The sequence below is a fragment of the Telmatherina bonti genome (genome assembly GCF_933228915.1).
Source record: "Telmatherina bonti genome assembly, chromosome: 8".
Lineage (NCBI taxonomy): Eukaryota > Metazoa > Chordata > Actinopteri > Atheriniformes > Telmatherinidae > Telmatherina > Telmatherina bonti.
In genome coordinates, this window is record NC_136626.1 from 10,862,346 (window position 1) to 10,934,434 (window position 72,089).

The 72,089-nt window shown below is 38.0% G+C and overlaps 3 protein-coding genes across 6 annotated transcripts in view; 2 read left to right on the forward strand and 1 right to left on the reverse strand.

Moving 5' to 3' along the window:
• ttc14 (tetratricopeptide repeat domain 14) overlaps positions 1-6,954 on the forward strand; it is a 13,129-nt gene extending 6,175 nt beyond the window's left edge. The window contains exons 7-12 of the mRNA XM_079244735.1: positions 171-242; positions 350-469; positions 734-856; positions 3,061-3,178; positions 5,200-5,318; positions 5,444-6,954. Of these exons, the coding sequence (XP_079100861.1) occupies positions 171-242; positions 350-469; positions 734-856; positions 3,061-3,178; positions 5,200-5,318; positions 5,444-6,398 (1,507 nt within the window). The 3' untranslated portion in view covers positions 6,399-6,954. The remainder of the gene's footprint in view (positions 1-170; positions 243-349; positions 470-733; positions 857-3,060; positions 3,179-5,199; positions 5,319-5,443) is intronic.
• A 19,232-nt stretch (positions 6,955-26,186) lies between these two features.
• fxr1 (FMR1 autosomal homolog 1) lies at positions 26,187-37,522 on the forward strand. Of its 4 annotated transcripts, none has more exons than XM_079245051.1 (18): positions 26,187-26,257; positions 29,244-29,296; positions 29,417-29,510; positions 29,615-29,686; positions 29,866-30,014; positions 30,118-30,211; positions 30,392-30,508; positions 31,450-31,620; positions 31,888-31,966; positions 32,155-32,264; positions 32,413-32,508; positions 33,203-33,428; positions 33,567-33,660; positions 33,833-33,954; positions 34,081-34,290; positions 34,562-34,636; positions 35,317-35,399; positions 35,573-37,522. In XM_079245051.1, exons 1-18 carry the CDS (start codon positions 26,207-26,209, stop codon positions 35,756-35,758), a joined length of 2,082 nt encoding a protein of 693 aa, XP_079101177.1. In that variant the 5' UTR covers positions 26,187-26,206; the 3' UTR covers positions 35,759-37,522. The 4 variants fall into 4 exon arrangements, with proteins under 4 accessions (XP_079101177.1, XP_079101178.1, XP_079101179.1 ...); XM_079245052.1 differs by having other exon boundaries at positions 32,416-32,508; XM_079245053.1 differs by having other exon boundaries at positions 32,422-32,508.
• Positions 37,523-37,984: 462 nt separating this feature from the next.
• On the reverse strand, positions 37,985-39,689 carry dnajc19 (DnaJ (Hsp40) homolog, subfamily C, member 19). The gene is made up of 6 exons (XM_079245353.1): positions 39,591-39,689; positions 39,207-39,258; positions 39,051-39,124; positions 38,840-38,919; positions 38,590-38,660; positions 37,985-38,380 (listed from the first exon to the last, which is right to left on the reverse strand). The coding sequence occupies exons 1-6, from the start codon at positions 39,591-39,593 to the stop codon at positions 38,310-38,312; spliced, it is 351 nt and encodes a 116-aa protein (XP_079101479.1). The 5' UTR covers positions 39,594-39,689; the 3' UTR covers positions 37,985-38,309.
• Positions 39,690-72,089: the final 32,400 nt, after the last annotated feature.

A 72,089-nucleotide genomic window follows, 5' to 3' on the forward strand; every position in this document is an offset into this window, starting at 1 on the left:
TTTATTTACTGGCTCTGATAATTTTTTATTTGAAAATCTGACCCACCTGAACATCTAATTTAGTAGCCCTGTTTTAGATGAAAGCTTTTACCTTCTCACTGTTATTATTTAGGAGCAACCTAGGAAGAGAAAACCCTGCAAACCTCTGACTTTTCTCTCTTTCTTGACAGTAAACTTTTCAAAGAGGAAGATTTTGCTTCTGTGATCAGGAAGAAGCAGTCTGCAGCCTGGGCCTTGAAGTGGTAATGCTAAACTTAGACTCCGGCAGATACTCAGATGCGTTTGAGCCTCTCATCCTCTGGTCTGTCCCGACTTTACTTAAATGCAAACATTTTGCATGTCTTCTCAGCGTCCGTGCAGGTGTGGACCACTTCAAACATGGTCGTCATGTGGAAGCCATGAATGAATACAACAAAGCCTTGGAGATTGACACTAATAATGTGGAGGCGTTGGTGGCACGAGGAGCTCTGTAGGTTTACTCTCCTTTCAGATGATATAACTGACTTCTAATGGAGAAATACTGCAGCTTACAAGGCTTTTACACTCCAGACTTGTAGTTTCCAGGCGTTCAGTCAGTGTTTATAGTTGTTTATTTCTTTATGGAAATGGAAAAAAAAGATTACACTGTTTTTTTTTTTTATAATGCATGACTTCAGCTTTTCCAGATTGAAACGTTGAAATTTCTCTGCATGAATAAGATCATTCGGTTTTTCTTTTTGTTATCACTTTTCAGCTATGCTAACAAAGGCAGCATCTTGAAGGCCATATCAGACTTTGAACTGGCTCTGGAGAACTGCCCGGATCATCGTAACGCCAAGAAATATCTCTGCCAGACGCTCGTGGAGCGAGGAAAACAGTAAGCAGCGTCGTTCAGCACTGGAAGTCAGTTCTCCCATGTTCCACACAGTTTCCAGGTTGTCTTTATGCAGTAGATCTTCAGAAAACTGATCAGTGGGGGATTATTTTGATTAAATGATAAATTAACCTAAAATTTGAAGTTTTTGACTCATTTTGAAATACAGTAACTTGTTGTTATGCAGATTTCTGGGCTCAAAACTGCCACAAAGCAACCTTGAATGATATAATTCAGTTTACGATGTCGGTTTCCTGCCTGCTGTCCTGTTTTGCTTTACTGCACCACATCACTCACTAATACCAACATTTTCCTGCTTTCTGATAAATTGCTTTGACCTATCACCATGGTTAATAGGCGTGTGCATATCTTAATTGAAAAATCAAATATCGTGATTTTTTTGCTTCACAATTTTAAAATAAATTTTTGTTAAATATTTTTTTTTCCAAATAAATAAATAAAAATAAATCATTCCAAATTTTTGGTCATTTTTATTTTTTTATTTATCTTTTTGCTTGTCTTCTTTAGCATTATAGCAGCACAATGATGGTCTGGCTACTGTGGTGTTTTTTTCCTAATTGAAATAAAATGACTAGAAAAAAAAGTTTTCCACATTTTTTTTTGTTTTAGTCTACAAAAATCAGCAATATTGATGAATTGTGAGAATCGCAATTTAAATTGAATCGGAACCCAAAAAATCGGAATCGAATCAGGACAAAAGCATATTGTCACAGCCCAAATGGTTAAGTTTCCCATCATAAAGGAGAACTCCTGTAATCATTTCTCCTTCAGTTCTCTGTATTTTGTAAATCAGAGGAGGCAGAAATTATTGTTGATTCCTATATGAATTCCACTAAAACACACAGAGTACCAGTAACTTATTCCCCCGACATTTTTAGTGGTCTGTATCATGACAAACAGGAAATGAGAGTATTACCACATCAGCTGGTTCATCTACTCTTTTCAGAGTTTCTACGGCACAAATGAAGCCACATTTTCCTCAGTCCTGTTTCAGACTAAGTTTTTGCTGAAACTTTGCAACCTTTTTGGAGATTTTCTGCCTGCTTACAGGACATTGTGCTGTTATTCTATCCATCCATCCGTCCGTCTGTCAGTCCTCCTCCTGGATGACCGAGCTCCTCACCCTATCTCTAAGGGAGAGCCCGGCCACCCTGCGGAGGAAACTCATTTCAGCCGCCTGTATACGAGATCTCGTTCTTTCGGTCACGACCCACAGCTCATGACCATAGGTGAGGGTAGGAACGTAGATCGACTGGTAAATGGAGAGCTTCGCCTTCTGGCTCAGTTCCTTCTTCACCATGACAGACCGGCACAGAGCCCGCATTACTGCAGACGCCGCACCGATCCGCCTGTCGATCTCGCGCTCCATCCTTCCTCGTGAACAAGACCCCGAGATATTTAAACTCCTCCTCTTGAGGCAGGACCTCACTCCCGACCCGGAGAGGCTGTAATTTGCAATTTCAATTATGTTGCATGTGTGATTATTTCACATATTAGAATCGTTCAAATGCTTGTAAGATACAAATAAGCACAAGAAAACCTGTTTTTGTATATTTCTACATCACTAGCGTTTTGCTCCTCATTGGTGTCAGCTCATCGCCATGTCAGCAAAGCCTGGTGTTTGCCTGTTGTTGAGATGTGGTTTGATGTGTAGGGCAGAATGAAAAAAGGCTAAACTCCCCCAGTGCATCTTTCAGACACAGTGACTAAATCATATGTTAGAAGCTGATGGGTTTTCAGCTTCTTCTTAGCTCTGCAGTTGTCCTCTTACATCAAAAACAGCATTTTATAATTTCATTTACCTTTTAAATAAATTGTTTTGAGCAGATAAAACTGAATTAAATTAAAGAGTAATGAGTTGACACACACACATCAGCTTTTACGTCTAGATATTTTATCTTACTTAACCTGCATCAGCGTTTGTCTAAACGTGTCCAATGTGTTTGGCTTCTTCCAGAGACTAAATATCAGTCCCTGCAGGGATGGAGGTGGAATTAGAAGTACAACTGATATATTATTTCCTAAATTGAGAGTATTGATTCAGACGTTGATGTGTGTGTGTGTGTGTGTGTGTGTGTGTGTGTGTGTGTGTGTGTGTGTGTGTGTGTGTGTGTGTGTGTGTGTGTGTGTGTGTGTGTGTGTGTGTGTGTGTGTGTGTGTGTGTGTGTGTGTGTGTGTGTGTTAAGGCTTGAAGAACAAGAGAAGCTGGTTACAGCAGAGGGACTGTACAGGAGAGCTCTGACTCTAGATGACTCGAACCCTGAGGCGAAGGAGGCCCTGCACAACATCACAGATACAATACAGGTGAGTGGGTCACAACACACACACACACACACACACACACACATGCACACTTACCCAGGAAGGTAAATAGTTTCATAACGTCACAATGATGAGAAGGTGGTTTTTGTACTGAGCCTGCACTACTTAATGGTCTGTTAGATGTGACTAATCTCTGTAGTTGATTCACCAACCGGTCACAGATTTCAAGTAAGAGCATCAAAACTTTACCTGTTAAAGCTAGGGTAGGTAATCTTGCTCAGAGGCATTTTTTTGTTACTCTGGGTGAAGTAGTTCCTTGTCCTGACAGTAATGTATACAGTTTGTAATCATGAACAATGAGGAATATAGTTAGACCCCTCAGTTTACTGTAAATCTGTAAAAAATTGACCGATCAAAACGTTTCTTATATTTTGTAAGCTTCTTCTACCAGCTGAGAAAATGCAGGAATGATTTCCCCGACCCGCCTCGGTTTATTTGCCTCCTCCTGCTATACAGCCGAGAAAAAGAAAATTGTTGATGGAAAAAGCTGCGAACTGGAAAAGCACTCGGAGAGCGCAAACCTCCACCAAGGCCTTTAAAAGGTTCCTGGATCCAAACGGTGATCCGGATCACCACCAAAATGAAATCAGTTCTTCAGTTTTCACATTTCCAACAACTCCTGAAAATTCAATTAAAATCCGTCCATAACTCTCTGAGTTATCTTGAACACAAACAGATAAACGCTGGTAAAAACATAACCTCCTTGGTGGAGGTAAGAAAACAGCCTTGGATCACGCAAGGAACAAAACCAGAGGGGGGAGGAGCCAAGACGGCGAGCTACTTTCAGGTCTTGCTAACTTCCTAACATTACCTACCCCAGCTTTAATCTTTAATTAGAATAAAAGCAGTTAAAAATGCACGTCACATGACTCGTCTCATCCTCGGGGATTTATGTGTAGGTGAAGTCAGACTGAAATAAACTTGAGACATATCTCTGCATTCACCCCCACTTCCACTAAACTGAAATGAACCTGGTTTGTTAACTCTTTGGCTGCCAGGCATCGTTACAGCAGTGCATTTTGGAGCATTTTGGCTCATCCGTCAGGACTGTGGCACGTGGAGGGCTCATTTGGCCAGGAGCGTGCGTTGGGGCGTCTTCTGGGTTCGCACTAGGAGCGCATTCACGACACTTTGATGTGCACCCAACCAAATCTGTTTTGAATATACAGAAACCCCAAAAGACGTCTTTGGCAGCCAATGAGTTAAACTACGGTCTCTACTATCTGTAATAGTTTTTCTTTAAGTGTGACAAAACAAAATTTAGGACAAAACCAACATGGAGCAACTTTGGAGGTTTCAGGAGAAGCTGCCAGCGCTGTCCGTGGTGCTGAATCAGACTGAAAACTTCTGTCTCTTCTTGTTGACACAGAAACACGAGGAACAGATATTAGATAAAGAAGTTTATGCTGTTTGTAGACTTTTTGTTTTTTAAGCTGTGGTTTGTAATACTGATGAAGTGTTTGCTATGTGTGTGTGTGTGTCTGCGACTCCTGTATCCTGGCATTTGACCTTGTGACTGCCACGGTCTTGCTTTGTTGGGGCGGAAAAACTTGAACTGCACTCCATAAATGACTCGTCCTCTCCTGGACACTGGTGTGCGCCGTGTCTCTGCTACAACTACGGTAATGTTGAAACCTTTTCCATTAAAATGGGGGACAAACCCTGTTTGAATTCTTTTATCCATCCGGCTTCTTCTTCACCAACTATTCTGCTCTTGGACCTGTTCACTTTCTTTCTGGTAAATATATGACTCCCCCACTCCCCCCCATCGTTCTGTGATCCGTTTGGTTTGTGTTTGCTTATTTTTTCCTTCCTCAAACTTTTGTCTTTCCTTTTCATCGCCATTCTAACTAATGCAAATGCCTGAATAAATGACTGAACGTTGTTTCGCTGGCTCTGTCGCATGGTTCGGATCATGGCATCAATGTTTTTGAATCTTTCAATGGGCTTTTGCCTGCCTGCCGTTGTCGTGCCTTGCCTTGCCCTGCCCGGCGGCTGTAAAGAAATCTATTCGTCTGAGAGAAGAAGCGCTTGCTAAGGAACAGGCTAAAGATAAAGACAAAGATAAGAGCGGACCGACCAGTGCTGAAAAGTTACGTAAGATCCTAAAAGAGGAGAAGAGGTATGTTGACCTACCGGTTGATCGGCACGGCTTCTACAAACATGGCCCAAAAAAAACGCCATGAAACCATCACAAATCTGTTTTAATCAAACAAAGATCTTCAGCCGATGTCTCTCGTTTTTTAGGATGAAGAAGAAACGGAAGCGGTCGTCGTCCTCTTCTTCCTCCTCTTCCTCCTCTAGGAGTTCCTCGTCCTCTTCATCCTCCCGCAGAAGGTCCAAAAAGAAGCGGAAGAAGCGAAGGAAATCAGAGCGTGGCAGTAAGCGGCATCGTAGGGACAGCAGGAGGAGTGACGAGAGTAAGAGCGAGAGAGATAGAAAGGAGCAAGAGGAAGAGGAGGTGGAGTGGATTCCTGCACCTCCCAACACCTCCGCCACATTTCTCTATCAGAGGGGTGGACCGATGTTTGAGGTAGAGGATTATGAGGGGGACGAAGGGAAAGACAGAGAGGATAGAAAGATCAATCAGTGGTGTTCTTTGTCCGCAGCTTCAGATGAGGAAGAGTCCGATTCCTCACGGAGAGAAAGGGGAGGGGGGGACAGGAGGGGGAGCTGGACGAGAAAAAGCAAAAGCCCGTTAAGAGAGAAGAGGAGGGGCAGGAGTAGAGAGGGGAGGGAAGGGAAGGAGGACAACAGGAAAGATAGGAGAAGCAGTGATTCCAAGAGAAGGAGCAGCTTAGAGGAGAACCAAACACGGAGATCCTCCTGCTCGTCAGCTGAGGTGGAGTCTTCCCAGAGATCTAGTTTCCGATCCGAATATTCAGGAAGCTTCACTTCTGCTTCCAAACATCCAGACAGCAGGGTGAGACGCGACTCCTCCTCAAGGAGCTCCTTCGACGGCGGTAGGTATGACGACAGGTGGAGGCCGGAGGCAGAAAGAGGGAAGGAAAGCAGAAAGGGGCGTTTAGATGACGAGGGCAGCACATCCCACCGAGGACAAAGTACAAAGTCAGAGAGTGCCGGAAATCATAACGGACAGAGTACTGGGGGGGCTAAAAAAGACCTCCCTCCCAGCCTACTGGATATTTTTAACCAGATTGAACAGTTTGAGAAAGAAAAAGGAGTCAAGCCAAAGAAATGACTCCAGAAAAAAGATCTCCAACGTGTTGCTGAAAAGATGCTCGCACAATAGTCATTTTCTGGACTGGGAATCTGAAAACACACCAGTGGCCAAATATGTTGCTGATTGAATGTCCTCAGAAGTTACTGGCAGTGTTGACACAATAGTCTGAAACGTCTCTTCTTGTCCGGTAGCTTTATGGCCTGCTCGTAGCTGCACTGCTTCCCATAAATCAGCCCGACAGGCTGATAAAATGATGATCTAAAAGAGCTCAAACTGCTATTTGGATTAATGTCTGTTTTTATTTGATTAAAATTCAACTTTTTCATTCAGCTTTTTCATGAATCTCCAATTTAAAGGATCTCTTTCTGAACAAGTTATTTCAGTTTGCTGCACAACGGGTGCTTGCTGCTTTTAAATCTCATGATTTTTTACTGAACAAAACTGCCTTATGTTTACTGCCACTCTTCATGTTATGTGCTCTTATTGTTTTGGCTTTACCATACATTTTTAGGCTTTATGTAGTACAGATTCAGCTACATCTCCCAGCATTTTCCCTGTAGTAAAATAAAAAAGTCACAGCTGAACCAATAAAGCATTTAAAATGTCGACACTTCCAGGCCTCATTACTCCTTATTTGTCATTCCATGCACTTTTCAAGGTTTTCCTGAATTATTTGTGAACATTTATTCTTTTAAAACCATATCCATTATTTTTTATTATAAGGTGTTTTAAACCTGTAACTAAAGATGAGTGCAGAATGTATTTGAAATTCTGAAAACATATTTCATTAAGCAAGACGACTGAATGTAAAGGTGTGATTTGTGGACGTAGGAACCATTCTGATGAGAATTTTTCTTTCATTGTTTGCTATAATGTTAAAGCGGCAATGAAGGAAGCTTTGGTGAAACCAGGTCTTGTAAATATCCAGCTGTTTGAAGTGAGTTGCACAGGATCCTGCCGGAGCAGAACCACCGTGCTTATCAGAGGCACGCTGGCTCTGTAAAATGCGTGGAAGAGGATTCATTTTGTAGCAGCGTATTGATGTGGAGGATGCATGGAAGCTTAAGTCTGTAGTCCTGTTTGAAGTACCAGCAGGAGCAAAAACTTCATGCATATGTAGGTCCTCCACATTAGCCACACTCAGACTTCAGTGGAAAGGGAAAAGTTGGGCAACATGATGGAGCGATTTGGATGATGAAATTGTTGCAAATGAATAAACACAGATTGGAAACAAAGGATGATGTCCTGCTAAATAAGCAGAATGCTAACCATCGTTTAGTCTGGAATAAATGGACTGATAAGTAGATTCAGAGTTTAGTCATAACAGTGCTTCCATCCTCTCTTCCAAATCCCCCTTTTTTTTTCCTCATCCCAGACCATCTATCCTTCTATTTTTGCTTTTTGTTTCATCCTCCTTTCAGTCCTGCTTCTTCTACTTCTTCCTCTGCTACCTATACTTCTGCTTTCCTACTTGCTCTTCTGCTTCTACTGTTGCTGCTTCTGTCCTTCATCTTTGGATATTTAACACATTAAGGCAGGGCTGTTCGACTCCGGTCCTCAAGGGCCAAAACCCTGCTGGTTTTCCATGTATTTCTGCTCCAACACACCTGACTCAAATTAATCAGCCATTGTGCAGAACTCCGTGGACTGTTGGAGCCATTTAATGTAAGCCAGCTGTGTTGGAGCAGGGATACGTAAAAATCTTGCAGGACAACGGCCCTTGTTGCCGACTTTTGACACCCTTGCATTAAGCTAAAAGTTCTTCAACTTTGCATCCATTTTCCTAAAATTGGAAAGTGGGTTTTTCAGAGTAAGCTGCGTGTTTGCACAACTGATAGTTTCTGAAAAGCTTGAGGCGACAATGCCCCAAAAGTGTGTCTTAACACACATGGCCTCATCCTGTAACTTAACGAATTAAAGCCAAAGTGGCCTAATGGCTTATGGGCTCACTAAGCTACTTGGTGTCACATATTTGATTTAATAACTGGACACACACATCAGCGGTTGTGCGGCCAGCCGTGCGTTGCTTCAAGCCAAAGTAGCTTACTTCAAGCTTAGCTGCCAACCTCCCGCTCTCCTCCTCCATCATTACTGGTCCCATCATCACTGATGCACTGGAGAAGCGGCTCGTCCCAGTCTATCTTGTTAGGGCAGATTAAGCACTAATATACAGGCAGGACGGAAGCAGCTCATGCAGACCCACGATCCAGCAGCGCTTGTCTCAGACACATGACATCTTAATCTTTATGAAATACTGACTACAGGATATCTCACTAAGTGCTCACTCTGAGGGTCATTAGCCCTGGAAAGAGTCGGAGAGGAGTTTTGGGCTGTGGCGTCGCATTGCTGACGGATCATTCTGGTTTAACCGTCACACAATTAAATTGTTGCCAGATTCTGCTCTGCGTGATCAGTTTTTAATTCCCCCGCTGGACTGAGATGAAAAATATCACACAGAAACTTTTACTTTGTGGAACAGAATCATGCTCCAAATACAAAATCACTTTCTCTGCTTTTCACCAGTTCTCTAAGGGAGGGAATGTTCTTTTTTTCCTTGCATGGTATTATGCGTTGCAACACAAGACATTTGTCATTCTGATATTAAAAAAAAAAAACTTGTATGACCCAATGGGAACATTACAGCAAAGCAGAGAGCCTTAAGTAATCCTCGGTGGCCACTGTCCAGGTTTCACGTTTCCCTGCTTCAACACGCCTGACTCGTAACGTATCATTGACATGTTTGTGCAGAAGTTGACAACAAACCTGGTGAGGTCAATTTTATTTGGATCAGATGCAGGAAGAGGGTAATGTGTAAAAACCTGCAGGACGGTGACGCTTGAGGTGTAGGAACATACTTCAGGCTTTGTGTACTCTGGAGCTTTTTAATTTTATTGGGCATTCACATGAAAAGGTCTTTCAGACTGCATCACCTGAGATGGAGGCAAAATCTGTCATTTCAGCTCGGATGTCAGTTTTGTAGCATGTAACTAAGACTGAGTTATCATTACCTTGCAAATGCATCAGTGTTGCAGCACTGACAGGTTCCACTGGAGGGCACTGGAGCACTGTGGACTTCAGCGGTGGAATTCAGGGTTGAGAGAAACACATCAAATAAATTCACACTGACATGAGATAAACCTGGTTTTTGTTTTGCTCTCGATTCACTTTAAACAAACCAGAAACAGACTTAAGTACTTAATGAACAATGTTTTATAATAAATTTACTCCCACATTTTAAGAAAACCAGTTGCTGAGAGTTATTGAAGCTAAATTGATGATATTTGATCATTTTGTTATATTTAATCTGTTAGGGATTACTCTCCATCCAGTTTTGGACTCAGATAGCTCTAAATAACTGCTGCAGATACTGGAATTTGCTGACATCCTTCCACTTCATATTTAGAAATAGCTTTTAGGTGTATTTAAGCAACTAGAAGCACTTAAGGCTCTGTGATGCTTATATTTGAAGGGATATAATTACCATTATTACAATTAATTATTTGTAAAATAAATGGTAAAATGATCCATGGATATTTATTATATTGATTGAAACTAAACTTTTTTTAAAAGAGGCATAAGAAAATCAGTAAATCTAGTTTTTGATGAGCTGGATGAGAAAAATTAGATTTTTTTGAGGGTATTAAATGTTGAAACACATGAATCCATATACTTATTGGAACCATTCTATAAATTAGTATAACTGTGTGAGCCAGTATGTACTGAATATAAGCCACTATTAGAGCAAAAACCTTTATAATTTCCAAGCAGGCGGTCTTCTTTTACCACCCACTCTTTTACCACTCACCCAGTAGGTAACACATCATTTTTTCCACATGAACATGTCGTGTTTACTGTATCTCTGCATCCAGGAATGCCTTGTAAATGTCCTTCTCTGCATACCTGGAGGACTTTCATTCTTGGCAAGGTTATGTTCTGACCCTGCATTGCCACAATAAGCTGAAAGTAGAAAAGTGTTAAAGATAGAAAGGAAAGAATGACGGAAGGAAGAGGGGAGGGAGAATAGTGTGACTGCTGGAAGCAGAAGAATAAGAGGACCTTTTAGTCCTTGAAGGTGCAGGTCTCTGAACTAGCTGGGAAGGTCAGCAGCAGCAGGTTTTCCTGCTTGAGTGACTCTGATGAAGCTGCAGATTTTTCCCTTCATGAATCATCCCACTCCATTCTCCGACCGCTGCTCCGCTCCCACCTGGACTCCTTTTCACAAAGAGAGGGGACTCCTCCTCTTAGGCCTCGGTCTTCAGCACTGAGGCAATCAGACTGTTGAACATGCAGAAGGGAGATGAGACATTTTAAATTAGTGTTAGGAGAGGAGGAGAGAGAGAGAAGGGGGAAAATGACATTTTTCATTTTCTACAATAAAAGGTACTACATTGAATTCTCCGAGCATGACAATACAGAGGAGTAAGTAATGGAATAGGAGCAGGCGTAGTGTCTGTGTGTTAGTGGATAATGAGGAATTTAAAGATGTATGGTCCTCTGCTGCCATTCAATCAGACTCTCACCCTGTCGCTGTCACGGGCCGTCGTCTCTGAGCCGTCACAATACTCCGCAGGGACTCCAAGTTCCTCCATGGGAAGACACAGTTTTAAAATGATTTCTGTGGTCATTTAGAATTGGTCTTTAGGGATTTTAGGCATTAGCTAATTTAGCAAAAAGAAAAAAAAAAAAAAAAAACAGCTAACCCTGCTTAACAATACTGAGGTAGCTTTGACTTCTGCAGTCCTTTTAACCAACAAGGGTCCCCAAAGACCCAAAATTTGTTGTAACAAAGGCATTTAACTTAATACAATATATTTCTAGTGAATAAATAGCCCGTCTTAATCTTGGAAAGCTATTTTGAAGGAGCTGTGAGAAGGATTAGGAATATCAAGTGGCAAATAGTCCAATTGCAACCGTTTTCAGGAATAGATCGGGGTGAGTCACAATAAAAAGTTGCCTCTAATTCTTCCACATCCCCAAAGCCTGACAGGACATTGTGATAGATGGAAAAGCTAGAATTAAAATGCATCAACTTACACATTTTAAAGCAAAATCTTCTGTAATCTTAATTAAATATGGAGGATTGGATTGAAGTCATGATTCGATGCAATCAGATGGTTTCTATTATAGGCTATGTATGAACTGGCTTGACATGATGTGTATGTAAAGTGCCCTGTGACAAAATTGTTGTGAAGTGGCTTTACAGATAAAGCTGAATCGAATTAAAGGTATTTTGCATCATTAAAACAATAATAAGAGTGATGTGCAGCTTTGTACAATGTCATAATATATTTACCCGCAAAGCAAAATGGTGTCTTATCACCTCAAAGGAGGATTCTCAGTCAGAATTACTTGTCTTCAGTCAACCCACAAATAATTTCCTTTATTACACATGAAGTTAAGGCTTCAATAAGGTCTAAACTGCCTCACAGCAAGAAGGTTTAAGTCGGTGGTCTTCCTGTGTGGAGTTTGCATGTTTTTCTCGTGTATGCGTGGCTTTTCTCCAAGTACTCTGGCTTCCTCGAACAGCTCAACAACATGCGTGTTAGATCAACTAGATACTCCCTGGGAGTGAGCGTGAGTGGATGTTCTTTGGCCCAGCGATGCACTGGCGACCGGTCCAGGGTGTTTCCTGCCTGAATCACAGTGATGGCATCATCATATTGTGGGGAAGTTTTCTGTTACGGGAATTTAGGAATTAATCAGCAATAGAAGGGAAACTAGATGCTTAAAATGATCATACAAAGACTGACTCAGTGACTCTAGTGATGTTGATAAAATTGTACAAGTCCTGTCTTAACCTTCCCAGTATAGACACAAACCAGTAAAATGTTTTGGGGGAAGACGTTTGTGTTAACTGCCCCAAATAAACCATAAACAGTTTACATAAACACATAAAGCAAACTGCAAATCAAGTCTCACCTCTGTTCCCCTGACTTTCAACTCATCCACAGCACAAAACCTAAAGGGATCAAATCCTATTAAGCATCCTATTATTATTATCACACAGTGTTTTTATTATAGTTTATATTATTTATTTTGTTCGTCCGTAGGTCTTACTGCATTGTGAAAAGCTTGGGTTATTTTCCATCATATTCAATATGTGTATAGATAAATATTATCTCCATCCTGATCTTGAAAGGTCTGGAGTGACTAGACACCCACCTAAATTGAGCTTGAACATTACTGCTAAGATAAATGAGAGAAAACTCTTGAAGATGTGCCAAACTCTACGACCTAGAATATGGAAATGCATATGTCCATATTCTAGGTAGTATCTTTGTAGTCTGTTAAAAAAATATTGGTTGTGTAATACTTACTTGACATTTGCAGCTCAAAAGCAAAACGTCTGAGTCAGCCTTCGGTTCTGGTGTCACTTTTACCATCGTTTCTCTTTATAATGATTAATTAAATAACTTCTATTAGGGGTTTGACTCTGTACCTTCACAAAAAAGTAGAAATTCTTCTTTTAGATACACTTTGGTATAACCTCCATTAGTAAATCTGTTATTACTATGAGTGTTACGAACCTTTTGCGTCCTGCCTTGCAGTGGTGATGGGAGGAGTCTTTGGACATGTGAATGTGTGGATGAATGACATGCCTGTTGAGGCTTTGTGTATAGCTTTCATTGTGCTGCTGCTCTTTACCACCTGTGTTATTGCTTTTTTTTTTTTTTTTTTTACATTTCTTCCTTCATCTTAATGATGGAAGTCCAGTTTTACAAAACGTTGTTTTCACTTGTTATTTTTTTCATTTACAAACCAGGAGTTGTGCAAGATGTTGTGTCCATTTTTTCAGCTGTAAAGATTTAACGCCAAACAAATACTGCAAAAATGACTTCTTTGCAACATCTGCAGTCGAGAAGGCCAGGTGCTGGCTGCTGTAACAGCTTGCTTACTGCATAATGCGTTGCTATATATTATTCTTTAACATGCTTCAAACACGTCAACACAATAATATATCTTCAGAATTTTCCTCCATTGCTTTCACTCCTTGATAATTGCTATAGTATTTGTAAACTATAGCACATAATTTGGAAGCGTTATATGGTGACATAACAACAAAACGACACAATAATTTAAACTTCGGAAAAGCTGTCAAGAGCAGGAGGACCCATTGTCGGAGGACAGACACATTTGTCACTATAAACATTATTTTGACATAATAGCTGCCCATGGAGTGTGTGAAGTCTAGAGAACCTCATTTATTTGTCTTAACATCCCCAGGGGCCACTTTCCTTCCCACTGCACAGTCATTAGAAAGCACATGCACAGCAGGAAGCCCAAAGACAAAAAAGCAAACAAGCCCATGCATCATTTTCTGTGGCTCCTCTTAGCTATCCCTCACAGCCTTGTGGATCAAGCTTTCTTCATATTTTTTTAGATTAATTTACAATTGCTATATTTTATTTACTGTACCAACATGTTAGAGAAGAAATGTGTAAAGCTTTAAACATTGTTCTTGGCAGGCAATCACTTCTTTCTTAGCAGAAGGACAGTTTTTATCAGGATGTCCATTTTAAGCACACAATGCCCTTTCTGCTGATTTATTTAATTAATCTAATAAGTTTAAGTTTGTTACATTTCTCTCTTTTGTTCTTTCTTTTCATCCATTCACACTCATCATAAAATCAGATGAGGCAAGGCTTTACGTTGGAGAGAAGTTGCTGCTGTCAGAACATCCTTCAGCTTGTGTGGATGAAAAGGATGAATGCTCTGAAGTGTTCAAGGCCAAAGTGAGTGATGAGAGGAATCTGTTGATTTACTAATGAAGCAGGAGTGGCAGCGAATATACAGTACAGCCAAGAAAAACACTTCTGCTCTGACCACTTTATTTACCCTCATTATATTTATATTTATATCTTTTTATATTTATGTAGGTTTTTTTTAATTTTGACCTTTGTTTCCTCCTCACTTTTTCCAAGTTTAATTTTCCCTAATCTTTTTGTCCATGTATGCATAAATGTTTGAGTGACCACTTGCTGATAGTTTCCAAGTCTTCAGCATTCAGTTGTTGCATCCTCAGCCGCTGTGAAGATGCAGGGACAAGCACACCCAAAGGATATTTCCTTCCAACAACAACATTACATATGGACACAAAGCAGGCATGCACGCATAAGTGTACACATGAACGCTGAAACACGCGCATGCATTTTGTCAGCGGTATACATTTTGGCATGTGCATGCACGCAGGCACACATGATGTTCTTAAAAACCTTGCAAATTCCATTTCATTCCATGGATTTGGGTTAATTTAGTAAATACAGGGTCAGAGCTGCCACAAGAGATGAGAAGGTGAGGTGTGTCTGCACGGGCTTCAGTCTCGGTGCATGTTTGATATGTGCATGTGCACATAAGTGTGTGAGGAAGAAACGCTGACTGTGTGAAGCACAGAGTCCTGGAAGCAGCAGCAGCAGCAGTCTAAACCCGGTCCACACTCTCCAGAGATAGCGCTTCTTTCTCATTTACTCTGGCCCTATTTTAATAATAGCTGTGCATAAGTAATTTCTAAAAGGCCAGGCAGGCACATGGGCACGGGTGGGGGAAATTAAACTCATTTTATCTGTGAGCAGGTGGATTCCTATTTATCATTAACATGCATAGAATTTGCACAATGTTATTTCTTGCTGCTGCTACTGATGGCATGTCATCCAAATAATGTCAGAGGAGGGTCTCTCCCTTTTTCTTTTCTTTTTTCCTTTTTTATTTTTTTGCTTATGCTGGAGTGAAATTCATAGATAAAGGTACTAGGGGTTTTTTTTTCTCGCAATTTTCTGCAAACGGAAACTAATTCTGGGAAGCTCCTTATTACAGTGCAGGCTCATTTGGTTTGCATTAAAAGAGGGACAGGAGCGACATTAGGATTTCTGCCAGATTTCTAGGAGATGCTCTAACATTCGCTCTTATATCATTAGTAACGCCCCCTCCCCCCCTCTTCTTCTTACAGAAGCTCTCTTCCTCTTTTAACTGGCATTAAACAATCTCGACTCATTATTGGCCCAATAATAAAACTGGAATATATTTGACTTCCTGATTTAGATGCTATCAAAATATTGGAATGTAAATGTGTAATTTTGAATGCATGATATGGAGGTTTAATAATTGCTGGATATTCTCTGTTATTTTTGCATAACTCAGCAGCAGGACTATTTGTCATTTATTTAAAATTAGGATTGTGCTTTTTAATTTGTTTTGCAATATTAATCTTTTTATAGTTCTGCATATTTTGTGTTTAAGTCATTTTAAACCGATAATTTTGATCACCAAAATACTACATATTCAGATTACATACAATTTAGTTTTAGATGCATTTTAAGGATTGAAATGTTCAGTGATCAAAGCTAATTGATCATTTGTGCTATAAAATATGGAGAAGTTTCATGTTCCATTGTACAATCTTGGACATCTTCAGATTTGTCATCAGGATGATGTAAAACATCTTAAATGCGTTGACAAATAATTGCAACCTGAGATTTTTATAATTACTTTTAGAGTCTTTCAGATTCGTTAGCTTGATGCGAGTAATTTCTAATATTTTCAGCTTTTCTTCTCCTTTATTTGACCTTTCTCTTTTAGACCATCAAAGATAAGTCTAATATGAAGCTGTAGATCAAACCACATCTAACTTAATATCTCCTTCTGTCACCTTCGTGTCCATGTCATTGTCATGTAGAAAAACATCACGGGCTGCATTTTGTGGAGGGGGGGGGGATCATGGGAGATGCGTGTGCAGACCGGATTAAACTCTCTGTGACCAGTCATTCACACCAGTGTTTATGGCGATGAAGAGCGAGATGATGATGTGTGTTTCTGTCTCCTTTTCTCTCCCCTGACAAATAACAGCATGGCAGCTCATGGCAGCTCCACGGCTCCTGACAGCCAGCCAAGCAGCCAAGCAGGCAGGCAGTCAGTCATTGTTTTGTAATGTGTTTCACTCTGCCAGCGCTGATCCTTTGCTAAGGTACTTACCACGCCATTGTTGTCTAAGTATGCTATTTTCTGGCTGGGCACCTCCACTATAGAATAGGGTGCACCCTCCCTGCAACACCCCCCCCCAACTCCTTTTTTCTTTCTTTCTTTCTTTCTTTTTTTTTTTTTTTCTCCAAAAGAGAGGTTTGTTACAGTCACCGTCATACTAATCCTGGTGTGTGATATGTATATGTGTCAACACAGAGAAAGAGAGGGGGAGAGAGGAGAGTCTTAACCCAGGAGAGAAATGGTTCGAATGGCAGAGAGGCTGATAGACAGACAAGTCCCATTCAGTCCTTACAGTCCTCCATGACACCAAATTACTGTTTATCATAAATACGACGAGCAGCATAATAAGGATACTGTAGGAATGCATCATCTAATACGTCTCAGATGTGTACAGGCCTTATGGTATTTTCCACGCAGACATTCACTGAGCCGCCAGTTAAATGGTGCAGGTCAGAAGAGAACTTTAAGTTTCAGCTGTTTTACTCTCTGCTTATATGAACATGAAAAGTGAGACATTTTGAAAAAAAAAACCTATTAATATGCTTTTTGTTCCACATAGTTTGATGAGAACACACATCTGTGCAGTGAATATGAAGTCGGAAATAGAAGGTAGCAACTTCATTCATTTGTTTACTTTCCAAACTGCTTAGTCCAGCTCAGGGTCGCAGGAAAGCTGGAGCCCATTCCAGTAACTAACAGGCGAGAAGCACGGTAGACCCTGGACAGGTTGGCAGTTCATCACAAAAGATAGCCAAATATTTCTCAAATCCTTTTTTTTTTTTTTTTTTTTTTTTTTTTTTTAATTAATTCTATTAGGGGTTTACATAAATAAGTATATTTTTTGGAAACAATGAGAGTGTTGAATGTGAGTCAGAGGAAAACTTTAAATGAAGTGTTGCATTATTTTCCTTTAAGCTTCACAAATGCAGCTCATTAGGAATAAAACTGTTATGCTACCCCAAATTTTTCAAACCCACTGAACTTGAAGTTTCTCAGGTGGTCCCACTTTCCAAGAAATGTCAAACAAGTCAAGAATTCTAGAAAAAAAAAGCAATGTGTAGCACTTGTCATTTACAAGACTATTCAAAGTGGTTTACATAAAACATTAAAAGCATCAGATCAGGGTGCTGAAAAGACCAATTTTAAAAATAAATAAATAAATAAAATAAATAAAAAAAAGAGAAAAAGCTAAAGTGGAGTCAATAAATGCATGAAATAAAAGTTACAGTGGGAGGAATTAACAGTTCTGATGAAAGGCAGCAGAAAGAAATGTTTTCAACCTTGATTTAAAGCAGCAGAGTTTCAGCAGACTTGCAGTTTTTCAGGAGGTTTTTCCACATGCTGCCTCTCTGTGTTTGGTTCTGAATCTGGGAACAGAAAGTAGACCTGACCCCTATGACCTGAGGGATCAGGTTGGTTCAGAACAAACCAGAAGACCCTCCATGGATTTTGTTCTGAAACCATTCAGTGCTTTCTAACCGAACAGCAGGATTTACAAAACCAGTTCTTTGACCTACAGGAAGTCAGATTAAATTTAAGCAACAAACAGAGCAGCTGGAACAAGCAGAAGAACTATGATGATGGCGGGACAAAACAATGCATAGATACATTTTATTGTTACATTTAGATTTTCTGTAAAAGTGACAGAAGTTAAGCAGAAACCCTTAGAAATATTTTTTTTAGAATTCTTCTGCATTTATTCTGTTCTTTACTTCTTCTTTACTTATTCTTTACTTACTATTATTTATGTCTAAAACAAATAAAATCAACATTACAAAACAAAGTCAGTCAGAAGAAAGCAGCTATTTAAGTTATATAGGTCACAGTTGTAGAAAATTCATCATAACCTGTTAGTTTCTATTGAAATACAGAAAACATGGCTCCAGTGTCTCAGTTGTGTTTTGTACAGCAAAGATCAGCAGCTTTTCTCTCTGTTGTGTGATAAACCATCACACAATCTCCATTTTAATTAATCACCAGCCTGAAACCTTTTATTTTCCCATTCCAGGTCTAGTCTGCATATTTCACGCAGCCATCCTAATGGTGGGGCAGAAAATCTGTGGGAGCATTATTAAGCCTAATATAGAAACATATTTGAACCCTGGTCTGCCTCTAAGTAGATTATAAACATTTATTATTACATGTTATCGTAATATCCTGCACAGCATATTGCAAAACTTCTGTGGGCCAGTTTTTCTCCGGCTACAGTGGAAGATCATAGTTAATTCAGCAGCGTTATGGTAATGTAGAGGTCCCTATCGGTCCCTGCATCACACATACTAACAAGCTTAGGATAAGCCCAGCCTGCAATGGTATGAGGTTTGAATTTCTGGAACCAGCGCGGTCTCTGCAGCCAAATCTCACTTCAGCAGAAACCAGAGGGGTGATTCCTCTGCTTAAAAAAAAATTAGTGCTAGTGCATATATTTTTCTGCAAGGAAAGGAGGTTTGATGCCTTACGAGGGGAAAATGCATCGTATGTAAAAAAAAAAAAAATTTAAGGATGGCAAAAATCGTCTTGAGACGGCTAATCAGCTGGCAGCTCTGAAAAGCCTGTAAGGTGCATTAAGAGATTTATACAGAGCGCAGGGGTAAAGCCTCACAACATTGTTGACTCATTTAAAGATGCCAACATCTCAACTTTGTGCAATGTTAACAAATGCACACATGTTAAGTTGTTGTACTCTGCACTTCTCCTGTCTCTGTAAATCGCAGTGTATCTGCCATAAGCATGTTATGCCCCTGGGCTCATCAGTACCATGTGATCCCAGGCAGAGCTGCAACTATGAGACAACATGCGAAATCCTGTTTGTGAGACTTGACTGTGCTCAGCTCTTAGACTAATCTAACCACACTCAACCTCCAAGACGGGAAGACGGGAGTCTGTCGATGCAAAGAGGAGCATGAGGGGGGAAACCAGCTATACATAGTATTACAGTCAGTTTAAGAGAACAAGCTTGCAATGAAGAAATAAAGAATGTTTCATTAAAGGATGCAAAGTCAGTGATAATATAGCATAGATGTGTTTTATCAAATCAAATTTAAAAAAATGGTTCAGATTTGAACAGCTGTCTTAATGTACACAGCTGCAGGATGTTTACAGCTGATTATTTTTCATATTTGTGGCCTGAAAGCAGCAAATGGTTCCTTAACAATGCAAAATATACCTTATTACTATGAAGAATAAATGTTTGCATTCAAAATGTGATACAAGCAAAACAAAAAGTATGTTCAGACCCAGTGGTGCTTTCTTTTACCTGAACACAGTGAACGTTTACACTTGTGTGAAGCAGTGGACGGCCACACGTGCACAGCAGGGAGACAATGGGAGCCATGGGGGACTTCAAAAATACTCAATAATGGAGTCTAAATTCATGCTGGGTGTTTTTATATATTTGATCTATAAGTGCTGGTGATCCTTCTAGGTTTTTGGTGAAATAACTCTTAATTTGGAACCTTTACATCTAATGTTTAGCTATATATTTATTATAGCTACTTAAATAAAAGATTTTTTTAATCTCTGGAATAGTAAGTTAATAATATTCTGTTGAAAAAATGTTTGGTCCAGTTCACCAAGATGAAACCTAACTCTTAGTATTTCGGCTCATGTAATGACATTTGGATCAAGGAATTTGGCATGAAACTAATTAGAAGGATGTGAAAAGAACATTAGCTCAGATTGATTAAATAATCCACAGATGTGAATGATCAGAAGAATAAAATAGCTTCGTGAAAGTGTTAAATCCATTGTATATCAAGTTTATCAGAGCAACACAAAGCTTTAAATGTTCGGAGTGTGTTTATTATTACAATATAGTCATAATCAGTACTGCAACGGACCAAGAACTGTTACCGAACAGGACTCAAAGTGGCCATTTCCTCTGATAGACAAGACAACATAATTAATTAAAAGAATTTCAAGTGTGAAGGCTATTTAATCTCATAGACAAAGGGTGTTACATGCATGGTCCATCGGCCGAATCTGGCCTGAGAGTCCACTCTGCCCCACAGGGTTAATTTAGTAAATGTTAAACTAAAAATATAGTAGAAAACATTAGCTGCAATTTATTCCCACATAGAGTGTAAATACACAAGTATGCACATTTAAACAGATGAATACTGTAGTTTTCTCTGGCAGATGATTAAATGCTTTGTGTGGTTTATAAACTGTAATGGGCATGTGAACTATATACTACAGGAAAATATTGTTAAAACTACATTTAAGCTTCTTAAGTTGTCCATAGTTTGTTTTCTAAGGGGATTAACCATTAAATGTGAAACTCCTGGCAATGAAGTTTAAATGTAGAGGATGTATTGCTTTGTACTTTTTTGCACTCAAACAAAGAGAGTTATTTGGAGTTTTTGTCATTAGTTATTGGGCTGTTATGTTACTGGTCTGGCCCATTTCAGATCAAACTGCTCAGAGTGGTCCCTGAAACAAGTGACACCCTCAGACTCTCATCCCCCAAGCCAAGAAACTGATATTTCCACTTCTTGTGAATTCAGATGACAGATACAAAACAAAAGATTTTTCTCAAAGCATTTAATAGTCAGTGACTTTGTGTGGAAGAAAACCAGCATCACTTCTATAAGCTACTGTACCACCAGCCTCGCTTCCCCCTTCCAGGAAGGCACACCTCCCACTTAAAAAAAACCTCTGCTGTATAGAGTAAATATATCTGTAGATGCACTTTTTTCCGCATTGTTTGAGCAATATTCCCTGTTTTTCACAAACTTTCCACTTCCATTCAAAGCATCAAGCCAAGTTTGAGCCCACAGCAGAAAAAATAAGACTATGAAGACGAGCTGGGGCCGATATGAAGTTAGGATTCATCTCATTTTGATTTTCATTTACTTCTTCAGCATCTGTCTGTCTTTCTCATTGCTCCTCACTGTCTGTCTGCCTCTCTTCCATTCTGTCTCTTTTCTTTCTCTCCAAATGATAATTCAGAACATCACAGATTTGGCACTTGTAGCAGGTCTCGCAGAAAAATTAATTAATGCAAACTCCAAGTGCTATCGAAATTTTACATTTAGAGTGCGTACAGATACAGAGAAAGAGAAGGAGAGAGATGTGAGGACGTTCTGGTCTCATTAAGAGAGCAGGCAGAGTGGAATTAGTCTGAATATAATGACAGGCCACACTATCTCATGTAAAAACAGCCCTGTTTTCCTCTCTCATTCATTGGCACTAGTAATTAGTTTTGGCCCTAAAACTGTCACCCTTTACTCTGGAAAAGGCAGATGTGATTTGCGGTGCAATTTAATCTTGCTTTAATGAAGAACTAATGGACGCATTGCAAATTACTTTTTTTCCCCGCAACACCCCCCCACTCCCTCCCCCACTCCCTCTCCAATGTGATTGAACAGAGGCTTGGGGAAAAAAAAAAAAAAGAAAAAAATCTATTTCCTGCTTTTGAAAAGATCAAGAGTATCTTTGATAATGGTGAGAGCGTCAGCGGCAGCTTCATTGCATCGAGCCAACAAACTCTTTTAGGCGAATCACAATTCAGTGGAGAGGAGGCCACAATTAGTGACAAAGCAGAGAGAGCACTGCAGGGCCCGGGCAGGCAGAAAGCCCCTCGGTGCTCCGGGCTCCTTGTTAGAAACAGGCCCTGGAGGTGTCACGCAGGAACAATGAGTCTTGATAAATTACCCCTTTAAAAAAAAAAAAAAAAAGATGTACTACTAATTTTCAATTACACCTATAATGCAATCCCGATTGGAGAGAGAAATTGGACATGTGTGGAGGAGAACAAACAGTCATATTCTCAATACTACTCTTCCTGTTTGTGGCACTAGAGCTTTGTAAGGGTCTGTTATATCCAGAGTGTATTAGCAATAAATTACATGGTGTTTAAAATGAAAACTCGCTGGTGATTTAGCTCCGCAGATACAGAAAGAGAAACACAAAGGGGGAATTGAATATTGTGCCAAATAATTTCTAACCATTACTTTTGATTTTTGTCAAAGGATAATCACAGGCAAGAGGATAAAATTGCATTCTTATCTAATTCAACCTAATTTCCAAAATGATGTTTTGTTTGGAAAAAGAACATTTGTGCAGGATTTTTTTTAAAGAAGTGGAGAGTTTGAAGTGTGTGTGTGTGTGTGTGTGTGTGTGTGTGTGTGTGTGTGTGTGTGTGTGTGTGTGTGTGTGTGAAAGAGAGAGAGAACTCCCTGCCTGCAGCTCTCTAAACCACTTCAGGGACACTGTGTTTCAAACTGGCATCGCTAACGGATGATGTTGTAGAGAGTATATCAAGGCTAAATAATAGTCCTTGAAATGGGTGAAAGGGGATGTGAGAACTGAGGAGGGTCAGACATGTGGAACATGTGTATCTGTCTTTGGTGTGTGTGCGCGCATGTGTTTGAGTACAGCCAGAGCAAAGCAGAAAGCCTAATGGGAGTGGGCTTAACTCCTGCACACAGCCTCGCTACATATCTGATTACTGGGACCAGTAATTTTCTTTCCTTAAATAAGGAAGAAATTGGATAGGATGAATGAAATTTGGCTGTCATATTGCAATGATGGTGCAGCAGGGAGATTATGTGTTTCACATAATCGTTCATCATTTCCCAACCAGTGTTCGGGCTTAGCATAATGGAATTGGTAAACTGGTTTAAATCAGAACGTGGGCACAGACTATCAGGCAGACTGTGAGGGTCTGTGGTAATGTCTTCAGACCAAGCAGAATATTTTCAGCACAGAGCTGCAGACACACACACATACAGACACGCTGAATAACTCGCAGCGCAAACACAACGGGAGCTTCACCTCTGCCTCATCACAATGTCAGATCACACAGAAGCGTCTTCAATGCGTGCCTTTAAAATACATCTTTTTTTTTTACATATTCATTTGTTTATTTGCTGTGTAACAACTTTTTCTTTTGCACAGCTGTTTATTTTACTCCAGAGCTTAATAAGTCATGACTGCTGCAACAAATCTGGCAAAAATAAACACAAACATGCTATTTTGAGTAACACCATTAAATTATAGTAAGGAACTGACTTATCAAAAGGGTTTTGTCTCGATGTTGCATTTTCATTGTGTTGCATTTTATATTAAAATGTTTTATTGTATTTGCACAGTGCAAAACCGTGTTTCTTTGCTTGTTTTCCTGTTTATGTGATTTGCTTTAGTGAAGCAGAATTCAATTTCAGAATCATATAAGATCCACCAAATGTTTCTTTTGTCTTGCTGCCTCTCTAACTACATTTTAAGAGGTGATTTGGAATTATAAGGTTCAGCTCGTAATGAAATAATATGCATGTTTGTCTTAATTCTGTTACGATTAAATTATGTGTAAATCTAAGAAAACTAAATAGTTAAACTATTTATGTATAAACCTTTCTGGAAATTCAAGTGCAGTTATGCAACGTCATTATTGTTGCAGCTGTTGCTTTCAATTGAATCTGGATATTTCAAATTACAAATGTATTTGTTTAAATTCATTTTGTAATTATACCATTAAGCATTATTTTGTTGAAGATGAATTCAGGTTAAGCTGTACTGATTGTTATGGTCAATTTTGTTTTATCTCTAAGCAAAAGTTGGAATATTTTTCCTACTTTGCATACATCAGTTTTTTCATTCTGCTATAAAAAGTGGGGAAACATGTTCAGGTTGTGATCATTTACGTATAGGTTTTTCAGACCTGTGTTTGGCTTGACTTTGCACTGATCCTGTTGAGGTTGATTTTAAAAATGTTGTAATTGTGGTTTATCTCTGATGGAGGCTGATGGAGGAGTCAGAACTGCTGTGCAGGAGAAATCTGTTGGCCACTAGGTGTCACAGTGGCTGTTTCCAAAAGATGAGCCTGCATCTGCTCTCTGTTTGACTGGCTGCTAAAATTGAAGAATTTACATTTAGCTGTTGTAACATTTTTCCAGATAACCCTGAACAAAAGCTTGAGAATTTATCGGAATGATTTAAAGAAATATCAAAATTTCAGAGGATGTTTTAATCAGTAAATTTGGTATTACGTTTTGTTGGATATAAGAACACTTCATTTGGGAGAACCATCACTTACGCTAGATGTAAAGGTGCTTCTGTTCCTTAGAGATTTAAAAGTGAAATATTTTACAAGTGTTGAATTTTTTTAAAGCATGCTTTCCATTTTAACAGTGAAACAACACTACCTTGTGTTCTCCATCCAGAATGTGTGAGGATCTGTTAAAGCTGGAACCTGCACTGAAAATGGTAGGAAGCAAGACATAGAACTTGGAGCCATTCTCCAGTATCAAAAACAATCAGATCCTTTATTTGTGTTTTGCAAACAGCATAAAAAATAACTTAACATGACTTTTCTTTCTTTTTTTTTTTTTTATTGAGGAACAAAGCAACCTTGTTTTAGTCACATATATCAGCCAATTGATAGTGATCAATCAAAATGAACTCTTACAATAAGCAGTTGTAGGAAACATAAATTCTACATTTGATGATGGCTCTTATTTGTTTAGAGTCAGAATAAATCATTTATTGCCCAGCTGTCTACTTCAAATGGTCACTGTTTTCATGAACACACATACTTTAGTTACCACACATTACAATTTTCATTCTATAAGGATAACCTCAGGACAGAAATGTTTCACTGTCAGAAAAACATGTACTATAGAGTATGGCTTTGAACTGACTAGCATTTACAGTTTTAATACAAGGTCTGGAAATGGATCAAGGGATCAAATTAACACTTGGTATAAAACAACATCACCAAAAAAAAAAAAAAAAAACTTGAGCAACCAGAACATTTTCAAAGCTCATATATTATTATTTGTTTGTTTACAATGTCAAAAGTGGCCCTTTAAAAAAATATTCATCACATGGTATAATGTTTAAGAGATATTTAAAAGCTTTATACCATTCACTATGGGACCAAACTACTAATTTAAGCTGAATTTATAAGGTATAGGTTAAAAATTATTCAACTCTAGTTAAAGTATCTATAAAATACATACAGAGCCAACCATCCATGTAATATCCCTGAATTAAGAACGTTGCTTGATTAAGAACATGGAGCAACATATATTTATACATCAAATATGGAAATTTACCCAACATAAGCTTTGGCTGTGGGTATTTATTGCTTTGGTGTTCTTGTGAAAGTCACCCAGGCTCTCCCCATTGTCTATTTTCTTTACCATTTGCTATTCGCTATTTAACAACCTCATAGGTGAAAAAAAAAAATAAAAAAAACCAAAACAAAAAAAGTACATCGGTGCCTGTTTCAGAACTAAAAATAAGGAAGATTAATCAGCTTTTAACAGCTTGGAGAGGTACTGATAAAGAAAAAATCTTGTTAAAGAAAAATATTTCACTTTATAGTGACGTTCATTACACTCAAGTCAGTAACTATAGAGGTACAAGTTAAAAATTAACACAAACAACTGAAAAAAGATAACTACCGAGTCTTCATAGAAAATGGAGCAACATATATTTATATTAATCAAATATGGAAATATACCCAACATAACTTTGGCTGTGGGTATTTATTGCTTTGGTGTTCTTGTGCAAGTCACACAGGCTCTCCCCATTGTGTATTTGCTGTCCACGTTTAGCTTGAAACTCATTTTGAGTGCATATTTTTCAGTGACAGGGTATCTGAAGACAGTTTCCATTATTAACAACCTCATAAGTAAAAAATAATAATAATAATAAAAAAATCTTGTTAAAGAAAAGTATTTCACTTTATAGCGACGTTCATGATTACACTGAAGTCAGTAACAATACAGGTATGAGTTAAAAGTGAACACAATCCACTGTAAAAAGCTAAATACCCAGTCTTCATGCACCCCCCCCACGATGCTTCAAGAAACACCTGTCGTCCCGGCATCCTTTGCGTGTCCAATATGGAAGAACTGGCGGTGGAGGTCCGTGGCTCCAACGGCGCTTATTATAAGGTAAATAGCAGCTTATCAACACAATTTAGCCAATTATACTGATTTAAAAGAGTACATTATTTTAGCTGAAACCGATTGGACCATGGCTACATGTTCCGGCTAGCTCTGAATCGAGCTAACGTTTTGTTATTAGCTTGTAATAGCTATGCTAGCCTAAATTAGCATGCTAAGCTAACGTGGCTAACGAGTCTTTGGTCAATGTTACTTTTTCTTGACTTTTATTACAACCAAAAGGCAAAACAACATATTCCTGTCTGCAGTTAGTCGAATTATAAAACAAATAAAACGTTTTGTTGTTTAGATTTGACATTATCTTTAGCCTTCGTGAGCTAGTTGTAGTAAGCTAGTTGCTAGTTTATCAGATTGTTTACTTAAAGAAATGTGCTCAAAGCTGTTGGAGCAGTGTTTATTTGGATATTTACATTGTTTAATTGCTATCATAGGTTTTTTAATAGCAAAATAAGCTGGTAATGGCGTTGTAGGTTTGTAGTTTTCAGAGAGCATGATGCCTCGTTAACTCCTGCAAGCCTCCGCGACTGTCTATTATTTGATATATCATCATGGCCAAGCTATCTTTACCATGTGCTTATGTGAGGCAGCTGTTCCTTGTCAGTCCTGTCAAGCTATGCCAGTGGACTTTCTGATACCGTAGACTTAGAAACTATTTATAGACCTTCAACCCGAAACTCTTTCAGTTTCCATCTGTTTAGCTCCCCTTACCCCTTCATGTCGCCACTTCTAGCTGCTGTTTCTTCTTTTTCTCAGTCTTATAACTGTCTCGCCTGTTTTTCTTGGATTATTCCAATTATTATTGTTATTACTATTCAGATTAAAATTCCTGCGGCATTCCACACTTTGGTCACAGTTTATCACAATCTTTTCAGCCCTGTTTTCGTGACTGCATTCCTGTGTGCAGGCTGCATCTTGTAGTCTTGAGTGAAGTGAAGGTATGATTTCATGGCTTCAGTGTGGTGTTATGACACAAGCTTTCACACAAGACTGTCACATGGCTTTAATGAAAGCTCTGTGGTCTGTTCCTGCTTTTTGCAACAGCTGTTTAAGGAGTATTGACAAACTCTTAAGCCTGTGTAGGTTTCAGTTTCAAAATTGCTGGATAATTATTCAAACAGCTCATATTATGTTGACTGCATTCAAACCTGTGTGTGGGTAATGGGAGGTAAGGTAACTATGGCTGAGTCTTGCCACTGTTTTCATCAAATCAAATATAAAATCAAATCAGTTCTGGTTCTCAAGGTCCTTATCTGATATGATTTGTGGTTTGATTATATAAAGATTAGACACTGTAAATTCTCTACCAATTTTCTTTTGATATGGAAGTCAGAATTTAAGACTTGCATTGTCATTTATCGGGATAAGTATCCATATTCTGCTGGAATTCTTTTGTGTATGTGTTTAAAAATGAAAGTGACAGCAGCTGAAGATTAAGATGTAGATCAAATAAATAAAAGTTAATTAAATTGTGGGTTTATGATGGCAGATAGTCATTTTTACCTGGTGTCTGTTTAATGTGATTTGCAGGTGTAAAAGTCTTTTACGGGCATCTTTTCAACTGTCCTCTCTTTTAAGAAAAGAGTAGGAATGATTTGTCTGATCTTGTTCCCTGGTGGAAAAATAAAATAAATAAATGCTTAGTTCTGTCCCACCATCACCAGGTTTTGTAATTCTTTTTAGAAAACTACTTTTATTATTATTTTTTTATTTTATGTAGTTTTATCAGCTACTTTTAGATGATCCTTACCTGAAAAGTTTAACCAGTATGATCAATAATTGTATCACAAAAGTATTTTATGTACCAAAAAGGTTTTACAGATTTGCTTTATTCAAACATTACAATGTAGTACTATCCTGCAAATGTGGTTTTACTGGGAAACTATTTGGAAATGTGATGGCTGCTTCCATATTTAGATGTCACTGGGTTATAAAGAACAACTTATATATTTCATTGTAAAGATGCAGAATGTATGGTTATTGTTGTCTGTACATCAGTATGTTTTCAGAGAAAACATGGGTTATCAATGTGTGGTGTCTAATTTATCAGGTAATTAAACTAAATGAGATTTAGTAAACCTATAACAGTGAATGTTTTCTGATATCCACAGCAATAACGGCTGCATAATTGGGCAAATTAAGCTGTCAGACAACTGCCTCAGGTGCAATGGGAAAGGATGAGTCAGTGAAAAGTTCACCTCACTGAAAAATACAATAACAGCAATCAGATACTATTTTGATTTTGATTTATTTTACATTGTGATGGACCATGTTTGGTTCAGATACCTGGGAATTCATTTGAGAAGCTGGAGCATATTGCCCTGCTTATTTGCTTATTACGTGACAATTTATAACCATAACAGTAACTAATTGTTCCTGCTTTGCACGGATCATCCTTTGATGTTATATTGGGAAATATGATTAATGTTTTTATTAGACAAATTGATGTAATTTGTTTTAATGACTAATTGAAAGTAAAAAAAAAAATCTTATTTCTTTCTGGTTTTCCCAAATAATTTAAATAAGGGTTTATATTTGCCCACATTTCAAATCACTGCACAAACAGCAAGGAGTTGGCATAGAAAGGGGCCTCTGCTATTTTAAGTAGTCTTTTCCTTGAATGCACACTATTTAAAATATAAACAGAAAAGGTTGAAAGACCATAGCTTATTTTTCTTTATTTTGTTAAGCCTACCTGATTTTTTATTTATTCTAATTCTAGGTTTAGATATTAGTGGTCATTCTGGCTTTTATTGATGGATGATGGGTTGCTGCACATCCTGCCAAGCTACTGCCAATGCCAAAGCTCTGAATTAGCGTGAAACCTTATGTTTGGAGTGTGCACCTGTGAGAAATAAACAAAACAGCTACCCCCTCCAAGATCGGCATCTCCACTGGGCTTCAAGGACTCCACAGGAATTCTTCAGAGGTGCCACGTTATGTCAGTCACCTGGTCTTCTCTTTGTCTGTCTTGCAGGGCTTTGTCAAAGATATCCACGATGACTCTCTCACTATTGCCTTTGAGAACAAGTAAGGCCCTTTTTCTCTAAGTTTTTTTTGTTTCTTTGTAAAACAAAGTACAAAATTCCTAAATAAATCCAAGACTACATGGTTTATATCACGGTATGAAACAAGCATCTTCTATTTTAGTTGGCAGCCAGAACGCCAGGTGCCCTTCAGTGAAGTCAGATTTCCACCACCTGCTGATGCCAAGAAGGAGATTGGAGAGGGCGAGGAAGTGGAGGTGAGGTGGATGGTTGCTGCCATCTCTGTCCTTGTTGTTTCCTTGTTGTCTTTCATTTTCTTTTTGTGTGTCACACAATGCATCTCATTTAATCTCCTCTGCAGATCTTCTCCAGAGCCAATGAACAGGAGCCTTGTGGCTGGTGGTTAGCTAAAGTCCGAATGATGAAGGGAGATGTAAGTATTGTAAATATATATTAAGTTTCTGTATTATACAGAACTATATATCACAGGAACAATAGAAAAACATAAAACATTTTATTTAAGAGCGGGCTCTGCTCTTCACAGTTGTTCAGTTGCTGTAAAAATAAATGAATGAAGTTCTCTGTGCTAACATAGCATGTTCATATTTCCAGTTCTATGTGATTGAGTATGCAGCCTGTGATGCCACCTACAATGAAATAGTAACCTTTGAGCGTCTGCGTCCAGTCAACACCAACAAGGCTATCACCAAGAACACCTTCCACAAGTGCTCGGTCTCTGTTCCTCAGGATCTACAAGAAGCGTATGTATAGTGTCCTTAGAATATCAGCATTAGAGAAGGGCAAAGGGATGATCCATTTGTTCGCATTTGGAACTGAAAGTAAGACATTTTCTTCGTTTTACAGGTGCCAGAGTGAAAATGCACATAAGGAATTCAAGAAAGCTGTGGGAGCCTGTCACATCTCTTACTGCCCCGAGACCAGTCAACTTTTGATCGTGGTAACTATAGATGGCTCTAGTCTCATGGCAGTATTCAGATATCCACCATATACTGACTTCTGTGCTTCCTTGTGATTTTAATGAACGTTCTGTTCAGTGTGTTTCTGTAGTGGATGATTTGCCAATTCCTTTCTTGCTCTGTTCATTTGCATCATTATTTCTGTGCTTTTGTGTGTGTAGTCCACCAACGAGTCAACAGTGAAGCGCGTGTCTTTGCTGAGTGACATGCACCTGCGCAGCCTCAGAACCAAGCTGATGCTAATGTCACGTAACCAAGAAGCCACAAAACACCTGGAGGTCAGTTGGTCAGACGTAAAATCGTTAAGCACTTCTGAAATGCCATATTCAAGATATTGTTGTCTGCATTTACTGGTTCATTATCAGCCTTACCTTGGAGTAGGTATGTGTGTGGTGACTTCCTGTTAATTTCAAAATGTTGTGTGTGTGTTGAACGTGGCAGATTCCACAGTCTTAGCGTTGACTTCTAATGTGAGAGGTAATAAGCTGCTAGGGCTGCACGGTAGCATAGTGGTTAGCACTGTGGCCTCACAGCAAGGTTGTTGGTTTGATCCTCAGCTGAGGCGAGGTTTGGACAGCGTTCTTTATGTGTGGAGTTTGCATGTTCTCCCCGTGTATGCGTGGATTCTCTCTGGGTCTCCAGCTTCCTCCCACCATCCAAAGACACGCATGTTGGGTTGATTGGTTATTCTAAATTGCCCATAGGAGTGAGTGAGTGAGGCTCCAGCTTCCCTGCGAAACCTTCCTTGGATTAAGCAGTTAGGATAATGAATGAATGAATGAATGAATAAACTGCTAAATAGTCTCCAGGTGTGTGTAATCCCGTGGTGAATGAAAAACTCTGAATTTGGCCTGAAGGTTCTGATCGTTTTCCAGCCATACATTTAGTTTTTTTTTTTTTTGTTTTTTTTTTTTTTTAAATCATTTGATGTCTAGAAACAAAGTTATTACAAGTGCTGTTTTAAAAATCTGAATTTGGGGTTATCACAGTGAGAAGAATCAAAAGCTGATTTTGATAAGAATAAAACAGGCAACCTCACAGTTGTGTATAAAGACTAAGATGCTGCTGAGCATCAGTTAAAAACAATTGATACCTGAGTTTTGAGTTGATATTGGAATAACTAAATTGAAATAAATTATAATTGATTAATCAGTTTATTTCCAGCCTAGGTCTATTAAGCAGATAAACTTCCTATAACTGCATGCTTGTGTTTGTGTAGACCTCCAGGCAGCTGGTATCCTCCTTCCAGGAGGAGTTCACAGTGAGACCAGATCTGATGGGCTTGGCAATTGGCAGCCATGGCAGCAACATACAACAAGCAAGGAAGGTTCAAGGTGTCACCGCCATTGAGTTGGATGAGGAAACGGGCACTTTCAGGATTTATGGAGAGGTAGTTCTGTGTGTGAAACTCACCTGATGAACAAGAAAGTGGAATTTATTAGTTTTATATTAATAAAATCAAAGTCCGAAGCTAAAGAAGGTTTTGGCCAATCAGATTAATTAATATTTTTGATTATATTATTTAAACAAACTAAATTTTCTACCATTTAAGTCAGAAGTCAGTCTTAGTGTATGTGTAACTAAGCATATGTTTAAGCTATTGAAATGCATACACTGGATCATTGTGTTAAGTGTTTTTGACTCTGTTGGCCTTTAGACAGCTGAGGCAGTGAAGAAGGCCAGGAACTACTTGGAGTTTCTTGAGGATTCTGTCCAGGTGCCAAGGAACCTTGTTGGTATGCAAAGAAAAACATTTCATACAACATTTAAACAGTTTCAATATGTTGCCAGTCAGTCCCCAGTCTTCTTCGGAACAAAGATCTGCAACATATCACCAAGCTGCTTTGGAAATGACAGTGTGTCATACTTGAAATATTTTTTTCAGCTTTCATTTTCATGTGCATGTCATGCTCTGTATCTCTAGGCAAAGTGATTGGTAAGAACGGGAAGGTCATCCAGGAGATTGTGGACAAGTCTGGCGTGGTGAGGGTTAAGATAGAAGGAGACAATGACAACAAGCAGCCCAGACAGGAAGTAAGTTTGCTACTGCAGTGTGCTCACTGCTTCTCATAAAGCAGTTCACATAACACTTGCTCGTGTCAAAAGCTGTATTCAGAAGAGGCTTCTCTTAGCTGGTTCCAACAGTCCCATACTAACATGCGCGTTGTGTTTTTGTGTTTTGTTGACACAGGGAATGGTCCCATTTACCTTTGTTGGCACTAAGGAGAGCATTGGCAACGTTCAGGTCTTATTGGAGTACCACATCTCTTACCTGAATGTAAGGGCTCAAACTGTACCTGCTTTGATGCATGTTTGTCAGTTTTTACCACTTCCTTTCTTCCACTGAATTATGAATGCTGGAGTCAGTTGTCTGATCTTTTAATGCTTCTGTTCTAACTTCTGCAGAGATAAACTCTGACATCACTTTGCTAGCTGCATGCGAACAGTGCCTTACAAACGGGTTTAATGCTGTGAACATGTGCGCTGAGATACTTGATGAGGAATACATACTAATATTAGATACTAATATTAGATACTAATAATCCTTATAGAGACTGTGCTGCTTTGCTGTGTATACATTTGGACTGCATATGTATTTATGTGCTTGACCTGTGCTGTTTGCATGTTCTGTGCTGCATCGGTGGTTTGTGTGCATTTGTTTTGCACTGTGTGTGTAGGATTTGATGGAGCTTCTTGCAGAGGGACAGCATCTAGAGGAAGAGCTGAGGCAGATTTGTTATACACAGAGAAGCAGCCTAGCATCATTCATAATGAACAGAACAAGAACCACTGTATGTGATTTAGTTGTGTGCATGATGACTTTACATGTATATGCAATGATGTTCTTAAGAATAAATGTCACATTTAGCTGAATTTCTGGAACCTAAATTGATTTGAATCACTCACCTTCTTGGTTATTGTTTCTATTGTTTTTATTCCTGTTCTACTGTTTTATGTTTACCTTCTCTAAGGAGGTTGAGCAGCTTCGTCTGGAGCGGATGCAGATTGACGAACAGTTACGTCAGCTCACGCAGGGTCACCGTGCAGCTGACCGGGACAGGGGGGACAGAGGCGACAGAGGTGGGGGATACAATACAGACAACAGTGCCAACAACTCCTCGTCCTCCTTGCATGGTAGTCGCTCCTACAACGGCCGAGGCCGTGGACGCAGAGGTCATGGCTACAGCACTGGATACGGTATGGTAATCAGGTTATTCATTGTCAGATGATGAAGGAATGTGCCATTTAATTATATCACAATGTAACAGAAACTTATTCTTTCTCAGGTATTTTACAGTTATTTATCTGTTCTCTCTTGTATTTGATTGAATTCAGGCACCAACTCTGAGCAGTCCAACGCTTCTGAGACTGACTTAGATCACAAGGATGAGCTCAGCGATTGGTCCTTGGCCGGAGAGGACCAGGACAGGTGAGCTTCATTCTGTTCTATAACTCAAAGTGTTGCAGAGATGTTAAATATTCAGGTTGAAAATTGTAGTTGAAATTTCATTACAACATGCATAATGTCTGTAGTCTTTGTTTAATGTTGAGAAGCTGGTACTTCTACTTGATTGGTTGTTTTCTCTTTGTTGGGCTTGTAGGGAGAGGGAAAGAGGCCCTCGACCACAAAGAGATGGCCGCAGGAGGCCAGGGCCCGGCAGAGGCCGAGGAGGACCTGGGGGAAGGGGCAGAGGTGGAAGAGGAGGCTACAACAACACCTCTGGTAAAAACATCTTGAAGGATGTGTAAAGATGAAGAAATCTCTCCTGTCAAAGTTCTTATGAGGTCATAACCATTTTTCTGTGGCTGATTTAGATTTTTTTTTCTTTCTTTTTTTTTTTTTCCCCAGCAGGATCCCGAGACCATGACAACAATCATCCCTATGGACCCCTGGAAACCAACACAGAGACAGACCAGACAGCTGACACAGATGCCAGTGAGTCCAACTTGCCTGCAAACCGCCGCCGAAGGTCCCGGCGACGTAGAACAGATGAGGATGCCACGCTGATGGATGGAATGAGCGAATCTGACAATGCCTCGATGAGCGAAAATGGAATAGGTATGGACGTCATATGGGAAGATTCTCTTTTTGTCACTTAAACACAACGTGAGGCAAGTTTATTTTGTACACGACACCTCAATAACAAGAGGATTCAGGGTGCTTCACAGAAACATTAAACATTAGAAAATAAGAAACACAATTTAAACAATTCATTCTTATTTTTTAGCAGTCAGACGTGCAGCAATGCACCTTACCCCATTTTAACTATTAAATTAGCTGTTAAAAGACAAAGTATATGTAAGAGCCCTACTGTTCTCTCTTTGATAAGACTCAGAAGCCAAACCTCAGCGTCGCAATCGTAGCCGACGTCGCCGCATTCGCTTGCCTGAGGAGAGGCAGCCAGGTAACCATGGCAATGCCAGTGCTTTAATGGTGCAACTGAAAAGTTGTGCACATTGCCTTAAGTTTGTGTGTGCAGCAATGGAAAACTAAACAAAAATCTGTCTGGTCCAGCATTGCCTGTTTGGAATTTGCCTGCCAAGGATAATATTTTACTAAATGATGAAATGCGCGACTTGTGAAAACAGCATTTTCTAATAAAGTAAACTGCACTTCTGCATCAAATAAAAGTACATCTTTTATTTTCCTGCCCAAAGTTGATCGACCTGAACTTCACTTTGCATTTACAGGTTGGTAGTTCCAAAAGTGGCAGTATAATCTAATAAACTAGAATATTAAACTTGATTGTATCTTTTTTTTATTTAATTTGTTGAGCCTTAAATGATTTAAACCACATATTACGGTACAAATGATTCAACTGTCTGGAAACTGACAAGCATCCTTGTTTGTTGCACTGTTTGTGTAGACAGTTGTAAAACTACCTCACACTGAAATTGACAGCTTTATACGTGTTTTACTCATTTGCATGCATTGAAATGCTAATGAAGTTATGAAAATTTGGAAGATCTTTCTGTTGTATTCATCAAAACAGATAACAAGGAGTCTGTTAGCAGAATGTATCTGTCACCTTATATAACCAAAGAATTTTTCTTTTTTTTTTTTTTAATAAATTTATTTATGCAGTGACTGTGGCTGACTTCATATCCCGGGCTGAATCTCAGAGTAGACAGATGAACAACAAGGACGCCACTAAAAACAAAGAAGTGGTTAGTACTGAAATATCTCATCTTAATAAAATGTTTTGTAGTTGTACTTCAGGAAGTTTTCATTCTGGATTTTGTTACATTTTAAACTAAAATTTCTCAAAATCTCAATGTGTGTACCTAAGAAACGTGTTGTCTTCTTCATGTAGTAATATTTGTCCCTTCTGTATGATCAGGGTATGGGTGACGTCCTCACCGAGCACAGCCCAAAGTCTGCTCCAGCCACCACCAATGGCTCGAACAACAGTGTTTCTGACAACACGGATAACACTAATGCTTCCAGGTCTTCCACTGAGAGGTCTGCCAAAGTCTCCTACAAGGGGGACTCTAACCCGCAACCTGTTGCTAATGGACTCTCCTAGTCAGACATGACCAGAGGAAATGGCTTCAAATATCTGAACCTTTTTGGTTGCATTTGATTCAACTTTCATGTCTGGCCTCAAACATTAATATTTTAAACAAAAGCAAGCACTGTTTTTTTTTTTTTCTACTTAAATATCTGGAACCTGCTTAGCTGCACAATGTCATTAGTTCTGAACCTTTACACATCTATCTTTACTACTATTCATTTTACTACAGTGTTTGTTTTTAACAGTAGTTCTTCCTGTATGAACTTGCCAAAGATAGTCAAACCCACACACTCACAGACATGTATATAAGCTGTTTTGTTTTTAGTCCACTCTTCACTGAGAGCTCATGGAGAGGTTGGACTGAGTACAGCGTTTCTAAAATGCAAACAGGAATTCCACTCAAACCCATACTGTGGTATGAATGCAACACTTCTTTCTTTTTTTAGTAAAAATATCATAGCAGGGTTTTAAAATAAGGTCTGTCTTTTATCAGGTGGACTCAGAACGATGCTCTCACAACTTTTTTCAGGATATTTTGTGCATTTAAGCTAGTTTGTACATTAGATAATCTGCATGAGCAGTACCATGGTGCAGGTAGGTTTGTTGAAAACTCAAGTATGATTGATGTACATGTACAGCTGTTGTGCCTTCAGATTAGATTCAACATGTTGCATCCTGGGTCTGCACACTCTGAAATCCACTGATTTCTGTGTAACTTGTTTGCTCTCACTTGCCCCAGTAATACTAGATACATTGTCTAAGTATGCTAAATGTTGTCTTATGGAGCTGAGGGCAAGTAAGGACAAGCTGTTAAAACGCCCTTACAGGATTTCAGAGCCATCATTTTTAAAAGTGTGTCTGCTCTTAGTGTTAAGTGGAAATAAATCCAATTTCCATCATATATATATTTATATATATATGAATAAATGTGTGTGTGCGTGTATGTTAAAGAATTTACATTAGCTGCTTCCTGTTTTTTTTTTTTTTTTTTTTCAATATGCAACCACTTTTGTCATTGAAGAGATGTTATTACAGCTTGTCTAAAAAAGAAACGAGACAAAAGATTGTTTTGTTTGCACTGAAACAAAACCTTTTTTCTGTTAAAGCTCATCGTTGTTGAGTCTGAAAACTGACTCGTTACTGTTTAGAGCTGGACAGAGATGTAGACTACAGTACTGGGTTTCCTGGAAATTGTTTAACACTTCCAATAGTTCATCAGTTTCCACAAGGAATCCGGACGGCTTTCCTTTTGTTTTACTGACCGAAACCCATTTAAATCAGCAGTAATTCAGAGCATTTTTCTTTATCTTTTGGACAGTTTTCGCCCACTCTGACATGCATATAATTGTGGAACTCCTGTTCCGTCTGTGTTGAGATGTTTCTGGAAATCCAGAGCTTGGCGATAACTTTTGGTTCTTCCACACTGGCTGGCTGGAAACTGGTCATGACTGTTCCTTTAAGGAAGGAGATTTATTTGGGTTATTTATTTTTTAGAAAGTGTACAGTATTTAAAAAAGAAAAAAAAAAAAAAAAGCTTTTTCTTTTTCTTGACACTAAAACGTGTGATATCCAGAAGTTCTCTTTAAAGTCAAATGACAATTTGGACTACTGGGAGTTGACATCCCAAATGTTTTTCTTGGGACAACTACAGTAAGGTTTTTTTTTTTTTTTGTTTGTTTTTTTAAAGGATTGTCTGGTTGGTTGATGTGCAATATGTTTTGTATGCAAATAGGTTCTTAAATAAACTTGATCTTCTATTTAGATCTAAAACCTAAAGCTGTTTGACATGATTCATTTTAAAGTTTCACTTGTGAACATCTTAGTTTTAAAAATGTTGGACAGAAAAGAAGGCCAAACATTTTTCTGTAGATGTCTAAATCAGCCTGGGAAAACTCATGGGTCTTCAACAAATAAAATCTTTTCCTCAGATTTGGCCTTGTGCTCAATAGCAGCCAAACAGCAGACCCACTGAGCTAAATCAAATGTTCAGCACCAGTTATTAAAGCGATTAACATTCTGCTATTTTATGTTAATGTGTTTATGAAACAGGCTCAGAGAACCCTGAGTTGTCTCACTTTATCCACCATTTTCCTGCCTCAAATGATGATCTGTCTAGTTTCTCCAAAAATCAGTGTTAATGTATGCAACCAAACTGAAAAAAGGCTAGACCTAAACCTAAACCTTTTACCTTAATGTAAATATACAGTCCAAACTTAAAAACTCCCAGGAGACAAAATCCATTATTACATTGTCTTTTATTATTAAATTCTGCAAGAGCTCATAAAACATGCACTCTGAGATGATAGCAAAAACTTCAAAGTGAATAAAAACTATATGTACACATGTGAGTCTTGTTTTCAGATGGTCTTTAAAGGGTGTGAATGTACCGTCCCTGCGATGCAGAACATATTTAAAGAAAAGGTACAGGGAGTTTATTCATAATGAGATTCTGCAGTGTAATTTCAGCTCTGGAAAGCTTGAATAATGAAGTGCTCTCTGAAGTCAGTCAGTGCAACAGCATGAATAAGAGCAGCGTGAGGACGTTTCATCAGCACCTTCACTTCTATTTCTTAGCCTGGTTTTCCATCAGGTCCTTTGCTTCATTTACTTTTGCAGCTAGATATGGAGATCCACCTGTGAGATCAGACAGACAAACAGTTGAAGTGGTAAGTACCAAGACTGCATGTAAGTTTACAAAATGTAGTTTTCAATTTAAAAGTTTCTGTTATAATGGATTACTTAGTTTGTCTTCATTTAACCAACAATGCTTACATATATTTACCAGACTGCTAAGAAGGACATGAGGGAATGATCAAAAGAACGGTATTAAATACTGGCCTTACCTCTGTCTGGATGGTTCAGGATCATCAGTTTTCTATGAGCCTCTCTGATCTTATTTTTGTTGGCAGTGGGACTGAAAGACACACGCAGAAGTAAGTGAATTACTGCTCAGCTGGGACAGGTCACAGCAAGAGGCAGCAATAAGACTAAAGTTCTGGATGACAAGGCCAGGATGGACAGGGGCACATCTATTGGCTCAGAAGCAGTTCTGAAAATAGATCAAATGTGGGAAAGACTGTCCTGACACCATACCTGACAGCTAACACAAGAGCAGCTTCTCTCTTTGTCATCTTTGGTTCAAATCCACCTCTGTAGTACCCCCCTCCAAAAGCCTGTCAGAGCATATTTAAGAGAACACACAAATCAGTTTGAAAGAAAAACACATGCTCATTGAATGTTAAGATGGATTAGAGTTGCTAAACTTCTATTGACATGGCAACACCGAGCACTTTCACCATCTTACCGACTTGGGAAGACTCTCCAGGGCCTGTTTCACTTGAGGCTGCATTTGCTTCATGGCCTGAATGGCATAACGACCTGATAAGACGACAAAACATGCAGGTCGACACTTTTACAAGATTTTAAAAACAAACAAACACATAAACATGTGGCTACTCACCAGCAAACCCAGCTGCAGCCAGTGCCAGTCCCACTGCCACCATGGAGCTGGCCTGAATACATTGAACATCATTAAAAACCTGAAACTGTCTCTTCGCATGCTGCTGTGCTAATATCCATGTGAAGCCAAAACCGCATCTAAACAGGTAACCCGAACAGCTTTAAGTGAATGTGTTTTCTTACTATAACTGGTAATAAACACAACATTTGCTGTATTTAGTCCTGCTGCCTTCAAATGGTCAAATGGCACATAAGCGGAAAGCTAATGTTAGCTTAGCCAACTAAATGAACCTGATCGATACTTTTGGCAGAATTTTTTTTTTTTATCATGCTTCTATTTTGAAATAGTTGTCCTGTATAATAATACATTACGTGATCAACCTACCATGTCTCTGCGTTATGTTCCTTTTCTGTAATAGACTACGATCATAACTTTTGACCTCTCATGTTTTCGTTGATCAGGCGTCCATGTGTTTATGCCGACAATCGAGCAGAACTGTCGTAAAAAATACCGACTAGCTAATAAGTGCTAGCATAAGCTAAGCTAGCTCTGGCTAATGGCCTCAAACTTACAAATAAATACGTAAAAGACACTGTATTACTTTTACTCGTATATTAATGCTAAAAAAAAATGTGGCAATCCTTCCTATGAAGACACTTAAGTTTAAGAATATTTGGTTCCGCTTTAATGGATATATATTTTAATCAGTTAAATTGTTTTTTAAAATGCATTTAAGCCAATTAAGAGCAGCTGTCCTACTTTTCTTCCTAGACCGACCATGTCACAAAGTATGTGGAGAAATATGTGACAGAATACATTCATGCCGTTATTTGTGAGATTTAAAAAAAAAAAAATCTTATGTAGATATTTTGTATAATTGTGTTTCCATTTTATTTTGTTGCAAATTTATTGACTATTTTTCCATTTTAAACTAAAATAATGGACAGAGGGACACAGATTTTTTCTTGTTTGTTTGTTTGTTTTAAGATTTCAAAACATATTCAGTGCAGTTAATATAAATTTGTTTTTTATAACTCTAATCCACATAATAATCTGCGTGGCAGCATGTTTAGTTTTATCATCTCAGAGAAAGAAGACCTCTCATTTAAACTTAAACTGGGGCTTCATGTGAGGAGTTTGCTGTTGTGGACCATGGCTCATTTCAGGTAAGCTACAACAGTTTCCTAAATCAGCTGAACTCTATTTACAACTTCTATTAACACTCATAGGTTTTGCCAATAGGATCATAATGATAAATAGCTGTATAATGCAAATTTGAAGTTCAAAGAGATGGTAAATTAACTTATTAGACTGGTGGGAAAAATGCCATAAAAGGGTTTACATAAGTTTTGTTCAATTACTATTTTAACTTTTTTTTTTAGTCATTCCGAGTTGTAAGTGAAAACATAAAGTTGTAATTTAGTGTCCACACGTGATAATAACTTTGGCTCAGATGTGGTCTCGGCTTGGTTTATACCCTGGGCGAAAACCTTTCTTTACACCCTTTATCTTTTGTCTTTTTCTCTTAGTCTTTCCTTCTTTCTCTGAACTTTGCACTGGATTGTTTTTGGGACATTTTATTCTCCATCTTTCAGCACTTGACTCAACTACTGAGAACCTGCTTGCTCTGACGCAATCCACGGCCATCTTCTGCTTCTGAGTAAAAGTGCTGTATGTTTAGCATATTTCTCAAATGAGAAAAACCCTTTTAAAAGAATTTGTATATTTATCACTGCCAGCACAATAGAAATAAACAGAGTAAAGGTATGGTGAGATTGTATGCTGGGCACTTGCCCACATTGCATATAACAACCCCCCCTTGTCTTGGCTGATTCCAGCTTTCCTCAGGACATGATGACAGTAATATGTCCACCAGAAACCTGAAAGCTGATTTAAACCACTCCTCTTTGACTCTGAGTCCCAGTGCTGATTCTGACTTGGCATTATTTGCATTTTAGTGACCAGAGAGGCAGCACTCTAAACATTTAGCTGCTCCTAACAACTGCCTGCATTAGTGACTTTTAGTAGGACGACAGCAACCAGCCAGACCAGTTTAAATGCTGGGATAACTTGAAGTATAAAAACTATTTCCACTTTGTCTAAATATTATATTTTCTCTGTGTTGTTGAAAACTGAGCTGTAGCAAAAATATTTCTGAAGACATTTCTTGGATTTCTTGAGACAAAGAAACACTCAAGCTTTTTGAGGGACTCCAGACTGTGTTGCTTATGGTTGCTTTGCTTTTGTTTGTTTGTTTGGGGGGAAAAATCTTCTTTTCTTTTATGCTGGTGTCCACACCTAGTCCTGGGACACAAGGTATTTTGATTCTGCTTAGCTTTTTATGGAAAAAAAAAAAATTGCCCCAGGATATAATACAAAAAGAAAAAAAAATAAGTACAGAAACAGTAAATAAATTAAGTTCACACAAGTCATTTAATGTTAATTTTTTCTTTAAAAAGGAAGGTAAAGCTGGAAGCTTGTGGAAAATCCTGATTAAATCTTACTGTACTTTCAGCAGGACCACAGTTATTCACAGTTATTTATGTAAACACAAACATGATTTGCTACGACAGGAATGATCAGTTTTCACTGTCAACTCTGCTGATTTTCGCTCTTCCTATGAAAATTCAGATGTTTGTTCTTGCTTGTCATTTTCAGTTCTTATTTTATTTTTTTCATATTTAGGAGCAGCTTAAGCGCTGCTTGCACCTTGAATGTGCTGCTACAACAATTCAGTTCTCCCCCAGGGATTAATACAGTTTTCTGACAGGTAACAGGCAAACTTCTGACTCGGGGTCAGTGGGATAAGAAGAGTCGGTGAGAACCTTTTTTTTTTTTTTAAATAATGGAAAACCCCAGAGTTTCGCTGATTTCTCTGTTAAACTTATCTGTTGGCACATTCTGTTTACTTTTTTTTGCGAATGGGACGATTAGATCTTCATTCTCACTGCTAGTACACGAAACACAAAACTTTGTGAGTATCTGCTTTGATTACTTTTAAGTGTGGCCATAAAGCTCATTTTGATAAAAGTGGCTGAAATTAGAGCAAGCTTCAGCACAGCTAGCATCTTCTGCTAATCTGAACCAGCTAGCCTCTGATGATCCTCATTAATTATGTCTTAAAAGAACTTTTGTATGTCTCTACTATAAGAATGATCGAAATAAAAATGTAAAGGATCCATGTTTTTTTGTGCATTTTTATTTGTACAGATACCTCAGTGCAGTAGCCTGACTTATATCAGTTATTTGAGTTATTAGATTTTTTGTATGGCACAATTCATCAACAGGGTGATTCAAAGTGCTTGTCAGGGACATTAAAACATCATCACACAACAGGAAAACAAGGAATAATTTAACACTAATAATATAAAAATAAAAATGAAAAAAAGTAAGGAGAAAGAACCTTAGGAAAAAAAAAATGTTTGAAAACTTAAAAGTGCAGATTTGGACTTTTAAATAAGAAGCGTATTCAGCTGAGAACTGGTAGGTGTTTAACCATGATTTAATTACCCTGAGTATTTCAGCTGATCTGAAGATTTCTGTGTGTTTTTGTCCAGACATTGAGCATGGAAGCTGAATGCAACTTCTCCACGTCTGATTCTGACTGTAGGAACTGATAAAGGGCCGTGATTCTAGTGGAGATTATACCAGCAGGCCTCTGTGCTGCAGTGGCATGCAACTCTGTCACAGCACAGATACAACCTACTGCTATATTGTTGTGTACAGACACACCCTGGCTCGGGGTGATCCTGTGCACATCTGCAGACTCTGAGGAGCAATTTAAACCAGATCATGTCCTACTGCGTTTCTGCCACCATTGGACTGAAACATGGCGGCAGCTAACACAATGGGACAGTGAAGGGGCTAATTATTACCCCCTATCATTTGCATAATTACAATGTTTTTTCTGAAGCAAGGGCAGTATAGAAATTGTAAATTGTAGTGGACTTGCTGTCTCTCCTTGGTGGAAGTCAGATATAAATGGAGAGAGCCTGTTCTTCCAGCCAAGCAGCCAGGCTCAGGCAAGGGGTCCCAATCAGCCAGCCTCACAGGCTGCACATTCAATAGGATTTAAAAAGCCAACTGTGTGGCGAAATGAGAGTTTTGCCCCCCAAATCATATGGAATTACAGTGCTGGATGCATATGGGGGGGAGCCAGTGACAGGCACAAAAGCCCACAGGAAGCAGCTATTTCTGTGTGTTTTATTAACCCAACCAAGCAATTTAATTCTTTTGTTCGGGGGAGTTCTACTTCATTGATTAACAAAAGCGGGGATATAATTTTTTCAGCCCCTTTTGAAAAGCCTGAAATGTCAAGCCTTTTAAAGGAGATTATTCTGCCTGTGTGCGATGAATAGAGCCCAGAGTAACCTTTTGTCTACAATTAAATATTCCAGCATAAATATAAAAGAAAATCAGAGATGGGGAAGATTGAGTCAGGAGAGATTGGAGAGGTAGATCCTCTGCCCGATAGTAGCAACAGCCTGGCTCTAATTAGATATGCCAGGCGGGCTGTGAGCAGTCACTCTCCACAGCACGCCGAGAGAGGAGGCAGCCTGAGAGAGGAGGACAGAGGAACCCTATCTTCTCATCTGTCTGTCCAGCGCCTTCCTCTGGGCATCCACAAGGTATTTCAGGAGACTTTGTTTTGTTTTCTTCTCTGCCGTTATTTGTTTTGCCGACATCTTTGCTGCCAGAGAGGATGAGACTAAAAGGCAAAGCCTTCTGGGAACTGCATAAGCAGAGAGAGCTGAATTGGGGAAAGAAAAAAAAAAGTTGTGAGATTGTTTATGATTCTGAGGATTGATTAGAAATGACAATAAGATACTTTAGGGACAGTGAGGGTATTTTTTCCTACTCAAGAGGGAGACTCTAATGCTGTATGGAGGAGGTGAAGAAGAATAATATGAAGTTTTTATCCTTGCAGCGCTGCATTGGATTGTGTTTTGTGAGTTGCAGTTGGGCTTGGCATTTACTTTGTGCTCCTAGGCGGCTGGGATGTGCAAGGGCTCGAGATGATCTGTGTGGTTCGATAGAAAAAAGGGCAATGCAGGGAGGTTTTATATATTTTTCTTGTTATCCAAGTTTTGTCATTAGCTCAGAAGTTGTAGAAAAGATGTTTGTCATCTGGATCTTGTTCTGGTTTCTACAAACTACTAAATGCTTTTCCTCAATTTTAAAGCAAGCAAGCAAGCTTTAATAAATCTGGTTGTTTGATTAGTTTGAGGTCAGAACTAATTTGTATGAGTCAGGTTTTAACCTTTCAAAGGATTATTTTACTGACCAATCATTTTCTGGAATGATGCCTCTCAGCAGGGAGGCGTGGTGCTCATTTTAACACTTTGACATGATACGTTCTCATTCAGGAGGCTCATTGTTAATTTACCACCTGTATCATCATTTGTACTGATTTTCTTTAGTCTTGACTCTTGTTTTCTTTACTCTAACATTATAAACATTTTATGTTATACGATCGATTGTTTAAACACTGGAGAAGTTTAAATGTCCTGTTTTCTTTTTTTATTTTTTGTCCAATTTTTCAGAAGTGTTGAGAGAAAAGTGTTTGTCGGGAAAGTCATATGGTCTTTAAGTGCTACCAGAGAGAAAACACACATTACACCTTTATTTATGGAATAACTTAAGTTTGTTTTTTCACACATGATGACAAAGTAATGGCAAAATAATAAAGTTTCATGTTATTATTAAAATGAAAAAGGAAAAATGGAAAGTATTTATCTATTAACTCCTTTCATTGTATCGTTACTATAACTTAGTTGAACAAAATCACATGAAGCTGAATTAAAAAATAATTAAAAATGATTGTTTTTGTAAAATTTGTTATTTAAAGTATATCATTTTTTGACGCAGCCAGAGTTTATCAGTAATGTATGTTTAGGGAATTCCACAGCTGTCCATTGGCCAGTATAATTTTTTACAGTCCCAGTGGAAAGTTTGTAGGATCAGGGATGTCAAACGTTGGACATTGAGGACCAGGTTTTTGTTGTTTCCCGGCACCAACACGCCTGATTCAAATCAAATGGATTCAACAGCTTCTTGTCAACCTCTTTGTTCATTTCAGTCAGGTGTGTTGAAGCATGGAGATGACAAAAACCTGCAGGATGCTGGACCTCGAGGATCGGAGTTTGATAAGACCAATGATGTTTCCTCAAGATGTTTTATCTGTGACCAGCCAAAATCAGTAGATTATATCAATATGTAAGAATCTCCTTATAAAAGGTGTTTTGCATGTAAAATATTTTCATTTTCAGAACGTTAGATGTTTTCTTGCATGCATTGCTTGTTTTATTTGGTAATTTACAGAAATAATTAATATATTCATATATTTTTATTTGTTGAGTCTTTGGGGAACATACTTTCATGCTGTTGTCATTACTGGTATCAATGTTTGGTGGTGGATATGTGGTTGAAGAGGCGGTTGGAGCCATACAGTCTATACATGTAGTTTATAACCACTAAGTGTGAATGGCTAATTGATTCATCATAAAGGGCTTTAGTTGCCTTTAAGATGCTTTATATATCTGTTCTGTTAATATTATAAATTCTTCTTTTAGGCAGATGTCCTTACATAGCAGTTTTTGATAAGATACATGTGCAATCATATTAAAGTAATTAAAGTTTTTTCTTTGATTTGTCTGTCTGGATCACATGACTATAGAGGTGTGGTGTTGAGGCCTGTGTTTGTTGCAAACTGTGGTTCTGTGTAGCTCTGCAACGTTATCTGTTTCAGCTTTACCTCAAGATCCTGTGATTGAAGTTTGTTGGAAGCTTTCTTATGCATCAAGCTTTGCTGCTGGGCAGAATTGGCCCATCATTTAAAATGTTCTTTCAAGTTGAACCATTTAATATAATTTGGTAATATTCTTAAAAACCCTTGTTAGATTAACCTTGCTTCTTTAAGGTTTAGAAACAGCACACACTTTGATGCTGAAAGAATAATCAACAAGATCGCCCATAACTCCCCACGAGGATGCTGTAAATAATTTATAATGATCTAAAACTCCTGAACGCCCAAACTTTTAAGTTGTGAAAGGAATGCAGGTATGTGCCTGTTTGTCCATGCAACTATAGTTTATTTTCATTTGTTTGGATTTGGACCTCAAAACTTTCAATTTCATGCATATCACCTTTTCATTAGTTGCTGTTCTAAAGAGGATCAGAAGTGTGCATGTGTTTAATATTAATAAAACACTAACAAGTCCCTGGGAGTGTGCTTACATTGGGATGCATGCTTTTAAGTCTTCAATCAACGCAAACAACAACCAAAAGCACTGGACGCAGGGCTAAATGCTGGGTCAGTTCCCAAACATTTACATAAACTGTTTTTGCTTCATGTTTAAAAAACGGTTTATTAAAAAGAATAAAACTGGAAGAAAATTATGAACATAATAGATACATTGGTTAAATATTTAGGATTGTATCCCAGTGTGATATATTTAGAGTTTATTCAAATTTATCTGAGTTGTGGTGAGATATATTTTCATTTGTCAATAGAAAAATGTCTCCTAGAAATTTTTTTCTCTCCTTCCAAACAGAAGACCCTGCAGAAGCGCTGAAATGATGAACAGATTCTAAAAGTAGCTGTGATTTTCTCAAATGAAAGATATAACTAAAAAATAAGGTACTAAAACAAATTTGTTTTTGGCATGACATTAAACAGAAACATTTTCAAGCTGGAATTGTTAAGCGGTGCACTGTTGCTTAGTTTTATCTGTTGTCTCGTGGCTTCTTGTTTTCTGTCCTGTCATTTGAAGTGTCAGGTTTTCTGCTTCTTTTTTCACAGCTCTGACACTTAGTGCTTCTTTTAGATGCACTGCAGAGTTTTCCAGAATCAGAACCACGGTAATCCTATTATCATTTGACTAAGACATTACAGATTTTCTTACACCAAGCTCTAAGTATCATCCAACCTTTCTAACACATTAAATCAGTGGGAAAAGTGCTGCTTTAGAGACAGACTGCTTCAGCTGCTGCAATGGGACACACAAGATCTAACTGCAATTTAAAGGGAGAAAATGATGGTCTAGCAGCAACTGCTTGACACATCCTTTGTTTTAACGCAGGTTTTCCAGCGCTCCGTTCTGCTCTTATCAGACTTTGATTTTACTGGTGTCATCTGAAAAGAAAATACCATTTAAGATTTGTCAAATGAATGTATTTTACATATATGTACACATGTACACCTACTGCTGAAAAGCTACGGTTTCAAGGCTGCATTAATATCTGTAGATTTCATGAATACTTATTTCTGAGTAGTTACTAATGTAATCAGCCAGAATGTACTCGAGTAGCAGATGAACAAAAATGGTCCTGTTATATCAGAAAGGTTTCAGTAGAACTAATCCAGTAAAATAGGTGGTCCGCAAGTCTTTTATTCATTAAAACCTATTTTTGGCAAAAATGTATGGATTAAAGGGCATTTCTGTGCACTGAGTTCAGCTATGTTTACATCTGTGATGCTAAATCTAAGTCATGCAGCTGCTGTATGAGATGCAGCTTTTCTTCCCTGTCTGCTGTCCTGATGCACAAGCTTCAGTCAGTCTTCTTCTTCTTGTTCTTACACACCAGATAACTGGATCCTGTCCTTGCAGAACAGTGTTTGTGACTTTGATCTTTATGGTGTTGCAAAGATTTAACCTAAAAGTAATTTGCCTCTTGCTGCTTTTTAAAAAAAAAAAAAAAAAAAAAAGAGGATTTTTTTTTTTTTTTTTTTTAAAGCTTTCCAACCCATTTCTTTGCAGGCATCTAATTACATTTTAATTGATGTAAAATAACAGTTGTGTTTATAATAATATACTTTTAGTCTGTTTTTTTTTTTTCCCAGGATGTAGGTTACATCTCTCATCTTAACTGTGAGCTCATAGCTCTTACAACTCACCACACACTATTCACCAGACCTGCTTTTTTCTTTGCAGGCCTTGTTTCATGAAGCACACAGGGTTTAGTATCAGAATGCATTAAATGCTATTCAGGTACCCCTAAATCGAAGCTATATAACATGTAGGTAATGACACCAAAGCCATGCAGGGATCTTTATGGCATGTCATTTCCTTTTCCAAACTTGTACTTTGTGTTCAGAAACAACACAAGGAAAATAAAGAAATAGAGTAAATGTGACATTTATGTTTAGATTTGATATAGTGTGTTAGCCAGAAAATTAATATTCTCGACATTTGCTTATTTTTAAATACACTTTATGCCCTTACTTATTCTCTACCCTTTACTTAAGCACCTTGCTTATGCTTCCTAATCTTAATTTTTTATCTCCTCTTGAGTGATAATCCCACCAGAAATGAATAATAAGGTAAAGAAAAAAAAAATCTTTTGGGGGCTTTTGCTTCTATCTGAGAAAACGTCTTCAGACACATAAGTAACAAGACGTGACAATTTACAGCCACACATACGTACTTTCCCAGTTCCATCACATACATAAAAATCTCATGTCGCCTCTCTATCTCAGCAGCCTGTTTCATCACAGAGGGCTTTATCAGAGAGCTGGGGGGGCTGATTGGAGGAGACGTCTGTAATGACTGCAGGTCATGAGGTCACAGCCCTGTTATGACAACTAAACTCGGAGGTCAGACACCTTTACGGCAGTCTGCTCTGACTGCTGATGATGCCTGATAACAGCAGATGTGAATAATGCTGCGTTAGTTTAACAGTCTGAATCAAAATTCATTTGGGAAAGCAATTCTCTGCTGTGCTGCCAGGCGAAGCGGGAGTTTTTGTGGGATTGCTTTACTCTTGTTCAATTAAATTAAACGCTGCGGTGACAGATTTCTGAATGCATGTATGCTGACCAAGTGCTTTAGTATAAATACGAGCGATAAATGATTAAAAATAAAAAACAATGTTGATTTGCTCTAAAACAAGATAGAAACTTGTGGTGGGAGAAAAAAATAGTTTCACATAAAAATCAGAATTTTTAAATAGATTTTTTTTTTTTTTTTTTTGTTTGGTCAAAAATTTGATTTTTTTTTTCCAATTTTAAATGTTTATATATTCAGATGCCAGACGGAAAAGAAATTACCGCTTTTCTCCAGTAGAGGGCAAAATGTTTCTCTTTGACGCTTTAGTAATTGGACGTTATGTAACAGAAGACGAAGAATGGTGGACAACCTGCTAAAATGTGCAAATAAATCCTCCACCATCACATCTTAAGTCAAAAGTATGGACACATTTAGGATTTTTTTGTTTTGAAGGGAAAAGCAGAGCTGAACATGTCAAAAGCTGTAAACTCTGTAATGGACATGTTGCGTACTGCGGTAACACGACTAACGTTACTGCCCTCCTAGCAGGACGCCGTCCAGATTGAATAGCCAAACACAAACACAGCAGCAAGTCAACACACTTAAACCAGAACTTCCAGTTCAAGTTTTTGAAACCAGAATATAAGTTCAAACAGCTGGATCAGATAATTCGTTACTAAATAAATCTTAAAAACTGACATACCGTGGATTTTTTTTTTTTTTTTTTAGGAAATCTACCTCTTGATAAGCAAAATAAATATTGGAAATATTGAGGAATAGCAATTTAAATAGTATCTGCATTCAGAAAATAGTTAAAAATTCAATCACGTCATCCTAGCTCTAACAGAAGCTGTCAAAAATCTTCATTTCTGCTTTGTTTTAGAGCTAAAACTGAAGCCCACGGTGATTTACTGGTGATGCCTTTCTTTTTTCTGAAATATGTTCATCTCAATTGAAACTTAACCAGTAATGCTTGTAATATTTACTCTTATTTAAAGCATTTGTGTTCAAGAAAGTAACTCAGAAGTGGCTTAATCACATAATTTCCAACACAAACACACTTTAAAAATGGACACAAAAAATTGAAGGGAATTTTCCTTTACGTTCAGATTACATAAAGAAGTTATTTAAATACGACAGAGCTGCTTTTAGGCAAAGCAGTCATTAAATAAAATGACGCTAACAGCTCAGATACATGTTCTGAAAAAGGCTTCAGTTTATTCCTCTGGTTCAAGTTTGAAGACAATGGCTTTGCCCTGTGAAATCGACACTGTCTGTCATCTTCACAGTATTTTGGATGCTGCTGTACCACAAGTTGACTACACTGATACTCCGATGACTCCATGTAAAGAAGGCAGACTACAGTTTTACATGAAATCAGGCTTTTGCTTAAGAGGAAATGTGTGTTTCCTGCATGTTTTTAAATGCGGGCAGGTAGTCAGACTTAGAGTATAAGGAAGACTGACATCTACAGACAGTCACAGCACATGTTTAAATCTGGCATAATGCTGATTTTTACTTTTCCCAAAGAGGACTGCTTGCTTGGCAGAAAGGAAACAAGAATTATTCAATCAAACAGCTCTCCCTCCATATCCAGATTTGACTGCAGCCACATAAGGCTGGCTGCATAATCCTTTTATCAAACCCTGCGATGGGGTACTCTTATTGGAAATGCCTGGACAGAAATAATATTAAGGTCATTTCTATCTCTAGTTTATTTTCTGCTTTTAAAAAAAAAAATCACCCGGCTTTCCGTTTTGTTATCTAGAGACAATAATTACCTCAGGTTTACGTATGGAGACTCAGCTGCTGATTATGAATGTTCTCCACCCACTGAGGAGAATCTCTGCCCTCATCAGTAATAACAAAATCAAGCTGTCCTCGTTAAGTATAAAAAACTGTTTGGGAAGGTGGGTTTTCACTCCACCATGGTGCACATTGGTCAGATGGGCTGCAGGAGGAATTGTAATGTGGGTCACCCTGGTGATGTTGGCTGGTATCAGCATCATGGTGGATATTGGAGCTGTGAGGGCTTCTGTTCTGGCCTGTCAGCACTTTGTGGTTTAATGTCAGGCTGATGTGTGCAGCTCAGGGTTTTTTGAAGAATAAAACAATTTTCTCCATTGGATAAGTTTTGTTTTCATCCCTGTTGTCTATGTATTTCTACTTTAAACTGCTGTAGCATCCCCATGTCCCAGGTAGCAGGAAAAACTGGAGAAGCTTTGTGTTGCTTTACATTAAACAGTAACGCTTGCAGGCTGAGGGCAAATACTTTTTAATGAAATTTGTCCCTAAACAAAAGTTCTACATCTGATGGACAGACATGAGAGATGTTGCCAGAATAAAACAGCACAACATCTTTTTATGGAGTAGTATTGGGTAGTAATGGAACTCATTGGTAAGGTGTGTTTGCACAAATTTAGATTTAGGTTGTTTCAGTTGTTTACCTTTATTTTGCCTGCATGCAGTACATGCAAAATGAAGCTGTATGTTAAGGTATCTTGGAGATAAAGGTGTCTCCAAGATGTCTTTGCCCTGAATTTGAAAAAGGAAAAACAGCAACAATGAAAAAAGCTAACTTGTTAGCTTATCAGTTGCTCTCCTCTGCTCAGATATGGTCACATCAGACATGGAAACACAAAGATAACAGCCAGGAATTAATGTAAATGTGTTTATTAATATTCTTATAATTAATAGTCTGATGCACAAAAAACAGCCCCCGTAGATTTACCTAGGCTTAGAAACGGGTTGACAAACACAACAGAGAATGCTTTCATGTATCACGAAGACCTGACCTGGCAACCAGATAACTATGTAAACTTTAAAAAGCCCACAAGTCATGTTTAGTTTTAACATGTTAAACAGCTACATAACTAATGACAAAGTTTAACTAACTAAAGCAGAGAACATCTTAAGGCCTATCATGGTAATCTTTTTTCAATAAAAAAATTAGCACCTTTGACATCAACTTCTACACATAAATAACCTTCTTTCAAGTTACTGAACTCTTTAGTTATTTGGCTTCAAACCAAGCTGTGCTCTCAGCAGTGCCTCCATGCTTAGCTTCTGATTAAACAGATCAGGTCAACATCAGCATTTGTTTAAAAAAAAAAAAACCCTTGATGCCATATTAGAGGTTAAACTTAAAAAATAGAAGCATTTGGAAACCTTTGTTTTAGTTTGATTCAGCTGCTTTGTGGAAGTAGTTCAAGACATTTGATGAAAAAAGTATGAAATGATGTCTTGTAATGACTGTATAATATAATAAGATCGATGATGATGTGATATTATTGTGACATTATTTTAAAAAATGTTTAATACTTTTTAAAAAATTCTTTATTATTTGACATAAAGAAGGCATAAGAAAGTGGAACAGTAGGCTTCAAGTAAAGAATGGGTTGGCATGTCTCTACATTATATACCTAAGTAGCCGTTAGTGCAATTGTCCTTAGGTGGTCGTCATATAAACAGTCTACTTCAACCATTTTTCCCAGCATAGTCCTTATGCTGTGGGGCAATAGTTCCATTACTTATATCTCACTCACAACTTTTCGCCAGTCATGCTGTGTTGGCAAATCTGCTTTGTACCATTTCTCTGCAAACATGTTTTTCAGTAGATATCTTCTTTTAAAACATCTGAAATGTTTCCCATACACATAAATGTACATGATCTAGGTATTTTGTAGCCCAATATCTTAATTATTGTCTGATGAATTACCTCCCAAAAATGTTCAGATTTTCGTCCGTTTTTTTTTTTTTTTTTTTTTTTAATTTTATTTCATGGTCATAATGGGGATGGTATGATGCTGGTTTTGGCATCCAGTTTCATGGCTGTAAGCCACAGCAGCATATCTGTGAGGTATTGTATTGGTATATGGTATTAATCAGTGTAACTCCTGCTATTCTTAAAACATGAGCGATTGTTTAAGTCCCAGTTTTTGACTACTAGGCAGTGAGGATACTGTAACTGTGTAAAATGTGAATTAATCTTTGTATCAGAGGATTCAACAAAGACAACATTCCTTTAGAATACCAGTGTTGAGTCACGTAGCTGAAAGATGTGTGTCTGGTGACCTCACCTCGGTGGGGGTCACCGTTTCAACACACTGACAGAATGGACAGCCTTTGACCTGGACATTCATGTCTTGTTAGTGAAAGCAGCAATGAACAGACACATTCACATCAGACTTTCTGACCAGAGTGACCATACAAGGACCCAGAGCATCCCTCCATTTCTATGGACTCTGTTTGATGATCTAGTAATGAAATAAGTTATAGTTCACTCTAGATCAGCTATTCGGTTGTGTATGTGCGTTTGTTAGGAAATAAAAGCCACAGAGTTTGTTTGTGTGTGTGTGTGCATGTGTGTGTCTCTGTGTGTGTGTTAGAGTGCATGTTTGTCTAGAAACCTGTAATTATCCTCATGAGAAAAACAAGTGCAGAGTGAGTGTTCCTTTGTGGAAACAGGATTATAGCCTGTGAGAGAACTGAAAGCTCTGCTTCCATGTTTTATCATGTTTTTGCTTTCGATCTGAGTTGATTGATTTGAGGTGTGTGTATGTGTGTATTTATTATTAAATCTCATGTTGAATGTGACTTATGCTGTTAATTTTTTTTATTGTCTCTCCTGCTGAGTATGTGACCTTGTTGTGTTGGAACGTGTCCGGTTGCAGGCTCCGGGGCAAGTGGTTATAAATACGACGACATGTGTGTAAGCAAACGCGCTCTTTCTCTCTGAATAAAAACACATCGTGTAGTTTGTTTTGATCAAGGTGTATGACCCACAGAAAGAGAGAGAGGTGTGGAGACAAGAAGAGCGGAAGAAAGGAAGAGAAAGAGGAGGCAGACATTTCTTTCACAGAGTTCTCCATGTCAGCCATGTAAGAAAGCCGCCAAACCAATAATTTTGTCAAGTTCTTTTTTTAGCAGAGCGTCTGAAGCGTCTATGGATTGCCACATGTATAAAGGCAGCCCATATAAAGCCATTCACAGCACTGAATGAACACGCCATCTGTGGGGCTTTCTTATTTCCTCTTCTCTTTTCTTCTCCTCCTTTTTCAAGCCTTGTAATCAAATTTGAGCAAAATCAAATGGCGGGAGGATAGAAGGAGAGCAGTGGGGGGGAGGAGGGTTCAATGAAAGTACCTTTTGTTGGTCTGAAACGAGCAAGTAATTTACAAAATGCCCTCCCTTTGTGCAGGGGGCTAAGGGAAGAAAGAAATCAGTAGCTTTTAGAAGCTAGGCCTTGCGCTGCGACGGGCAAGATAATGAAAGCTGTCTTGTGTTTGTAGGCTAGAGAGCATCTCAAAGGCAGACCGGGCCCCGGCTCAGGGTTAGCTTGGCGGCTGGAAAAAAAAAAAAAAGAAAGAAAAACAACAAAAAAAAAAAACTGCAACACGCTCCTCTGTATGTGTGTGTGTTTGTGTGTTTGGCAAAGAGCGGCAAAAACAGGACTGCTGTGCCCGGCTACTCTTGGCAGAGACACTCTGAGGAACAGACAGAGTTGTCGATGCTGAGGAGAGGAATGATAGAATGGCTTCAGCTGTACGGAGGCTGCAGATCCCCTCTTACCTGTTGTCCTGTTGCAGGTGCATCCGGCTGGCCCTGCACGCAAGAGGTGGCTACACCTCCACAGAGGAGTCTGAAGCTGAGAAGAGGATGTGGAGGAGGAGGAGGAGGAGGAGGAGAAAAAAAAAACCATCCTGCAAGGATCATTCTGCTGATGGATTACGAAGTACAGAGGATTCTAGCTGACTGGGCTCATCTTTAATTCCACATCTTTTTGGTTGTTGATGGACGTTTAAATGAGTGGATCTGCCGGATTATCACCTGGGTGACACCTGGGAAGATTGTCCTCATGGATTTGAAAGGTCAGACGATTTCCCAAACCATAACATGTTTACTTATTTACACTGTTCTCATTATTACCTATCAATTGTTAAGAGTAATCACGTCTAACTAATTCAAGATAATAAATAAATGGCTGAGGATGAGTAGAAGCTGCTAACTTACCTGAGAAAAAGACAGTTGGTTGTGATTTATTTAATGCAATTATTAATTAGAATCTAGTTGGGTTATAAAAGTAAACAGTCTGCATATCTGGCCCTCAGATTAGTTCCTGCTTTAAAGTGAAAGGAGTGATACCTGGAGTGTCCTGCTGCTGCCGGTGAGTTTGAGCACACTACACTGTTAATCTGCTCTGTGATACCTCATGTGTGTGCATTCATAATTGGGCTTCTCCTGTGAATGAAAATACCAATCCTTTTATTTTTCTATTTTATTTCCTATGCTTCATGTTGTATGTCTTGTTTTGTGCCACAGTGGGAATATTCTTATCTATTCTGCTTGTTTTAGTTAGAATAACAACTTAGAAACCCAAAAGCTTCGAGGGTGATTTAATCCAAACTTGACAATATATTGTCCTTGTTAGTGGTGATTATCTGTGATGCTATGAGTTGCTATGATAATACCCAAATGTGATCATTTAATCAATATTTCTGCTGTATTTAATCAAAATATTGAAGAATAGAGACCTTAAAATAACTTTAAAAGTGATCAAATTCAGGTCGGTCAGTGCAAACTGAGAGGGGTCATGACTGAAACAACCCAATTCCCGGCAAAATGAGAAGAATAAAATGTTTTCATGTAATATAAATGTAAACAACTGTCGTGTCATTTGGAGCACAGTTTATTTTTATTTTCCTGTAAATACCTCTGATGAATGTCTTCCAGATGAATGTCTAGACATCACTATAACTGAGCTGCTGAGGTGTGTGACAGCTAACTTTGTTGCTGTAACAACTCTGAGAAATAAAGAATAAACATTGCAAATAAGTGGAAGGGGGATTCAAAGTTTAAATGACAAGATGCAACAGTTTGTGTTTATCCTAAAGAAAAAGGAGGCTGTAGTTACCTTCAACTACTTTTCCTTTGACATAATGTTAAATTCATCCTCTGCTTTCCTCTTCTTGTTCTCCTGTTTATTAATCATAGCACTAAGAATTCATTTATGTTGTCATTCATATTTAAATCAAGGAATATGTAGATGTCTCAGAGTTATGACAGAAATTGATGTCTTGTTCTTCATGTTTGAGTGTGAGCATGGATAGTTTTTACATACTTGTGCTCTCCTTTGATATTTCCATGTTCCTCAGGTTTACAGTCCTGCTCCACTCTACTTTTAAGGAAATATTTCAGACATTTACTCAACTACTTTTGGTCATGTGAAACTGGAATATAACAACAGGCCACAAGTTTAAAAATCCTCAAGCATAGATATCGTAGCAAAACACTGGAAAGGCCCATCTAAGAAATATCAGTCAGGAACACAAGTCATAAGAAAGCTTGACTATGAGAACAAAAGGGCGGATATTTACCATGATGAGTAATTAAAGTAATGTACCCAGGTGTGACAGATAATAGGGAAATTTAAAGAAAAGTCAGGAAGTAAAATTAAAAATTGACGTGCACGTGATCAAAGCATCTCATTAAAAAAAAGGAAATGACAAATTAAATCTATGACACATGAAATGCACACAGGAATATGGTTTGTTGAAGGGAAACACTGCTCTGTCAATAGATGTGATGATTATGGGCCAGATTTACTAAACACATCAGATTAGTGTGTGGACAGAGCCCTGTTGCTTGGTAAACCTTATTCAGGACCTTGGACAGCTCATGAGATCTGGGAAACAGTTAAATCATCAAGCTGAACATGTTCAGGAGTTCCTCTGGACATTTTTTGTATTCCCTTTATTTTTAGTTTGGTGCTGTGAGTTGCCTTAGATCTTATTCAGCATGTTAAGGCTGAAATGAAATGGCCTGGGAGTCCATGTGTTAGCAATCTGCTCCCTGATCCTGGTGATGCACCCTCTTTTGAGCAGCTATGAGTCCCAGTCTGAAGCCTGCACACCCTAAACGATTCATTTGCACTCTGAAAAGAATGACCAAATACAAATGTAACAAGGTCAGCCAGGAAACTTTTACAGTAATTCCTGAATGCCTTTTTACTTTGGTGAAAACTGCTCAGAAACTTGGCTGTATGCTTCTTTTTGTGTTTATCTTTAAGCCGGTTTGGATCTCAGTTAAAACTGAAGCAATAATGAACACAGTCTGTTCGCTGTTAACGTCTAAATATAGTAGAATTATTACAACTTGAGGCGTATTATCACATAATTAAGAGATGTACCAACACATATAGTACTTTGAGTGTGACAGGTTTAGTCATGCTACACCTGTAAAGAAAAACAGGCATAATTACTTTGCACAGTGTTTCATGTTGACCTCACTAACTGAGTGCATAAAGGGATTTCTTTAGGGAGTGCTGAACTCTTAACTTATAATTTAGGGCAGAGCTACCGGTACTCTATTCAGTCCTAATGAGGGCTGCATTCCTGTAGGTTTTAAATGTATCCCTGCTCCAACACACCTGATGCAAAGTAAATGGATCCAACAGCCTATGAAGCTCTGCAAAATGACTCATTAATTTTACAGTATCTGTATAATATTCAGTAGCATTATTTCTATTCAGGTGTGTTGGAGCAGGGACATATTAAAATACCTGCAGGACTGCGGCCCAGGAAGGATTGAGCAGCCCTGATTTAGACTGACTTGGTCAGGACGAAGAGCAGTAATATTCCAGTAGGAAGGTCAGTAGTTGATCCCTGGATTCCCAAAAATTACTTGCCAAAGTATCCTTTGCCAAAGTAACAGAATAATTCCTACAACATGATGTAAGCAGTGTAAATAATAAAGTGAACTTACAACAGAGTGTAAATTTGTGATAAATTTGCTTTTGTTTACTTTCCTCTACTTTTTGACTTCAAGAATAAAAACATGCAATTTAAAAATATCTAGAAACTACACAAGTTTACTACTGACATGGTTGTTAAATGGCAATTATCTGGAACTATGTAGTAAACGCCAGAAGAATATTTTAGTATTACTTTCAGTAGAAATACACAACTCACCGTTACTGAGCTGCTGTGTCCTCAGTCTCCCATCTCCAACACCACTTTGGAGAGCATCACAAAAACCTTAATGGCTACTTACAAAGTGAAAGGGCATTTTTAAATATTTCCCACTGAAGACTAACATTGTTTAGTTATGGTTCATGGTTTTTTATGAAGCAGACAGCTGGAGTAAATACTAGCTGCAGTATATGTATTCTTGGCTTAATATATTATCATGTAGTATTTTTCTGCTTATCTGAATTTAGTTTAGTTCTGTTTATTCACACACAAAGTAAAGAAATCAACATTTACATAATTTATATCTACATCAGTTTGTTTTAAAGAGTAAACTCCTTTGTATGGTTTTATGACAAACACTTAAACTTATATTTATACTGTTTTTTTTTTTTTTTTAAAAGAAGGCTGCTGATCATTCTGGTTTGAGAAGTTGCAGCTTCAAATTAGGTATGTCAGGATTATATACTTTCAAAATACTATACATTTTCCATTATTTATATTTATAAAAGCATTAATTAAGTTTACAACACTATAGATGTGTTAAATCACATAAGAACGCCTTATAAGTTCTTTAGTTTTATTTGTTGCCATCTTAATCCTATCATAAAATCATATTGAATAAAGTAAAGTAACTAATATGTCTTTTTCCAGCTAAATTCCTTCTGCGTAAGCAGTGAATATATCCTGCATATTATCTCTCTGGAGAAAACAGATGGAAAAGACAATAAGACCTTTATTTGGACATCCAAAGCTTCTTTCTGTAAACTAGATTATAAAAATGGTTTTAAACATTTCTTTTGAACCCGAGGAGAGAATTTAGAAACAAAGAAAACATCTAGCTAGCTTTGACCTCCAGAAGCTGCTGTTTGTGACATAAATGATAAACAAGACATAAATGACAAACAAGATCATATATCCGTATATATTCATATATAAAGTGCAGTTTTTTTTCTACCAATCACTCCTCAGTGATGAGTAAAAAGGCATCAACCTCATGCCGAATTATTTCTGTTTGAACAGCAAAACTAACCATTAAAAATGACACATTTCATTGTTTATCTGTGCAATATTCAGTGACATGACTGAAATGGTCACATTGCTTTAAACACAATCATTCATTCATTCATTCATTAGATTTAATTTCAGTGTTACATTAGATAAACAATAAGATCATTTAACAAAATTGCTAAGAATTCACCTTTATCATAGCATAAACATCTGGTTGTTACCCTGCAGGGGCTGAAATGTACTTCATGTATTTTCTTCTTTCACTACATATGTTTATGTCATGCAGGCTGATGAACAGCAATGACACTTTGGTCTTTTTTTTCCTTCCTTTATGAAACAAACAAACAAAAAAAAAAGAAACATAACTTGATCTGTTTGTCTGTAGGTAATGAATCTTCCTCTGTTGTGCTTTCCCACTCTAACAAACCTCTTCTGCAACTCTAACTGAACCAAAACAAACCCACACAAGCAGCAAGATGAGGATGTTGTTCAACTTTATTTTCATTAAGTGTGAAAGTTGTGCTGATCTGCTGTCATGCTTCCAAATATAATTCTTTATGGAAAGCTATGATACAAAGGAATCTATACAATCAATTGATCATGCCATTTAATACTGCAATTATTAGTGGAATTAAGTAATTGTTAGATCCATATTTAAAATGAGTGAAAAATTGTTATGAATGTGAAGAACTTTACAGACAACACAGCTGATCTGGCTTCACCAGAGACCCTCCCCTCTCAGTTCCTCCTCATTTCACTTTTTTACATTCAGGGACAATAAAACAAGTAATTCAAATGAGCCTGTTTCTCTCTTGGCATATTGAAATGTCAGAATTTGCACCGGAACGAAAAACACTTTGTGGTTGTTTGGGATGAAGCTATCTTAGTGTTGCCACTGGTGGCTCCAGTCTTCCTGCAGGGTTACAGTCACTTAAGCATGCATCACTGCTGTGATTGTTGCCAACAGATTGCAGAACCCCTCAACCCCCCCCCCCCCCAGACCAGGTGCATCTGTTTGTGTGAGCATGCATGAGTGCTAGGTAACAGATTAGGTTTTCAGTTTCATCTTTTTCTTTTTTGTTAAATTCAAATGGAAAATTTTCACGACTTTTTCTGTCTTATAGTTGTATTTAGGTTTTTAGAAAATCAGATCTTCCCCCTGGATGCTCTTCACACATCAAATCAGTATTAAACTGGGTTAGTTCCGAGGTTATGGATGTAAAAGTCTGAAACGGTAAATGTATTAACAAACTCTACAGCTGCATTGTGGGCTTGTGCTTCGCAGCGCCATTTCACAACAGGGTTCGAGTTTGATCCTCAGCTAGCGCCTTTCTGTTTGGAGTTTGCATGTTCTCCCAGTGCATGTGTGGGTTCATTCCCAGTACTCTGGCTTCCTCCCACAGTCCATAAACCTGCATATTGATTTAATTTATTTTAAATTATTTATAGTAATGACTGTCACCATTGATGGTTGTTTGTCTAAGTGCTGTAACCTGTGATGAACTAATAACCTGTACAGGGTGTACGCCATCTTGTGCCTGATCGTGGCTGGGATATGGGCGAGACCTACCTGTGAGTCTGAATTGGATTAAAGTGGGAACAGTATGGATAAGTGGATCAGAGTTTTCAGTGTCATCCGTGCAGGAGCAGTGTGGAATAAGCGCCTGTTCTCTGGTTCCTATTTAGGAAATTTTAAATTCAATTTAATTCAATTCAGCTTTATTTGTTTGGCGCCACTTCACAACAATATTCTCACAGGAAACTTTACATACACATCATTTCAAGCCAATTCATACATAGCCTATAATAGAAACCAACTGATTGCATCAAATCATGACTTCAATCCAATCCCCCATCCTGAGCTGCACGAGGCGACAGTGGGAAGGAAAAAACTCCCCTTTAACAGGAAGAAAACCTCCGGCAGAACCCGGCTCAGGGAGGGCAGCCATCTGCCTCGACTGGTTGGGGTGGAGAGGACAGGAAAGACAGATCAACATGTACAACTGCACTTATTCAGGAAGACCTGCGGAAAAAAGGAGAAATAAGTTCGGAACGGTAATATTGGCATGTATTTATACATTAATCTATTAGAGAAATAGAGCAAGGTACTTCTCAGTCCATCAGGTAACATCCCCATTGCTACTTAAGTAATGAATGGCTAGACTACCCATAACTATAAGAGCAATGAGCATAACCTGGACAGTTGGGTCCCGTACATGCAGACTCCAACTCAGGAGATGCTCATATCCTAAATATAAGAATCATGAAAATGGAAGGTTTTCAGCTCGATCTTAAAGGTGTGGAGGGAGTCAGCCTCCCAAACCCACGGTGGGAGCTGGTTGCATAAGAGAGGAGCCTGATAGCTAAAGGTCCTTCCTCCCATAGTACTCTTAGAGACTCTAGGAACCACAAGTAAACCTGCAGTCTGAGAGCGAAGTGCTCTATTTGGAATATATGGAACTATAAGATCTTTTATGTACAATGGAGCTTGGTCGTGGAGAGCTTTATATGTGAGGAGAAGAATTTTAAACTTGAGCCTGGATTTAACAGGGAACCAGTGTAGAGAGGCTGAAACTGGTGAAATATGATCTCTCCTGCTAGTCCTCATCAGAACCCTCACCGCAGCATTTTGGATCAGCTGGAGACTTTTTAGGGCATATTTGGGACAACCCATAAATAAGGAATTGTAGTAATCCAGTCTGGAAGTAATAAAGGTATGGATTAATTTTTTTGCATCTTTCTGAGACAAGATGCCCCTAATTTTTGCAATATTACGCAGGTGGAAGAAGGCGGTTCTAGAAACCTGTTTTAAATGTGAGCTAAAAGACAAATCCTGGTCAATAATGACTCCAAGATTTCTCACAGTGGTACTGGAGGCCAGATTAATGCCATCCAGATTATTAACATGACTGGATAATTTTGTCCTAAATTTTTCAGGCACAAAGATAACAACCTCTGTCTTGTCTGAGTTTAAAAGGAGAAAAGCTGCATGAACAAAATCTGAAGTGAAATTTAAATTTCACAAAAATGAAATAAAAACATGCAAGTTTTAAATTGAGTTTAATTTTGTTTACAGGGGATTGAATTTATTTCTTTGATGGATGATGGAAATATTCTGAATAATAATCAAACTTGGCAGGAAAATTGGCAGGGGGGTGTGAGGGTGACACCTCACACCCCCCTGAATTCTTATTATATCCTGTTACCTTCAGGACGTAGGTACAGGTCCCTGTCACTGAGGACAAAGAGGGCATCCTCTAGTTTTGTCCCAGCCTTTATCTGCTTGTTAAATAGCTGATTCTGATGCTTTTTTTAACTTAATTTATTTAATGTTTTATTGTGATGAACTGTATGAATGGATGTGTTATGTATGCATGTTTTAATGTTTTTATTGTGTCGTAAGCTTCGTCTCCTTTGCAAATGAAGCTCCTTACGGATAAATAAAGTGAATTTGAATGAAGAGCTGTTGAGGGTAGACCTACCTTCCACCTGGTGGTGGGTCTGATGGATGGATGGATATCAAATCAAATCAAACTTTATTTGTATAGCACTTTTTGTGCTTAAAAAAAACAATACAAAGTGCTTCACATAATAAAACCATAATAAAACAATTTACATCAAATAGATAAAACACACACACACACTTATATATTCCCCGGTTCCCTTACACCCACACACAACCACCCTCACCCGTGCCCTATTAGCCCCTATAACAGTTAAAAGAAGACGAATGGCCAGGATAGACAGAGGAAACTACGTCAGGAAATGAAGTGCATCTGTTTGCAAAAACCTGGAATTTTTCTTTTTTAGAAGTCATTTTAAGAAAATCACAGATGAAGTGATTAACAGAGACTTAATGAACACCTGGACTTCCATCACATGGAATAAAACCTCTTTTAATAAATCTGGTGAAATGGCTGACAACCGCTTCATCCCATGTGGTTTGGATATAATTTGTTACGCTTTCCATTTCCGCCATCTGTGTGTAACTGCATCATTTTCATTATGAGGCCTGTAAACATGAAGTAAAGATATTTCATCATTAATTACAACAGATTCTTTCTATCTTTCCACCTTGTTCAACAGCCCCCACACTTTAGGACTGTCCAACAGAGGCATTGTCTCTATGAAATCTCATGGGTTATTAATCTCTCTTAGGTTAGCAGTGTGTTGACCCGTACAGCTCCCTGAGGACCCTCTAATAACTGCTAATGGGCTGTTAAAGTAGTGGGTGGGAGCTGCACTGCGCAGGACTGGATGGTCGGGTCTCACCGCCAATTACAGCTCATTGAGCAGGAGTGGTTGAGGGCAGATTTCATCTGTAATCTGCGAGTGTGTGCGCTGTTGCACCTGTGCATGTGTGCATGCACATCTGTCAGTCAGGCTCTTTTTTTTTCTTCCAGCAAGCTGTGTGCAGACAGTTATTAGAAACAGCAGCTAGTCATTAAGCCTGTCATTTAGTGAGTCTGCCAGCTGACCTGCTGATTTAGACATTGTCTGTACTTAACCTGTTTTTTTTTTTTTTTCCTTTTTTTTTTTTTTCTTAACAATATACAGAGTAAAGAATAACTGAAAGAGACATGCTTAATGCTGCTTTATGTGCGCATATGCTAACAAATTCTTAACTTGTAATGTGAAAATTGTTAAGTTGTATTTTGCAAACGACGGTGTTTGTCAGCTTGCTTAGATAAATAGATAAATTAGTTTGGTTAAGGAAAACATTTTGGAAGGAACTTTCCCACTTTTAATCCCCCCTTTTTCTTCTGTGTATCATAAGTTAAACAAGGTGATCAATGTTAGGATAAATGAATAGAAGATATTTTAATTCTGCAGAATAAAAACCTTCATGTATGAGCAAGTTCAACTCTTACTCAACCTTATAAGATCACTTACATGTGTGTAAATTTTTATCACCTCTATACCCATTTAGAGTTTTTACTTTCATGGTTATATCACACATTTTTATTACTAACCATCTGTCTGATGAAATGAGGAGAAAAATGAGTCATTATTTCAACTATCTTTTATTTGATCAAATATGTAATTTATCTGCAGTTGCCTTGCATGGGGACAACCATATAACTGTGCAGTGATAAAGAAACATTAAGAAACACATGAACATGTCAATCAAATAGTTAAATTAATTGTTAATAAAAATCAATAAAATAAGTAAAAGTCCATTTAAGACAATTAAAATATATAACATTTTAAAATAACACCTTATATGTAGATTTAATTTAAAAGAAAACAAATAAAACAAAAGAAAAAACAACAATAACATGGAAATAATTTGATTTATTTTAAGTTGCTGGAGTATTTTTTTTTTTTTTTTTTTTTTTTTCATTTTAATTTCTGCAAAGGGAAGAGAACTGATTAAATTAGATATCAACCAGTTCTGAAAACAAACATGACTTTATCTTTGTAACACCTAGAAAAGAAAAAAAAAACCCAAACATCTAAAACAAAGATCTAATTCAAAGCAAAGAATAAATGGATGAAAGTCTCAAAGTAGAACTGAATCAACATAAGCTGCTTTGTCAAACATTTCCAGTTGTTGATATATGCATGTCCATAAAGTTTTTTTTTTTTTTTTTTTTTTTTTTTTTTTTTTTTTACAATTTAAACAAAACAAAGTACAACAAAGACAAGTGATTTAATATGTCGATAAAAGTTCTTTCATGTACTCAATGCTTATCAAAGTTTTAAACACCTTTTCATCGGTGTATTTCAGTTTATCTTTCAAGGACAGAGCTTCGATTTATTAGAAACATGAAAAATGGCGGCTCCTCAAGAAAATGCACAATATGTGCATTTAATTAAAACAATATTGACAGAAGAAATGTATAGAGATGGAGTCTGTGTTGGACAAAGCAAGGAGTGGATGACCAAGATCATCAGAGAAAAACAGATATGGAGGTGCATAAGATGGGACCTTTTTGTTTATCTTTTCATTAATCCTTTCCAGAAAATTATCTATGCATTTGCTTTTTTTTAATCAATGTGTTCAATTGTGTAGCTGCTTTATGACCACACTATATATGTATATATAATATACATATTTTTAGGCATGCAATCCAAAATTTTTATGTTCAGTCTCATTCAAGTTTTAAACAGGTGTGTACTCTTGCTCCTCTATTTAAATATCCACTAATACCCTCTGTCTTTCCACTGCTGGGATTAACCTTATGCTACTTTGTCTTTGCTGCTGCTCCGTGTGTCTCCCAGGAAACCTCCTGAAGACCTGCTAGCAGCGATAGAAGCACAAATTAGGCAGCTTTCTGCCCCAAAGCTGCTGCATTAAGACAGCCCTCACCTTGGCCTGTGGGAGCTGCGTTAGTCGTATTGCTAATCCAAAAGCCAGAAAAGTCAATCAGTCAGACTTCTGCTTTCCTTTGTCTTCTCCAGATAAGGTAATAAGGATACAGAGGGGTTTAGGGGAAGTTTGCTGGTCGTGTATTTGAGCCTCAGGTGCCACATGTAATGGATGACCAGTGAATATCTCAGTAAATACAGAAAGTCTAGTAGAGGAGAAGAAATCACAGGGGTATTGTCTTAAGAGGATAAGGCAATGAGAGGCTTTCAGAGTTGTATCAGTGGACAAAGATGGGAGGGCTGTCATAGTAATACCTGTTATCTAGATGTGACACCTCAGCTTGGCCCTTGAGCAAAGAAGACAGTGTTATTATTCCTTTTGTCTTGTCCTGATAAGCTAATGAGGGTTATAGTGAAGGGTGATGGTAGTGTTAGGAGCTGCATTAGTGGACGGAGAGGAACTCGGGACAGTCAAGCTGTTAAAGCTCGGCTTTAGCTCCAGGTGTTGGTTTGAAATCAGGAATTGTCTCCCTCTGATAAAAGGAGGTAACAGGGATAGTGGGGTTGAAAGTAGAGCTCCTAAGTAGAAATATTTATGCTAATAGAACATTGTAATAGCTGCCATATTTAATATTATGATCACATGCAAATCCCTCAGGTACGTTTTTAAAGCCAGGTTAGTGGCGATGGAGGTGCCATGATTGTTCCTCTAATAAACTACTGACTATGTTGTTATTGACAGCGTCAAAGTGCTCGCAACAGAATAGAAAATGCACAACTATTTTTGTTACAGGACCGTCAGGGACAGCAACAAATCTTATTTGCATTATGTTTTTTTTTTTTTTTTTTTAAAATAAAAGCACCATTTCCTGTCATGCAAGAAAATATATTTTGGTCAGTTTGTCATCTGTGAGACGTTATACTGTGAACAACTTTGTAAATGACCAACAACAAACACACAATCAGAATCAACTGTAGAAAGATATATATTTTTTGTAATCAGCTTTTTGATATTTTTGGGGTAATTTTGTCTGGAAACACACTGTCAACAGTATGCAGGACAAGTTGCATGAATTAATATTGCAGCTCAAGTTACATCTAACAAACATTTCACATTATCATTTTATTTTTTTTACGAGGCTCTTTACAAGTAAAAACATTCCTTTATTTGTCTTGTCTAGCAAAAACAAAAGACTCAATAAAAGATTAATAAACAGCAATGGAGCTACTTTTCTCTGGAATTAATAAAGTAACTCTTCGGATTCTGACAAGGAAAAGAAAAATCAATCCTAGCACCTTGTCCCAGACTGGCCCATAACACGGTAATGTAAGGAGTTTGTGAGAATGGATACATTAAATACTTCCAAAAAATGTCATTAGTTAAAAAGTTAAACATGTACACTCCTGCACTGTGATGAATATTAGAGCAGCATTCATCTACATTTGTGTTTTAGGAGGAAGGAAAATTAAAACTGTTGCTGGACAAAGTTTAGAAACAATTTCTCTGTCTGATACTGGTCTTCTCCTCTGGAGATGTCATCCCAGTAAGGCTCAGCAAAAGATCAAATGGATTTTTTATTTAGTCGGGTCCAGAATTATAAGATTCTCTGTCAAAGAGGCAAACAGCTGCATCAGTAATTACATACTGACAAAAATGTAATAAATGAAGTGTTTTATTTATGTTGACCATGTTTGAACACATTTTAGTCCAGAAAGAGGTGATTATCAGCCCACAGCCACAAATTCGCTGATTCTTTGCTAACATGGATGAATGACAGTTGAAAATAATTTTCTTACCTGCAGTAACTTAATTATGTTCAAGAAGAGATAAAATAACTAAATTCAAGATCTGCTGTTTTAACTATTCAACACAACCACTTAACCAACTCTTCCCGGAAACATTGATATCAACTAATTTCACCAATGTAAACGAGACAAACTAACCTGGGAATAAAGTAGCTGTTTTATTGAGCTAATGAAGGTCTTGCTGTGGCCAACTTGCAAGTCATCTTTGCACATTTAGCTGCATATTTGATTTTTCTCAGGCCCTATTTTCAGTTTCCTCTCCTCGGTTTTGACAGACTCCTGCATCCACTGGCATAGCTGTTTCTGATTGGTTCAGCCTGGTGTCAGTTAAGAAGAGAACCAATGAGCTGCAGGTTGGCATGTTTCATAGGCTGGTGTTCAGGAAAGAAAGTTCTGTGCTGATTATTCAGACAAAGGAATTTCTCAGACCAAGAACCACAGCAAAAAGTGATGGTGTTTAAAAGCTGATTAGTCTGACCCAGTCTTTGTTGGGCTGCCAAAATGTTGCGTTTCATATACAGTTAAGATCAATAAATGAACTGCATAAAATGCCATTGTGTCGGAGGGCAAGTCTGCAGTGGTGTGCTGGCAGGGTAGGCAGTCAACAAAGCACAAAGGAATAAATTAAATCTTTTATTTGAATAATTATTTATTCATATTCTTTTATAAAAATGTTTTAGATAATCTTTCATATTATAATTTCTTATAGCCCGTAAAACCTATTAATTTGAAAGTCATGGCCTTTGCTTTTCATTGGTTAATTAAAAACAACTTAACAGCACCTCCTCCTGGCCAGGCAGAGAAGCTGCACAAGAAAGTCGCTGTATTACGGTCTAAGCCACGCCCTCTATTGAAGGCACATCGCTGCCTTGCCTTTTCCTCTCATATCATGGTAAAGATGTGTGTTTGCGCATGCATAATCATTTTATCCATATAAAAAGCATTTACGTAACAAGGCAGATCACTATGCTGCCTTATGTTACTATACCAATGGTTTACGCGCGTTCAAAAGAATTATTGGATTGATCTTTCCTTCTGAAGCTTGCTGACAGGCCAGGATGACCCTGCTAGACAGGTTTAAACTATTCCCACATCTTTTTTTCTTTTGAGGAAAACATCACCTTACGAGGGTTTTCAACTGTCTGCCTACCCAACTCTAGAGCTCATATAGTGTCTGCTAGTCTGTCACTGAAATGATTGCATGCAATTTGACACATTGCTTCAACTTTTGATTCACTGAGAAATGTTACATTTTCAAATTGCAGTTTCAAAGTAAATATCTGTCTGTCTTTCTCTATATCTTTCTCTCTATATCTATCTCTCTATCTATCTATATCTCTCTACATATCTCTCTGTCTTAATGTCTATCTCTATCTCTGTCTATGTCTCTCTCTTCATCAATACTTGGCTTTAACAATGCTTTAAAAAACCTTTATCAATGTAAAGATTGTAAGATGTAAAAAAAAACAAAAACAAATTACAACAGTTAAAGTAATTAAGTAATCATTTAGAAAGAGTTGTTACCGATTAAAGGACAGAAAACACTCAACAAAAGCATAGTTCAGTCTTTATATGTGCGCCGCTGTAAAGATGCCAAGATAATAGGCAGCAGCAGGGGCTGGTGTTTGTAGATATGTTTATGTGTGTAAGTATGGATCTCAATGTAATGGTGCAGAGGATGAGTCCAAGTGTAATCATCTGCCATCCATCAAGCAGGAGGCTGACAGCCGCACAATGCATTGGCGGGGGGTGGGGGGGGGACGACAACATACAAAAGATCACAGGTGAACATAAGATGGATATATGAATACAGACACACATCAGCAAACTGTGATGTAAATACAATTTTTATGTTGTGAAGAATTTCCAAATTCTGCTCTTCATGTTGATTATTCTTGAATTAAAACTGCTGACACGAGTGACTTGTTTTCTACTTAAAAAAAACTTCTTTTTTTTTAACTTTAGTTCTTCATCTGAGTGGAATTATTTTCATACCGCTGCAAATCACGTTTTTTGTTCCTTTTTTATATTAGAGAGCATTTTCCACCATCTCTGTTTCAAAAATGGCAGCTGTACCGACACACAGGCTGCGGCTGAAAGGACCTATACTTGCTATTGATTGGAAAATATACGTGTGAGTGTACAACCGTCTGCTTGTGTCGCAGCCAACAATTGTTTGTGATGGTAGTGTATGCAAGCCTCTTGAGGCCTCAAGGCCTCGTAGCTGTCTCATACACGTGTAGCAGCGCACACACATCAACTGGCACCCTGCTTTGCTTTTACAGCCATTACTGTCAAACAGCTGTTAGCACGTCAAGAGAAGTGGTGTTGATGGAATAGAGCGAAGGAGGGAGAGAGGCTCAGGGATAAATGGTCAGGGCCAATAGATAGATAGATAGATGGATGGGTAATTGGGTGTGGAGGACAGGAGGAGGGGTTGGCGGGATGAAGTAGTAGATGGATGAATGGCAGTGTAGGTGGGAGGAGAGAAGGGGGTGAAGGCCTGGGTTAGGGCCTCTGAGTGAAGACAGATTGATGTGGGTGTCAGTGAGGACTCCAGAGAGGAACAACCCTTTATTTGACAGTCAATTATCAGATAGACCCACTGGCCGTGCAGTCCAGCAGGAGTAACCCTCACAACGTGTTGGTTTCTACCACTGGCCACTCGCTTTTATGGGGAGGGAAAAAAAAAAGGAAAATTAAAAAAGGGCCAAAGAGGAAAAAATGATGGTTTTAGTTTGCAATGTTTTTTTTTTTTTTTTCTTTTGGCTGTGATCTGAATCATACTGCAGCCATGGTGGAGTCGTTTAGTCCGTTTCCCTGAAATATGGCACAGATGTGAGAAAATGTGTTCCACTAAGTTGGCATTGATACAAAAACTGCTTATTTAGCAGGATATATATGGCAGAGACCCAACAAGATGATTCACATAAAGCTTTATTTTTAATAGACAGACATGATAAACTCAGCACAACACACTCATCACATCTTCCTATAAACAGAATCATGTACAAATAAACAAAATACCATAGAAATAAAACATTAGCTGAAAGTATTAGCTCTCAGTATCATTTATGTTCATTATTAGTACCCGTTGTGTGTGTCTGTACATCATCATGGTTGTAATGTGAAACACGTTCCTTTCTGTGAAGTAAAATTGTAGGTTTTTAGGTTTAGCAGGACATTGACTGACAATCACATCTGGCACTTTGTTTAGTTCAAAATTACAGCTTTTAGGTCCATTTGGAGGCTCTTCAAAACAGTTTTTCAGTCAATAGAGCTGAATGTGTGAAGAATCGGGGTGTCGCAGATAATACTTTGACCAATAATCTCAGATCCTAAATATGAACCAACGTGAATGAATGAATGAAAAATACTTTATTAATCCCCAAAGGGGAAATTTAATTAAAAATCAATCAACATAACGGCAACCACAAATACAAATTCATGATGGTGGTTGGGACTGAGGGCACAATACAGGCTAGTGGTTTAGTTTTAGCTCTTTTAGGAATGTTAATGTAATATTAACTGATCCTGCATCTTGAATGTCCTTCAGCAAGTGATTGATAAGGATTTTATTTTGTATAAAAAAAATATTATTTTTCAGACCTACTTAAATAATTATTTAATTCATAATACATATTGCATAATATAAATTGTAATCAAAATGTACTTAGAGGTGTAAAAAATAAATTCTGATTTAATATTTTCTGTTTGCAACAAGTACTTTAACATAATGTTTGGAGTTTCAGTAAAGAGTTCAGAAAGTTGAACCATACTGGAAAATGAAATGAGAAATGCCTTCATTATTTCATGTCCAAAGTAAACTATATTTGAATTTATTTTATTTGCATTCTTTATATTTGCTGGGATAGCAGCTATAATTGCACATATATGCAATTATGCATAAACATATTACGGCTCAGATAAAATAATTTCACAGGTTTCGTGTTAATTAGAGCTTTTAAAGTACTTTCAGTTTGGCAGCTCTACAAAAACGTATTCAAGCAGAATTTCACTTTTTATCATTTCCAAAAAGGTTGTTGCACATGTTGAAGATCCTTTTGAGTGAAGCTGATCTTAAAACACACAAACCAGAAATTGGCCTGGTTTTGAAGGGACGTCGGCGAGCGAAGCAGCCTTGCAGACAAGGTCAGTGGAGCTGGGTTCCTATTGGCTGGCTGTGGAGCTTGGCGATGAAGTCACATGTGTGTGCTATTCAGTGTTTAGCCTTGAGCTGAGATGCCGCAGGTAAGTGGTGTGAAAAAAATAGAAATAAAATAAAGAAAATTGCTGCAATATGAGACCAGATATGTGAAAACATGTACTATACAACCATTTAATTTCACTGTCGAGGTTGCTTCAATCCCATTAAGTCAAATGGGATGGATTGGGGCATTTGGGTGCTGCTATAAAAGGCAGGCAAAATAAAATCTGAACGCAAGATAAGAATTAAAAAAAAGCAAAATCACCTTTAATAATGTGTTTGCAACAACATGGCAGACAACATGTGATACTTACAACCGACTCGTGAGCGTCTTCCAACACATCAGACAAAAATCTTCTATTGTTCACCTGATTTTAAAACTGTAATCTGAAAATTGTAGAATAAAGTAACATTTTTCATAGTTAACCAATTTAAAAAAAAACAGATTTGTAATGTTTGCACATGTTCCCCAGCTATGGCTCTCTCCCTTTTTCACATATACAAAAGCAAATACTTAAATTTACTTAAGTGCCACTGATACATGATTCATTAGTGGAAACTTTTCACCTCATATTTGAAACTTATATCCTATTTACACAAAGATATCCATGTATGTGATGTAAAAACATCACAGAAAGGAGCTTTGGGAGGCTCTGTCCGTGGTGCTGAAAACAAGGGCGCAACATACAAATGAGAGGACTTGGCAAATAAATCTAATCCTGGATAATCAAAATATGAAAGGTTGTAGGTGAAATGTTGCAAATCTTTGAAGCAATAAGTGGGAAAGGGAGATGAAGTTTAGAGTGTCCTGTGT

What these genes read in the sequence shown, in the direction of transcription:
- fxr1 (XM_079245051.1), top strand. Translation starts at nt 26,207, where the DNA reads ATGGAAGAACTGGCGGTGGAGGTCCGTGGCTCCAACGGCGCTTATTAT. An exon ending in GCCGGAGAGGACCAGGACAG is followed by an intron (nt 33,661 to 33,832) that starts GTGAGCTTCATT and finishes TTGGGCTTGTAG; the next exon opens with GGAGAGGGAAAGAGGCCCTC. An exon ending in GCCTGAGGAGAGGCAGCCAG is followed by an intron (nt 34,637 to 35,316) that starts GTAACCATGGCA and finishes TTATTTATGCAG; the next exon opens with TGACTGTGGCTGACTTCATA.
- dnajc19 (XM_079245353.1), bottom strand. An exon ending in GGCTGCAGCTGGGTTTGCTG is followed by an intron (nt 39,125 to 39,206) that starts GTGAGTAGCCAC and finishes TCGTCTTATCAG; the next exon opens with GTCGTTATGCCATTCAGGCC. An exon ending in TGGAGAGTCTTCCCAAGTCG is followed by an intron (nt 38,920 to 39,050) that starts GTAAGATGGTGA and finishes ATGCTCTGACAG; the next exon opens with GCTTTTGGAGGGGGGTACTA.